The sequence below is a fragment of the Cyprinus carpio genome, unplaced genomic scaffold (assembly GCF_018340385.1).
Source record: "Cyprinus carpio isolate SPL01 unplaced genomic scaffold, ASM1834038v1 S000006605, whole genome shotgun sequence".
Taxonomy (NCBI): Eukaryota; Metazoa; Chordata; class Actinopteri; order Cypriniformes; family Cyprinidae; genus Cyprinus; species Cyprinus carpio.
Window position 1 is genome coordinate 10,074 of NW_024879249.1, and position 68,732 is coordinate 78,805.

A 68,732-nucleotide genomic window follows, 5' to 3' on the forward strand; every position below is an offset into this window, starting at 1 on the left:
GAATCTGCTTTGCCAGTCCCACCCACACCCACACCCGCCCACCCCCGGGCCCCTTGGGCTTCAGTAAAACCGCGAGCAGGGCAGTTCTCAGTTGAGTGCCACTTTTGAAGCCCGATTGGGTTGCTTGTCACAGAGGTTGTTCTGTACAAGAAACATGAGATCCTGTGTTGAACCCAGCTCGTTCGAGCTGTCTTTGCAATGAATTGAAGACGGGATCCCGGTCTGTAGTTTTCTAGAAGTGCTGGATTGAGAGATGGTTGTCTTCAGCTGGGCTTACGGCCTGCTTAATGCTGAGGGAATGTTCCAGAGTAAGAGAGGAGTTGAATAATGTGAGTAAGTAAGGTATGACTGCAGAAGAAATCGCTTAAGGAGGAGTTGGGATCGATCCAGTGGCAGTAGTAGGATGACTGGACAGGATAAGTTTTGAAACGCCCGCCTCTGAGAGAGAGAGTGTAGAGAAGGAGGAGAACGAAAGGGAGCATTAGTCGCCAGGAAGTTTATCCTCAGTCTCAAGTGTGTGGGAGAATCTGGTCACTGATGGTTCTTGTCTTATTCGTGAAGAAAGCTGCAAAGTCATCAGCTGTAAGAGTCGATTGAGGAGGAGGTGGAGGCGATTAAGAAGAGAAGAGAAGTTTTTTTGAAGAGTGTCCGCGTGCGTCACAACAGTTGTTAATCTTTGTCGCGTGGTAATATGATGACCTTTAGCAGTGAAGACGTTGGCAGAGAAGTAAGAGAGGAGAGACTGATAACACACTGAGGTCGGTAGAGTTTCTTGATTTAAGCTTCATTTCCTCCTGCAGCCCTGAGTTTGTAGAGCGATGTTCACGAAAGTACATCGGACAGCCAAGGGGCAGATGCTGGGGTGGTCCGCGCTGTTCTAGACGCACAGTGGCAAAAGTTGTCCAAGCAAGGTCAGAGTGGAACAAAAATTGGTCCCTGTATCACTGTTCGTGTCCCAGAGCTGAAAAGTGCGAGAGTGAAGGACAGTGAGGATGCAACCAGAGGGATCGGCGAGATTTCGAGAGTGAGCGTAGGTGTCCGTCGAAAGGTGGACCCGCGTTGGAGCGTGTTCCGCTTCAGGTGTAAGTGCTAGATTTAGCATAATGAGGAAGTGGTCTGAGGTGTCAGTGAGTACTAAAGTGTGGTGTCCACATGAGGCAACAGCGCGTGTAGATGAGTCCAGTTGGTTGGCCCGATTTGTGAGTCGCTGTAGTAGAGACGATGGCGAATGAAGTCACACTGTAAGCGAATGAGTTCACCCGGATCAACCCACTCAACCGATTCTCTTCAAGACGTAAGTAATTGAGTCACCGGATCAACACGTCAGCCGATCTCCTTTTCAATCTGGTAAGTGAATGAGTCAACCGGAATCAACACATCAACCGATTCCTTCAAACTGTAGCGAGTGAATCCGGTCCTACAACGGCTTCACTCCAACTCAACCGATTCCTTCAAACGGTAAGCGACATGAGTCCCCCGATCAACCACCGCTCAAGCACCGATATCATTCAACCTGGAAGCGAATTGAGGTCACCGATGGATCAACCGACTCAAAGCGGCTAGAGAAGGAGGAATGTAAGCAAAAATGAGTCACCGGGATCATGGGAGCTGTCAGCGATTCCTTGTCAACTGTACATCACTCGGGAGGTCACCGGATCCAAACCCCGGCTCACCGTGGATATTCCTTCAAACTGGGTAAGCGAATGAGTCACGCGGATCAACACCCACTCAAACCGATTTTCCTTCAAACTGGTTAGCGAATGAGTCACCGGATCAACCGCTCAAGAAGCCGATTCCTTCAAACTCGTAGCGAATGAGTCACCGGATCAACCGCTCAAACCGATTCTTTCAAACTGTAAGCGAATGAGTCACCGGATCAACCGCTCAACCGAGTGCCCTTCAAACTGTACGAATGAGTCACCGGATCAACCACTCACCGATTCCTTCCTTCGAACTGTAGGCGAATGAGTCAACCGGATCAAAAACCACTCAACCGATTCCTTCAAACTGTAAGCGAATGAGTCACCGGATCAACCACATCAAACCGATTCCTTCAAACTGTAATGCGAAATGAGTAACGGATCACCACGATCAACTGTATAGGCGAAGAGCGGACAAAACTCGACGATTCCTTCAAAGCTGTAAGCGAATGAGTGCAACCGGATCTTCTCCACTCAACCATTTTTTTATTCCTTCAAACTGTAAGCCGCAATGAGTCACCGGATTCAACCGCCATATAGTCGCTCAACCCGATTCCTCAAACTGTAATCGAATGAGTCACCGACCGGATCAACCACTCAACCGATTCCTTCAAACTGTAAGCGAATGAGTCACCGGAATCAACCACTCAACCGATATCCTTCAAACTGTACTCGATGGAATGAGTCACCGTGATCAGTCACTCAAACCGATTCCTTCAACTTAGTGAAGCGAGGATGAGTCAACCGGATCAACCACTCAACCGATTCCTGGTCAAAACTGTAAGCCGAATGAGTCACCGGATCAACCACATTCAACCGAATCCTTCAAACTGTAATCGAATGATCACCGGTCAACCGCATCAACCGATCCTCATTTTCAACACGGTAAGCGAAATGACCCGGTACAACCGTGATCAACCACTCAAACGATTCCTTCAAACTGTTAAGTCGAATGAGTCACCGGATCAACCACTCAACCGATTGACTTCAAACTGTAAGCGAATGGAGTCACCGGATCAACCACGGTCAACCGATTCCTTCAAACTGTAAGTGGGGGGAATGTTTCACGAATCAACCACTCACAACACAAATGTGTCCCCCACCCCCCCCGCCCCCCCTTGTTCCTTCAAACTTTAAGCGTATGATTCACTGAATCGTTGACTCACTCAGGTGGTGGACGTTAGTCAAAAACCCGGGGGGGGGAGTGTCTTTGAGTAACAAACTGAGCAAAACCAGACTATATTGTGTCTAAAATGTAACACAATAGTAACTTGTTATTGAACTGTTGTATAAATCAGCATCACATTTGCAATGGTGTGATATTGCTAAAAAATATTATATGATATAAATATCAGAGGGTCATCTTTTGCCCTCATACCTTGTATAACTGCATTCTAATAGGCTCATCACACAGTCCATTCCTGCATCATGTTCATCAGATCAGTGTAGACAGACAAGCTTCTGATGGGGCGGCTGCATTAAATGTGTTATATAATGAGTATTTTGTATTAATAATTAGTCATTTTTCCCTAATGAATCACACTGAATCAACAGCCGTGTTATCATTATTCTGCCTGATGTTTGTTTCTGGGGTATCAGGGGATCCCGTACACCACCATCCCTCCATCACGCTGGTCAAGCAGCTCTCCCTCGCGCTTCAAGATCCAGTTCATCGCTCCGGGAAAGACACACACCGCCGCTATAGCCGGTGCGCTCTTCAATCTGCCTCTCTTTACGCTGAGGCTCTGATGATTGAGGCTCATGGTGTGTGTATGATTGTGGCAGAACGCAGGCCGCCTGGTAACTTCGGCTGTAATAAATTCGGGCAGCTGGGAGTGAAGGACTTCAAGAAGCACCAACCAGGGAGTTCAGATCCTCGTGGGGCCCTTCGGAGGGAAGTTCGTCACCAAGGGTCTTGTGGAGACGGATTCACTATCGCCGCCACCGAGGGTGAGCGCATGACCTCAGAAACACACTTAGGTTTCTAAAAACCTCTTGATTCAAGGCTTCTGTTGAAGATCAGTCTCGTATGGCAAAAGGCAAATCTAAATGATATTACATATGGATTTTCTCCAGAAGACATTTAATGTAATTAACTGAATCTGAATGAATGAGTTGTAAGCAGACAGTGAAGGAGAAGCATCGCTGACCACTTGAAGTTTGTTAGTGCATGTCCAGAGTGTTTATTTTAGGAACTAATATCCATATAACTATTATAGATTTTTGGTAACACTTTATAATAAGGTTCATTATTTAACTACTTTATTTATCATGGAATATGATATATAACATGAAACAGTCTCGTCTACAGCAGTTATTAATCTTAGCTAATGTTAATTTCAACATGTAACTAATGCATTACGTGAAATCAACACGTTCGTGTTTGTTAACATTAGTTAATGCACTGAGAACTAACAATGAACTACTGTATTTTCGTTACTTAACATTAATAAATGCTGTGAAAATAAATGTATTGTTCGTGGTTTGTTAATGCATTAAAACTAATGGACACCTTATTGTAAAGTGTTGCCTAGATTTTAGTAATATTTCTAAATTGCTTTTTCATTTATTTTCAGTTTTAAAACGTTTTAAATTTTAGTAAAATAATAAAAAATACTTTTAGTAGTTGCATTTTGTTTTTTAAAACAATTGAATTAATTTTTTGTTCAGTTGTAAGCTGTGTAGCTTGGTTTTTATTATATCATTAACTCTTGTCTTGTCAGTTAAAAGTAAACTGGATACAAAATCACTTTCTATTTTTTTTTTGTTAGTTTAAAGTTTTTCATTCTAAATATTTATATGTATTGTTTCATCTTTTTATTTCGGTTTAGTTTGTTAACAATAATAATCCTGCAGCAGAGCGGCAATCTAGACAAAGACGGAGCGCAAACATAAGAGGCTTTTCATTTGTGTCAACATTTTGTAAACACATCAACTGCATTAGTTTGTGTAATTTTCCTGATTTATATTTCTGAATGGTGTGATTGTGAGTGGCTGGCTGTGTTTTGCTCAGACTAATCATGATCTTCGCGTGGGGGAACGCAGGGAACGGGCGTCGGGGATGGGCCTGCTGATAAAGGCCTTCGGCTCTCCGAGGTGTGTCCCGACTCTTCCTCGGCCCATCTTCGGCTCGCCTGCACTCACGTGCCGGATCTGTCCTGCAGAGGCTGGCACACCATCCTCATCATGGGTCAGTGACAGATCAGCTTCTGTGGCTTGTGTATGTGTGGGTGTGACCTGCACCTGATCCAGCTCCAGCTCCAGCGCTTGTTTCAGAACTACAGATTGAGCTCCTCCTTCTTTGTATTCCTGTGCACAGACTGTCGGATCGAGCCCAGTGCATTATGGGTGTTGATGTTCCTCTACCTTTTTGGCAAACTGCCCTTTCTCTCTGTTTTATCTAAGTCCTGTAGAATCATTTCTATCTGCTCGGACTGCCAAGTTTTCTTAAAGTCCATCTTGCCGGTGGTGAATTATCCTTTTAAGAGAACATGTAAGTGTTTGTATTTTAAGTTCCTGTTAATGTTCACTCACAGAAAAAGTCCTGAAACTCCAAAACGATCCGTTCTAACAGCAGCGGACTGTCTGTCGGAAGTGGTAAGATTTTTTATTATTTAATATTATTTATTTATGTTTAAGAACCAGCATTATTTTAGTATCATTGAGATACTATTATTATTTTAAATAATAAAAGTTTTATGTTTCCTGATTTCATTTTAGTTTTAGTTATGTGCTGTTGTCAGTTTTTTTATTTTTATTTTATTTTATTAATTTGCATTTTTTTGTTTTTGAATGGTCTGTATAGTTTTAATCAATTTTATTTTAGGTTTGAATTATTTTAGTACGTCACGTAAACAAAATGAAAATGAGAAATGTTGCGTTAGAAAACTAGCTGAAAATAAGTTTGAGAGTTATTCAGACACCTTCAACAACATCTCAACACACAAAATATGACAAGAACTTCATCTTGATGATGTCAGAAAACACTTCAGGTCTAAGTGTCTGAATAATAAATATTTATCAGTTTTACTGGTAGTCTCAGTATGTATAATATGTCACAGTTTGCTTTATTTTGCTCTCCTCATTTACATAAATGAAACTATAGGTGTCCTGCACCCACAGTAAAAAATATATAAAAATGATATCTGGTGTCTGAATCTTTGGTTTGGCGTGTACATACAGTACAGGTCAAAAAGTTTGGAAAACATTACTATTTTTAAGTTTTTGAAAGAAGTTTCTTCTGCTCATCAAGCCTGCATTTTTTGATCAAAAAATACAGAAAAAACAGAATATTGTGATATATTATTACAATTTAAAAATAATTTTTTTAAATGTATTATACTTGAAAATTATCATTTATTTCTGTGATGCAAAGCTGAATTTTTAGGATCATTATCACATGATCCTTTAGAAATCATTCTAATATGATGATTCATTATCAAAGTTGGGAAACAGTTTCTGCTGCTTAATATTTTTTTTTTCAGAACATGTGATACTTTTTTAGGATACTTGATGAATAAAAAGTAAAAAAAAAAAAAAAACGTGAATATGTGTTTTAAAATATAAATATTTTGTAATAACAATATACACTACTGGTCAGTAATTTGGGGGCAGGAATTTTTTTTTCTTTCTTTTGTTTTTAATAAAATCAATACTTTATTCAGCAAGGATGTTGTGTTAAATTGATTAAAAAGTGATAGTAAAGAAAATATACTATTAGAATATATATTATTAGAATTTTTTATTTTTATTTGAAATAAATGCAGTTCTTTTTAACCTTTTATTCATCAAATATATTAGACAGCAGAACAGATAGCTGTTTCCAACACTTACATAATAAATCAGAATATTAGAATGATTTCGATAATGATCATGTGATTAGACTGGATGGTACATGTGGACACTGAAGGCTGGAGTAATGCTGCTGAAAATTCCGCTTTTTTTTTTGCATCACAGGAATAAATTTTTTTTTTAAGTATATTCAAATAGAAAACTATTATTTTAAATTGTATATATATTTCACAATATTACTGTTTTTTCTGTATTTTGATCAAATAAAGGCAGGCTTGATGAGCAGAAGAGACTTCTTGCAAAAACATTAAAAAATAGTAATGTTTCCAAACTTTTGACCTGTACTGTGTATATATATATATTTCAGTTGAAGTAATTAATTTAGTGTGAAATAATGAAGGTTTCTTCAGCTCCTCGTCAGGTGTCACTGCATCAGTCTGAGAATGTGAAGATGAATCTTTGTGTTCCCAGACTCCTGGAGTTGACTGTGTGTGTGTGTGGTGTGTGTGTGTGTGTGTTGTAATGGTGTGTTAATGCACGCGCAGGTCAGTGCTCGACGTCCACCGTGGATCTGGAGACGGACTCGGCCACAGACTCGGAGCTGCGGTGAGGGGATGCTGGGACGAACCATGGAGGCTGATATGGACGACAGAGCGTCTAATCCTTCTCCACGGACAGCAAGACCAACAAGAGCTCCATGCCCTCGTGGCTGCAGAAGGTTGACGCAGATTTAACACCATCGACCTCCTGAGGCTCTTTAGATGAGATATAATTCTTAGCCATACGCAGAATGAGATATTAATCAGAGCAGTCTTCAGTTCAGAAGGTCAAGGCTTCAGAAGTCGCACAACACACTATCTGTGGTCTTGTTTTACAGGACAAACATCTAAACATCTTGAATTGAGATCCCTTTACTGTGGAGATGCAGTTTATTTTATGAGAAATTGGACAAAACAAGAACAATTATCCCGTCTGTTTTTTTGTATGAAAACTCGTTTCCCCTTATGAAATAAAGTTGATTTCATTATTTTTTTCTGAGCCCATTGGCAGTATATGTTCTTTGTTTCAAGCATTAACCCTTCATTTCGATCAGTGTCACGGAAAAAAAAAAACAAGACTCCTTCTGGTCATTTTGCTTTCGCCAGGTCAATGTATCTTGAGTTAATGAATCTTCAGACATTTGTACTGGAGAACAAGAAGGTGCAGTTCAAATTATTTTCAGTATTCTAGTTGAAATGAAATAGGTACAGAGATCTGAAAGGAAGTTGCATTTTAACGTGTGCCTACAGATTTTCATTAAGAGCGCACTGCAGAATTGATGCTTTTTTTCCTCCGTATTTCTGTCTTTGTTTTTCCTGTACAAATATTTAAAACACACTTAAATCAAGGTATCATTTTACTAGAGAAGGCAAAATCTTATATAAGAAAATCTAAATTAAGTGGAAATTTAAGTGCTTAAAACGATAAAAAAAAAATTCTGCCAATAGGGTTAGAAAAAATCATAAAACGGTCAATTTTTTAGCTTTGAATTGAATAGATTTTTTTTGAGCTCATTGTCAGATATTTGTTCTGGTTTCAGCTAAATCTCCCTTAATCCTGATAGATTTTTTCAGAAAAGAAGTCTCGGGGGCCGGATTTAGTAATAAGGGCCAAATCATCGTGAGAGTTTGATCTTATAAAAGAACCGACTGAAAAATGAAGAAGTTCTGCTGAATCTCGTACTGTGTTTCTTCAGTCTTTGAGTGTGTGTTTCCAGCAGTTTCTCGTGTGTGTGACTGCAGGAGCTGCTGGATGCTGAAGTTCATCCCGATGCCGAAAGATTCGCAGGACTCCATCGAGCCGCTGACCAAGCCCTACACCGAGAGCGCCACGCTGCCGTAACGAGGAGCTGGACCAGATCAAAGAGGGGAAAAGAGTCTGATGGTACGTCTAGCGTGTCACAGGATCGTTGTGGTCCAGTATCTGACATGATGCTGACTGCAGGCAGCGGTCAGATATGAATGTGTGACTAAGGTGTGTTTTTTCATGAGCTGTGATGTGCTTGTTTTGCAGCCGGGTGCGTGTGTGGATACGAGTAGCGGATGAACGGCGTGGGAGACGGGACGCTCTGAGCAGAGCTGCTGTGGCGCGAGCGTCGAGCTAACACACGTACGCTTCACACGTCATGGACACACTGCTGCAGCACAGACCTGACATCAGCCAAACTGTGATTAACTACAGGCTGAAATTAAAAACAAAAAACAAAAATACTTTCATTACCTGAAGTAAAATGAACTTAAAAATACTTTAAACATATATTTTAAAAAAAATTTAACTTATTTATTTCATCAGGTGCCTAATTTTTATTTTTATGGTGGAGGATGTCCTAGAATAACTAAAACTGAAATGAAAAATGAATAAAAACTACATATAGATATTAAGAAATTTATAATTACAACAAAAACACACAACAAAAATGGCAAATGTTAACTAAAATGAAAATGAAAACAGGAAATATAAAAAAATAATATATAAAAGTATAAAAATATAAAAATAAAACAGTATTAATAAAAACCATAAGACTGCTGTGTATATAAAAAACTATAAAAACTATATAAAAATATTAATAATAACTAAAAGCAGATCCAAACATGATAAATAACTTCATCAAATATGTGACCCTGGAGCACAAAACCAGTCATAAGTGTCAAATTTTAGAAATTAAGATTTGTGCATCATCATCATCTGAATAAATGATCTCTCCATTGATGTGTGGTTTTGTTAGGTAGAGGACAATATTTGTCTGAGATACAACTATTTGAAAATCTGGAATCTGAGGGAGCAAAAAAATCTAAATACTGAGAAAATCATCTTTAAAGTTGTTCAAATGAAGTTCTTAGCAATGCATATTACTAATCAAAAATTAAGTTTTGATATATTTACAGTAGGACATTTACTAAATATCTTCATGGAACATGATCTTTACTTAATATCCTAATGATTTTTTGGTATAAAAGAAAAATCAATAATTGTGAATCATACAATGTACAAATATACCCCAGAGACTTATGACTGCTTCTGTGCACATATAGGATGAATTCAGTTTCAGCTCTACAGATGACAGTAGTGATACTTCAGTAACACTGATGGACACAAACACAGATTCTACAGCACACATCATCTGCGTCTGAAATCACACGCGGGTCCAGTAGGTGCTATATTTGGTTGTAACGCCTCACAGATGTTCAGTATCGTATCCAGACGTGCTGCATCTGTCCTGTTGTCATTGTCACATGACCTATCAGCGTCATATGTGTCTCCCACCGTCATTCACAAATCCTCTCCCGTGGCCTCATGGGATAGTAAAGTGTCGGAAGTCAGAGGGTGTGTTTTATGAATACTCTGATTTTGAACGTACTGGCGCAGTTTTTTGCCTCAAAACTGTTTTTTTACATACGATGCAGAAAGGAAATAGGCATTTTTGGACGCAGAGATTGTTTTCATCTGTCATGGGTCTTAAAATAGTTTTTTTTTTCTTTTGCACAAAAAAGCTTAAAGGGGTCATGTAATAAAGAAATAAAATATTCCTGATATGTAGACATATAAGAGATCATTTTTTTTTTTTTTTATTAGAAAAGCTTGCATTTATGAATTTGAAATTTGGAAGTGAGTTGTTTAATAAAAAAAAAAAAAAAAAAAAAAGTGCTTTTTCATGAAAGTACTCCTTTTCCATAAGAGAGAGGCGAAATGTTAACTCTTTATTTTTTTTTTTTTGACACAATATGTTAAAAAGTCCAAGGAATATGATGATGATTTGCGTGTTTGAATATAATGAAGTTGTGTTTTATCTTCCAGCTCAGAGAGACCGTGAACCGACAGGAAGCCCAGATTCAGCTGTTACAGAAACAGGTGAGTTATATCTGTCTGAGCACTAATGTTCTAATTGTTCATTTTTTAGCTGAAACTGTTCCTTTAAGGGTTGGTCAGATCATTAAGAGATGTGTGGATTATGAACAACAGAAGGAGGGATCTAGAAATGAATGTGTTTAATATCCCAGAAACCTCGTGCTCAGCTGAATGTGCTACTCAAAGCTAACAAGGATGATTGGTTTTTTCTGTAAATGGTTTGTTTTGTCAGTTCGAGGATCAGCAGAAGGAGAACGAGAGACTGTGGAGAGCCATTCAGAGCCTCAGAGCAGATGCTGGACTCGTGGACGCCGGTCAGAAGCAGGGTTCTGCTCCTCAGGAGTGAGAGATCAGTGCACCCTGTTATCAGTGCTTACAGCGAGTGTGTTCAGTGCTCAGTACAGTGACCGATCGACGGGGGTTTCCCTCGAACCTTTAGTGCCTTTTCATAACCAAAGACTGTGTGAGTTCTGTCATGCTGCTAATGTCACGCCAGAGCGCTCCGTATCTTCTAGTGTGTGACGGCACAGACAGAAACAGTGAGTGTTTTTAATCTGGGGAACAGCAGTTTAAGGAAATTAATCGTTCAGGCGAAGGTCCCTCCAGAGTGAATGGGAGAAAAGTTGTCATTAAACGTCGCTTGCATGGTCAGTCCACATGGGCTTAACGCTTCATCTTTAACGTTTTCACAGCTGCTCTTTTTATAATGAGATGAAGTGCCTCGGTGTTGTTAGTTTTTCTTCAGAGTGTCAGTGTTAATGTCATTGGTACAGTGTTTTGCGGTTGCGGTCTGTTATTCTCACAGGTTTTGGTCTTTCCTATGCAAGCAGGTCAGGTGTGTTTCACTCAGGCTCAGAGACTCTTATAAAGACACTTTAAAAGCTACTCCGTGTGTGAATGTGATGTCATCAGTGGACGGATCGCAGTACGTTGCTGTTCTCTGACTCGCTTCACATGCATGTCTGGTTTCTTCATGTGCGCTGTGCGATGTCTGCTGACTTGCCGAGATCTAAACTTAAAGTCGGGCTCCATGCTTTCGAGTGAAAGCTGTGGAGTATTTCACCATTTAAATCAGAGTAAGTTTGTTGTGCAAACACACCATGTGTCAGAACTACTGAATTTCTTGATTTTTTTTTTTTTCATTTCTTTAGCATTCTTTTTTGTATATGCCAAATATTGGGGAACGTCACCAAGATTTAAATGCAAATATTATGTGGAGCAGAGGCTTTAAAACGCAGCAGGTACACGTTGAGTCTCGGAGCCAGACGGCTTCGGATCAGAGAGAAACTGCAGTCAGCCCTCTGTGTTGCAGTGACATTTGCATGGTTTTAAAGCACATACGATGTTTGTTGTTTGTGTGTCTTTTATTCAGAGTTTTCGTTGTTTATTCCTCCATTTTTCTATACTCTGAAATTGAGACTTGCTTTTGAGATGTTTTCATGCTTCTTCATACATCCATGTCAGACACTGACTGGTGCACATTTTAATAATAAAAAAAAAGGGTGAGGCTCAAATGTACACACTGATGCTGGAGTCATTTTTGATGTTTTAATGCTTCATAATACTTCTGAGTTAGTTTGCAGTGTCTTTCTTTCTCAAAACCTGTGATGTTGTTTTCAGGATTTTTGTGTGTGGGAAATAAAAAACCCACCAATGATTATTTATTTGTTTAGTCCAGTATGCCTAGCCTACTATTAGCCATAAATATTTAATGCATTCATTTTCTGTAACAACACGGTAAGAAACAACTTGATTTTTTCTGTCTTTACGAACTGTAATTGAAAATGTTGTCTATGACCAAGCATTAATCGTATCGCGTGAATGCATGCTGGACCCAGAGCTGAGAAGGTTCCTAGGGGCCCACAGCAAAAAAAAAATGTAAAAGATTGGATGACCAATAATTTTCCGCCTCCTATTAAATTCAGATAAGACAGAGATAGTACTTATTGGAACCACTTAACATTACGCAGGAAATCTCGTAGATTACATTTGCAATTAGACGGATGTACTGTTACTTCCTCTACTGTCAAAAAATCTGGGTGTATATATTAGACAGTAAACTTGTCTTTTGAAAATTCATATTCCCCATTTACAAAAAAACAGCATCTTCAATCTTAGAAACATTGCCAAGCTACGAAACATGTTACCTGTTCCTGATGCAGAAAAAGCTAGTTTCATGCATTTCCTGACCTCTAGACTGGACTATTGTAATGCACTTGCTAGGTGGTTGTCCGCATCCTCAATAAACAAGCTACAGGTAGTCCAAAAAGCAAGCGGCCTAGAGTCCTTACCAGGTCAAGAAAATAGATCATATTACCAACCAATACTACAGTCTCTGCACTGGCTACCTATTAAGTTTCCGTATCAGTTACAAAATAGTTATTACTTACTTATAAGGCCCTTAATGGCTTAGCTCCTGCGTACCTAACTAGTTCTTCTACCAACGCTGACAACCCATCACGGCTCCCTAAGTCACAAACGCTGGACTTTTGATAGTACCTAGGATAGCAAAGTCCACTAAAGGAGGTAGAGCTTTTTTTCAATTTGGCTCCCAAACTCTGGAATAGCCTCCTGATAGGTTCGGGGGTTCAGACACACTCTCTCTGTTTTAAATCTAGATTAAAAACACACCACCTCTTTTGCCAAGCATTCAAATAATGCATTTCATAATCTGGTACTGCAGTTATATCTGATCAATTGTGCATTATTATTCTTTTAGCCATGGGTTTGAACAAATCATTTTGTTTGGTAGGTTGAGAATAGCAGCTAGGCTAATTATGTCTCTATTTGTTTCTCAGTTTCTGCCTGCAAGTCATTGTAAGGGCAGGATCCAGACTGAAGCGTGTGTAATTCCTAGTCAACCCGTGGTAACTGAGGAATTACACAACTCTCAGATCACTTCAGATCAGAAAACAACAGCTAAGAATGATGCAAACCCCTCAGAGGACCCTTAGGATGATGCTACCCCTGAAAAACAAAAATAAACTACCAAATTTTGCTACAATTTTTGATTGCAACATATAATCATTGCGTTAAATAGATGGTTCAAAGTCTGTTTAATTATGTGATTAATGCATTATTACCATATATTTCTGCTATACATATCTACTACATCAATTTGACATAGTCACCACTAAAGATAGATTTCCTGTAAAGCTGCTTTGCAAAGATTTGTATTGTGAAAAACGCAATACAAATACAAGTTTTGTGACTGGGCATCAGCCGTGCCGCGAGGACATGATGTACAAACCGCTGGAGTACAAAACGACTCACGGACCTCCTGCCAAGTGGCCTATCGTGGGATACTGGCACACGCTGTGCACGAGGTCCAAGATCGGTCATTACGTTGTCACACGACCCCTCACAGTATGGAGCAGACTGAGTGGAAGCATTCAGTGCTGGATGTGGGACAAGCTGTCCAAAGAAGAAGCTGAGGAAAGAGTTGGAGAGACACACCTGGGATATGAGGTTGAAGGTATGAATGATTTGCCTGCAAAATTTGGTGCAGAAAACGGACATGCTTTCAGTTATGTATCGCTGAAAGCATTGTCATTTCTGCACGAACGAACAAAATTCCAAAATGATTATTCCGAACAGGTTTCCCAGACACTTCTATCACCCTTCTCTAGGCATGTCTTTCCAGTTAATACCTAAAGAAACTAATGAGCTGACCAGCATTACCTGTTGAGACGGACAATTCTGAAGCTTGTGAGGTGATGCTACTGTATGCGTGGTTTGGGTTTTAAAATCTGAGGACTGTTATCAAACATGATTCCTATTCCTAATTCACTTATGTGATGACTGGCCCTCGGAGACAATGAGTCTAGATCTAACGAGTACTTCTCATTTGCATATTTTCTGAAAACAAGTATTGTTTTTATTACGTTTATTAGTAGTAAAAAAAATTCTGCAACATCCACTGATAAGTGATTCACAACAAGGTTTGTAATAGATTTTCTGGGAATCCAGCACAGGCTCGACCATAGTTGTCAATGTCATCTGCATAATTAATAAATCAAACCTGTTTTCAAACTGCCACAGTATTTACAACAGGTCACCGTGATTTGGCCAAATTCGACATGTTCCGGATCAACATCTTTTTATGGTCCTGGATCAATGGTCCAAAAATATAGACTCAAGCCCATCCCTACCCCTAACCTACACCCTAACCATAATTTATTCCTAAATCAGTGTGGAAATGCTTTACTAGACACTGATTAAGGATGTCGGAGTACATTTATGTGTGCTTTGATCGTCTTGCACTGCATTATTGATTTTCTGGCTCAGTACTTTTTGCCTTGTTGTCCAGTACAATCGACATTTCAAAATCAAGATACTTTTTTCTTTAAGAAGCAAAACCCGTTATTTTGAGTCTTGTTTTTCTGAAACAAAGATAATAAATGGCTCCAAACAAGAAAAAGATTCGTAAGCTGGGGTAAATGGTTCTCTCTTGAACGATGTTTATTTTTCCTTGTTTTTAAGCAAAATTTATGTTGAGATATTTTTTCAGAACAAGACCTGTATCTTCATTTTCTGTAAGTAAATGTATTTTGATTGCAGAATATTAGATATTTTAATGGAAACAGAACAAGAAATTTCACATAATTTTTTCTAGTTGTGCACGGGAAAACAATGTAGTGTATGATGTTTACAGATCAATAGTCCCAGGGTTCCAGTGGTTATGATGGCAGCCCTCGCCCCAGTTGTGTTGTTAGTTTTGTATACATTAAATCATGAAAGACTGGTTCCTCAGTTACACAATCTCAATTTAAAGTCACCATGTTTTCACTGTTGGTTAATTGACCTTTTTCTTAACACACCTATTACTAATATTCACAGTGCACACACTGAGCTCTACAGAAGAAATGTTTATCTTCCTAACGTTCATCAAACTGCTCCTCCGCTGAAGTCACGTTTCATCATCCCTTATATTGAAGCATCCACTGTCATTGATTTTGTGTGTTGAATATGATTGTCGTGTTGTGAACATCATTTCATGTTGATCTTTAGTAGTACGTGATGTAGACGTGATCTTTGGGCCACAGTCTTGTTTCATTAGTAGATGTTCCTCCTACAGCAACACTGAACAGTAAAACACACACACACACTACACACACACTAAAGCCTAACGTGCTTGTTGTGAGACTTGCTGATGCTGTTAAAGGTTCTTTCATCGAGCAGCTTCCTGTCACATGATGTTGTGTGTATTAACAGATGTTGCTTCAGTTGATAATCACACTTTGATTTCACGGCACTTATGTCCGTTCATACACTCACTGGCTCTTTTGTGACCCTTGAAACTGAAATGTCCACATAATTGCTTTAAATAGTTTTTTGTCAAATGAGAAATATGTTGTTTTCTTCGTGTGACATCTTACTCATGATACTCCGATACAAATATTCTGAGTAGTATATTGATAATCATATAAAATATAATCTACAAATAATTAGTTAGAATAATAATAAAATATAAAAAAACCTTAAAAAAAAAAATTCAGAACGAATCTCTCATGCATTTAATTGTTGAAGTCAAGGGATTTTTGCATCTGACAAATCTACAGACACGATTCATGTCGATTTGGTTGAAGAAAATCAGACAGATGGATGCACAAGATTGGTGACGCTCTCGTTTAGTCACCACACCCCCCTAAAACGGCTCGTTCTAACAAGCCCAAAAATATCTACGTCACTATGGGGAAATATTCACTAACGCCGCCCCGATGTTCACGCAAGAAAGATGGCATAATACTTTTATTCTCTCTTTTGCCCGCCGCTGCCATGTTGTGAGAGGCTGTGGTGTTTCGTTGTGAAAAGCGAAAATACTTGTTTGTTTCTTTCCAAAGAGGAAATGACTAGAACTGGTTCATGGTTTAACCAGTAGCTGTACAACACTGTTTCTTACAATTTTTGTGGAACACGGTTCAAACCAAATATTCTTGGGGAGTTCACACTTTGCAAGGACAGGCGCTTCTGACTTTCAGCCTGTAAGTAAAACAGTACATTTTATATTTAAATAATGTGTCAATGTGGCATTTAAACACGTGAGTTTTGAGCAGTGAAGAGTAGACTTGTTGGTTGTGGGTTTCTCTGATCACAAATGCAGACATGGTTTTATGTTTATGTGGCACTTCTGACACACACGCGTAAAATACATTATAAGTATTAATAATCAGTCAATTATGTCCCACTGAGCATGCAGCAGAATGTTTGTTCGTTCTTTGTCCCAAATGGGACCATGGTTTTATTTGTTATGTCTCGTCTAGTGATATATCAGTAATTATTTCCCCACTGGATGCAGCAAATGTCCGCGTTTGATAGGGTGTACTTGTGGATCCTCGTCTAGTGAGTCGGACCTCCAGTCCAGTATACACTATCCACAAATTACTTCAATTATTCGTTTTAGTTAACGTGCCCTTACACTCCCTCGAATGTGAAATAAACCAATATCCCGAGTTTATTCAGTTTACTCCTAACAGTACATTGACTGAACTGATAAAGAGCAGCGATGATGGGATGTGCACGAGCAGCTGGACTGAGCCTCGTCCTGCTGAGAGACGGCTTCACAGTACGGTAAGGGGCGTAACATTTCCGTCACACGCTTGAGGCATACGGCCAATCACAACACACTGGATAGCTGGCCAATCACAGTACACCTTCGCTTTTCAGAACGATGAGCTTTGTAAAAATCATGTGTTTCAGAACGAGGGGCATAGAGGAGAATCAATAATATACAGTATGTGGAAAATAATGTGTTTTTTGAACCTTAAACCACTTAAACACATTTCATTACACCAAATACACAAAATAATGTTATTTTTAGAAACATCATATGACTAATTTAAATAATATTAAGAGATACAACTTTTGATTTTAATAATATATCTTGAAGATGAAAACAATGCTAACTATAGATTAACTAATGTAGTTCACTAATCTTAAAGTGCCCCTATTATGCCATTTTTAAGGTTGCTAGTATTGTTTAATGAGTCTCCTAAAACAGGTTTACATGCATGCAAGGTCAAAAAACATGTTAGTTTTCTCAGAAAATAGATTTAATTTTACCTCATATCTAAAAGATTAATAAACGACTCGTGCTCTAAACCCCTCCTTTCTGTAAGCCCTCACTGCTGTGATTGGTCAGATGGTGCAGTCCTTTGTGATTGGTCCAGAGCCGAAGAGAGCTCTGGATTGGTCTAACCGTGTACAGCGCGGGTTTGAAACTAAACGCCAATTGACAGAATAACAGCCCTGGAGACTTTGTCAATTGTAATAGAAGAGATTGTATGGATTAAAGCTTAAAATAGACGGACATTATGCAAATGTGTTTTACTTCGTGACGTAGAGCCGTTAACAGAATAAGATTCAAATTCCTGACGACTCGTTTCGGCGATTGCGAGCCGACTCTTTGTTTTGACAGATAATACTTTATCTATCGTGCACTGTCGGCGTCACAACTTTGCAGATGTTCACATACAGCTACAGGACACACTGCATGAAAGATAAACAGTCGAAAAGGCACTTTACAAATAATGATGATATTAACTTGTGATGAATTTTACCATACATATTTTTTTGCCCAGTAGCTTAAATCTGGTGTATATTTGCACACTTACACACTTCAGAGCACCCGCTGATTCACTTTGACCTTCTCCAAACCTCTTACACTGTTGAAAGCAATTGCTTTTTCTTCATTCTCAGTTATGTACGGTAAAGTTTTTCAATAAAATGACCACAACATATATAAAGCTCATGTGATGTGGATGTACACAAACCATCATCTCGATTTTCTTCTTCTTCTGTTCTTCTTGTGTGATCAAATCAGCACAAAACAACAGCAGCACATGTAGTTATTTTATTAGCTCAGTTCAAAATATAAATTCAAACCCAAAACAAAAGAAATGCATAACTGCGCATCTGATTATCAGGAACATCAACCATAAACGACGCATCGTATTTCCTCTCATCGAACGTCACGCTGGAGAATATTTCACACGCAAACACTCGTTCTGTTACTGAACAGAAAACAAAATATTCATCTGACCCAAAAATATCTATTTTTTTTCTTTTACAATCCAATCATAAGGCCATGAAAATGATAAAGAAGCCCAATCCTTACATCTGTCAAAAGCTGTGGTCAGACAGGAGGAAGCTGGAGCTTGACGATCAGACTGAGATGATCAGAGGGAAAGGTTTCGTTCGGAAGTCCTCGCAGAGACCAGAGATCAGCCTCCGACAGCAGACACAGACGACCCAGCAGCTTCAGTCCAGCAGCGCTCTCTGACAACACAACACAGAAGCACTTTACTGAACCGTCAGACACCACAGACATCCATCAGGCTTTTACAGCTCTTACAGTCTGATACAGTGAGAAGAATATGGAGGCTCAAAAAAAATCAGCTCAGTTTTATTCAGGAGACTCAAACTGAGGAAAAAATATGTAGTAAGAAGAAATTATGATGCTTGTAAATAATGAGAGCTTTCTAACAGTAGAGTAGACATTGACATGAAATGATCTGAATATCAGTCTGTGCTCTTTATCTCCACTAATGAGATGAGATGTAAATGCTCCAAACATATAATGCAGTGATTGAGAGATGAAGAAATAAAGGCTCCTCAGAAGATGTGAGATGTTATGGAGGCTTGTGAAGATCATTCCTCCGCTGAGGAGCAGTGAAAGTAAAGCTTCTGGAAACAAACGCTCCTCAAAAGATCCTGATGATCAGATTTGAGACTCTAAAACATGATTGATGGAGAATCAAGTAAAGTCCAGTAAGAGTTCATCTGGAGATATTACTGCAGTTATTCTGACCTTTACTTGATCAAAATCACTCCAGATCTGACACCAGAAGCAGCAGCTGAAGCTGATTACACTAAAAGAGCTTTTACTGGATAAAACACTCTAAACTATCAATCAGAGACAGAAGACACGGAGCAGATTGAGTGTGAAACAGGTTTAACAGCAGAGTACTAATCATCTTCATCATTTAGAGACTTAGATATGTGCTTTTTGCTATTTTTTTGCTAGATAACATTAATCTTTAATGATTTTAATACCCAAACAATAATTAAATACCAACTCAATAGATAATGTCAGAATTAGAATGTTTGCTTCAGTGATATTTTAGTACCGAGATCATACTATAAATTTTGTAATTATTTTTATATTATATTTTATTTTTGTATTTTCTGTTTTCATGTTCATTTTAAAGTATTTTTTTTTGTTGTGTTGTGTGATATATCTGAATGAAATATTTTTTTTATTTACTGTTGTTTTTTAAATGTCCATATAGTTTTCCATTACTTTTATTTTTAGTACATTAAACTCAACCTAAATGAAAATTATAAGAAATTTGCCTTTTTTTAAAAAATTTTATTTCAAGTAACGAAAATGTGTGTTTTTTTTTTTTTTTTTTTACACATTTTTTTTTTTGTAGTTGTAGTTAACTATAATAACCCTGGTTTGATTTGATATGCTCAGTGCATCACCTTCAGCTGCAGCAGAGCCGGTCCTGCGGGTGGAGTAGAAGATGTAGTCGACCATCCGCTCCTCCCTCTGAGTTTCAGCGTGCTGACCACAGCTGTGTGCGTGTCGGGCTGGACGTGACTGTAAGCTGACCTCAGGCTCAGCTCGTGATGTAATGTGCGTCTGAACCTGCCAGACACCAGATTTTCATGAGAGGAACCTGACGTGACCGCTGCTGCAGGAGACTCAATCTCACACCGGTCTCCTTTCCTCCACAGACATTTATCACAACCTGGAGTTCTGACCAGCAACCAGATGAAAAAACTACAAGACTATTTACTTCAATCCTCTGAAGCACTTCAAATGCACTGCCTAACTGAATCAAAAATGATGGTACAAAACAAAATTACTCACTATAGACTATATAACTAACAATACTAACAATATATTTTATAGTTTTACTGCAAGATATTCAAATATAAACACAATGGCCTCCATCACATCATTCAGTCCGGTTCTCTGCTTGATGGATCAGGATTATGGTTAGTGTAGTTCTTTCAGTGGACAAGAGACCTCTGAACACCAGCTAGCTCACCTTGGACCAAACATGTCCATGTCTTCTGGGTCTGTAAAAAACAGAGTATATTTCAGGAAGCACACATGACTGCAAACACCTCAGACACATGCAGAAGTCGGTGTGAAGTTCTGGGTTGCACCAGCCATCTGGCAAGTTATTAAATTAAAAAGTAAAATCCACACTGAAGGCTTAGTAACTACTAGTTAGTTCGTTTTTAACTAACTCAGTCCTTGTTGCACCACTTTTTCTCTTAAAACAGAATGCAGCTAGTAGGTCATAAGCTCTGTGTGAAGTAATGCATGGTCATATAATATGACGATTACCTTCAATGAAAGGAGTTGTTGTGGAGTGATGAGAGATAAAAATACATGTTTATGGTGTTCATAATGTTTGTGAACATTGTTTTATTTACTGGTATTATTTCTGAATATAATAATAAAATATAACCGATACGACTCATCTGTTTTTTGTTTTGACCTGCCAGTTGCATAAATTTAGCCACTATGTTAAGACTGTCTAAAGAACTAGTTAGACCAACTAATAGTTAACCAAGGGTTAATGAGTCAGATTTTTTTAACTCAGATTAGTCCAGTCTACGTTTTTATACCACCAACTTAAAGTTATGACCAGTCTTAAAGAATAAATCAGATGACTAACTTGTAAGACTAGTCTTAAGCATTTTATTTTATGCAACCGGCTAGGTGTGACGCATCAACATGGCATACACACATTAAGTTTCAACTAAGGTTAAAGGTGCAATGCTCAAATAGTCAGTAGTGTGTAAATTGTAACGCAGTGCCAGGTTACTTTAAAACTAGGCTCGGCTTAACTCTTGCACAGCCGGTGCACCAGACACGAGGAGAGTGAGTCTATCACCTGGTGTTTTGTCAGTGACTCCTGGTATGAGCTCCAGATCAGCGGGCCGCACACACGCCGCCGGACAGTATCGCAGCTGACACAGAAACTCAGAGCTGTACTGCCGTTTATCTACTGGAAACATACAGCTATGAGCTAAATTAAACACATGCATGCTGGGAATCCAAACTGAGGGGTGAAATGTGAGGCGGCGCTGACCTGAAGCTGCGGTCTGTGTGTCAGGCCTGTACTGACAGCCTTCACTGATGCCGAGGATGCTGGGCCACAACGGGGCGAAAAGCCTCGTGTGATGGACTTTATACGACAAATCCACCTGACCTGAAACCTGCAAGAGCACACAGTCCATTCACAACACAATCCAAATACAACACGAAGACTGGGAAAACCACACACACATACTGTTTATATGAAGTATATAACAGTAATCATGTCAACCGAGATATTTTTTGCTGGAAAATATATAAAGAATGGCTTTCATTTTTAAAAATAATGTATAATCCAGTGAACGAGAACCTCTATATATCATTTGATTAATTTCTGTTTTCATCTGGATCTTGATAGATTCCAATCAAAAGATCATGTGATATGAAATCAATGAATCAGCCTGACATCAGTGTAAAAACAGATTCACATTATGAAACACTCAAGTTCAAAACTAAAGACTCAAAACAGTCACACTAATGCTACAAAACAGATCACCATCATCTGCGTTGCTTCAGAAGACTTGGCAGAAACATGTCATATGGATTGTCACTTTTGGAGCTTGAAAGTTTTGGACCCTGTCGACTTTATAATATGGGACAAAAAAAGCTGAAGGGAATCTTTAAATGTCTTCTGTTGTGCAAAGCTCCATATTTATGTACTGATCTCATCCATGCAAGTAAAAAAGCTGAAATCTCTACTGGTTACACACATTTCTACCATCACACAATATAGTACACCATCTTACTGTCTGATGTCATTTATCAGTGATTTGCAGTTGATGTGCCACAGACAACAGCCGAAAAATGAAGGTGGAAAGTAACGATCAAATAAAATGACAATAAAATCATGTATAGTTAGAATAGCAAAACAAACAGACTGATCGAATGTTAAAGGAGGGAAACACTTCAGCTATCTTTTGTTGTGTCCAATACTAATAATACAAACATATTTTTTGACACAATCTCTTAACAGAACAAACCAACTAATATTTAAAATCTCTTAAATTGAACAAAAACACCCGATATTCAAATCTCTTAATAGAACAAAACCGACTAATATTTTACATATCTTAATAAAACAAAACAACCGATAGTTAAATCTCTTAATACAACAAAAGAGACCAATATTTAAATTTCTTAGTAGAACAAAACAACCGATATTTTAATCTCTTACTAGAACAAATCTTACCAATATACCAATCTCATAATAGAATAAAACAACCGATAATTTAATCTCTTACTAGAACAAGCCTGACTGATATTTAAATCTCTTAACAGAATAAAACAACAAATAATTTAATCTCTTACTAGAACAAGCCTGACCGATATTTAAATCACTTAATATAACAAAACAACTGATATTTAAATCTCTTAATAGAATAAAACAAATATTTAATCTCTTACTAGAGCAAGCCTGACTGATATTTAATCTCTTACTAGAACAAATCTTACCAATATACCAATCTCTTAATAGAATAAAACAACCGATATTTTAATCTCTTACTAGAGCAAGCCTGACCGATATTTAAATCACTTAATATAACAAAACAACCAACTATTTTAATCTCTTACTAGAACAAGCCTGACTGATATTTAAATCTCTTAACAGAATAAAACAACAATAATTTAAATCTCTTACTAGAACAAGCCTGAACCGATATTTAAATCACTTAACAGAATAAAACAACCAATATTTTAATCTTTTAATAGAATAAAACAACAAATAATTTAATCTCTTACTAGAATAAGCCTGACCGATATTTAAATCACTTAATGGAACAAAACAACCAATATTTTAATCTCTTACTAGAACAAGCCTGACCGATATTTAAATCACTTAACAGAATAAAACAACCGATATTTTAATCTCTTAATAGAATAAAACAACAAATAATTTAATCTCTTACTAGAATAAGCCTGACCGATATTTAAAAATCACTTAATGGAACAAAACAACAATATATAAATCTCTTGCTAGTACAACAAACTGTACTTCATTCTGATAAATAACGTTGTGACTGTGTTGGGTTTTCAGTATGTAATGTGGGACCGCTGTTTGTCCGGCTGTCATGTAAGACTGTGACCGGGTCACTCACCATCCAGGCAGGTAACCCGTGGTAGTAGAGCTGTCCGGTGGTGATGAAATTCCACAGAGGGCTGTTGGGTAAAGCGTTGAAGTCCCCACATAAAACCACCTCACAGCGTCTTCCTTCACTCCTGCATTTCTTGATCATGATGTCGATCTCAGCGAACACGATGGCCAGCTGGGCGAGCTTCACGTCTCCTCTCCTGGGGTTGAACAGCAGGTGTGTGTTGGCCACACATATGGGGCTGTAGGCTTCATTCTGCCCTGCCGTCGGCTGGAGGAGCAGCACAATGCCCACATTGTCACGATCCAGCAGCTCGCAGTCTGGTCTGCGAAACTCCAGCAGGTTGACGGAAAGCTGGGTAAAAGCGATTGCTGCGATAAACACCACAACATCCGTCTGTTTTTAGTGCCGGTGCGTTGTTTGTAGATGCAGGTGTAACCTAGGTAAAAAAGTTCAATTGTTAATTGTTATAAACAGGAAACATTTCAGATTTTTTGGACCCTTTTCATACTGCGTTTGGAAGCATGGAATGCAATTTATTAATAGGTTTGCAATACAGGACACTGAATATATTATACAAATACTATAAGCATATCTGCATACATGTAGCACACTCATTTTAAAGCAATATACATTACACAGCAAATCTCAACTGCTTGATTGCTTGTATCCTTCGCAAAATGTGAACTATATTATCACCCACTTCGACATGACATGTCTTTATCTACACATTGAGTCATTTATTTTGTTATGCATTAAATTTTGTCATTATCTTATCTACTGTACAGCTGTACATTTGGGCCTGCTCTTTCTACAACACTATTGTATGACCTCAAAAGACTTATAGTGCACCAGTCACATGGATGACTGTTATGACACTGTTATGATGCCTATGATGTTATGATGACACTGGTTTACATCAGCAGCAGGTTCATCACATGTTCCCACAATAATTCTGGCAGCTGTTTATGTTCCGTTCCTCACCCATGTCAGTCAGGACAGGATAGATCTGCTCTAGGAAGTGATCTTCTTGAGCTTCCTGAAGACAAATAAATCTGTACAAAAGAGGAAATAATGATATTGCTTAGAATCAACAGCAGTTATAATTTTAGCTTTTGGTTGCGTGTCGCCTTACGTCAGGTTCCCAGATCTGGAGCTCCTTCAGGATGTCCGGAGCCGCTGGTCCCACACTAAACACTTCCTCTGGACAGTGTGTGTACAGCTGTGGATTCGCTTCTTGCAGATCCTGAGCCAGGATGTTGTAAGACATGATGCTGAAGTCAAACACAGCAGCTCTGTCTGCACAGGTGCCAGTGTGGGTTTCACTAAGGTCCTCCCACACCCGCCACATCACTAAGACATGGGAAAACAATTATATAACATAAGATGTCTATGTGTAACTTAAATTACCAGTCAGACATTTGAACACATCTCATTATTGAATACAGTAAAAACACTAATATTATGAATATAGGTGCTGGTCATATAATTAAAATATCATCAAAAAGTTTATTTATTTCACTAATTCCATTCAAAAAGTGAAACTTGTATATTATATTCATTCATTACACACAGACTGATATATTATGACTATAACTGACAACTGAGGAAAATCCCAAATTCAGTATCTCAGAAAATTAGGATATTGTGAAAAGGTTCAATATTGAAGACACCTGGTGCTACACTCTAATCAGCTAATTAACTCAAAACACCTGCAAAGGTCTTTAAATGGTCTCTCAGTCTAGTTCTGTAGGCTACACAATCATGGGGCAGACTGCTGACTTGACAGTTGTAAAAAAAGATGACCATTGACACCTTGCACAAGGAGGGCAAGACACAAAAGGTCATTGCAAAAGAGGCTGGCTGTTCACAGATCTCTGTGTCCAAGCACATTAATAGAGAGGCGAAGGGAAGGAAAAGATGTGGTAGAAAAAAGTGTACAAGCAATAGGAATAGACTCACCCTGGAGAGGATTGTGAAACAAAACCCATTCAAAAATGTGGGGGAGATTCACAAAGAGTGGACTGCAGCTGGAGTCAGTGCTTCAAGAACCACTATGCACAGACGTATGCAAGACATGGGTTTTCACCACTCTTGAACAACAGACAGCGTCAGAAGCGTCTCGCTTCAAAAAGGGACTGGGACTGCTGCTGAGTTGTCCAAAGTTATGTGCTCTGATGAAAGTAAATTTTGCATTTCCTTTGGAAATCATGTTCCCAGAGTCTGGAGGAAGAGAGGAGAGGCACACAATCCACGTTGCTTGAGGTCCAGTGTAAAGTTTCCACAGTCAGTGATGGTTTGCGGTGCCCATGTCATTTGCTGGTGTTGGTCCACTGTGTTTTCTGAGGTCCCAAGGTCAACACAGCCGTATACCAGGAAGTTTTAGAGCACTTCATGCTTCCTGCTGCTGACCAACTTATGGAGACGCAGATTTCATTTTCCAACAGGGCTTGGCATCTGCACACAGTGCCAAAGCTTCCAGATCCTGGTTTTAAGGACCATGGTATCCCTGTTCTTAATTGGCCAGCAAACTCGCCTGACCTTAACCCCATATAAAATCTATGGGGTATCGTGAAGAGGAAGATGCGATATGCCAGACCCAAGAATGCAGAAGAGCTGATGGCCACTATCAGAGCAGCCTGGGCTCTCATAACACCTGAGCAGTGCCACAGATTGATGCGACTCCATGTCACGCCGCATTGCTGCAGTAATTCAGGCAAAAGGAGCCCCAACTAAGTTTTGAGTGCTGTACATGCTCATACTTTTCATGTTCATACTTTTCAGTTGGCCAAGATTTCTAAAAATCCTTTCTTTGTATTGGTCTTAAGTAATATTCTTAATTTTCTGAGACACTGAATTTGGGATTTTCCTTAGTTGTCAGTTATAATCATCAAAATTAAAAGAAAATAAACATTTGAAATATATCAGTCTCTGTGATGTAATGAGTAATGAATGAATATAATATACAAGTTTCACTTTTTGAATGGAATTAGTGAAATAAATCAACTTTTTGATGATGATATTCTAATTATATGACCAGCAACCTGTAAATCATTGTGAATGAAATGTGAACAAACCCTCTATAAAACCCTTCAGAATATAGATAGGAATAAACATTTTGGTGGGAGAAGCAAGGGTTCTTGCAAAAGTGAGGAAAAAAAAAACTCACTGCCTTTTAAAGATATTAATTGACCTATCGGTAAGCATTTTAGTTACATTAGTTACTCTTGCTTACTCGGTCAAAAAACAATCAGAGTCAGTGTGAAAACCTGAAATGTAGACCTTCGTTTATGTGTTTTTGATCTACACGATGGTTGGTACATTATATGTGCCCGCTAACTTTAACATTAGCTAGTTTTCACCAGAGATACCTTGCAGCACAAGATGACATTAATACTCTGCTTGAGCAGACGAAAATTGTAACTTAATGAGGAGTATGACGTTAACGTTTTCGTCTTCATTGGGATTGGGGTTGAATGCTTAGGGGCATTTTGCTCTGTCTTATTTGGGTTTAGAAATGGAATTAAATAAGTTCTATTGCCCATCCTCTCAGGATACCTGGAATCAGTTTTATAAGTACCCAAGGCACATCATTTTGACAATTTGTAGCATAAACACCATCACACTAATGAAAGCTTCAGATCTTCCAATGTTTCTCTATGGCGTTGAAACCTAAATATGACAGAGTTCTGCCTCCTTGCAGCTGATACTCAAATGCCATTGGCTCATCTGTGTTTGAGGGAGGGGCTTACCGATAGGTCAACTGGAATTTACAATTACAGACACAAACAGATAATCTGCACTAAAATAAACACTTAAATGTGTATTTTGGCTGTGATCTTTTGTTATAGCAGCAAAACAGACCAAAATCTTAAATTTGACCAGTGCATGAAAAACACTGGGTTTCCCTGCAGTGTCTTGCATTAAATTTTGCAAAAGATTTTTTTTTAATTAGGACAATTTATATGTACAAAACTAATTTCAGTAATTGAAGCATAAACCATTTGATCAAAAGGTTCATACTTTTGTCTGGTGTTTTTGCAGTGTATATTTTGGGATCCCACCTTCAATGGTGTTATTGTCCTGAAGCGCAGGATAGTAGCTGACGTCAGGAAACTGCACGTAAGGGCAATAACACATCTGGGACAGCCCGAGGCCTACGGGAAAGTGCCAGCCGATGGGCTCCACTGGTGTCTGAACCTGCTGAGAGTCTGCAAGCAAAGCCGCCAAAATCAAACACTGGACTCCCCAAGCGCTTCATTCCCAGCGTCAGAATCAAACCCCGGGAAGATGTCAGCGCTGGGAAGAGCGGTGGATGAATCCACCTCAACGGTCATCACATACACCAAGCTGGCTGAATGCAGAGACCATGTTATCAATGTCTGAGTGTCTCTGAAACTCAAATATTGGGAAACACAGACTCATTCATCACAGGATCTCCATCATCTGTTTCTTCTAAACCACTGAGCGCTGATTCTGAGAGGGTTACGTCACTGTCTGTCCTCTCTGACCGCAGACACACTCTCACACCAGTGTTTCCATCACACAAAGATGCTGCAGGAGCTTCCATCTGATAGACGTAATGCAGAGGTCTGTGCATGTCTTCATGCATCTCCCTCCTCGTTCAACCTCCTCTGGTCTCTTTCCCAGCGCTCCGTGAGGACTCTCAGTGTGTCCGTGTGGTCTGGATCAGGACCGGTGGATGTGTTTACCGTGCTGTCCCACTGCAGTAACAGGCCCGTCTGCTGCTGTCCAGAAAGAGCACCGCCACCATCCCAAACCTCTTTGCCATTAACGTACACAGATGGAGCCCTTGTGCCACAATTCTGTGGAGAGAGAGAAGATATAGAAGTCACAGATCTATTTGGAAAAATTAACATTTTCTGAAGTTACTGGTACTGAAAAAACTACAAAAAATTACAAATAAATAAGTACCAGGGCAGGGGCATGTTAAAAAAGTTGACTCCGTCCCCACTGCACCATACGAATACATGCAATTTCCCCGTTTCTAAAATATGATGAGATCATATGTGAGTTGCTTAACTGAAATATGTGAGAACGTCACAGTGTCAGGGGCTAGCTGTCACGTGGGGAAGCTGTTATAATCTGAGGGTTTTGAATAAAAAGTCATAAAATGTTTGTTTTCTCTAGCGGTGGGCTGCAGGTTGGTTTCAAACACTTCGATTTTCACTGCACAAATTGGGGGAAAAAAAAACTTCTAATTGCAATGTTTTTCTGAAAAAACAAACAAAACAAACAAACAATCCAGGTTTGCTTCTTGAAGGGCTGCACAATTTGGCCCAAATTTTGTGAGTATATTTTCAATTTGGCTATAAAATAACAACAGCATTATTATAATTATTATTAAATAAAAAATACTAAATAAAAAACAGATAAAAAATATTAATATTGTAATATTTCACTGTTAAATAAATAAAAAAGTGTTTAATGGCAGGTTCCCAACAAAAAACCTCATTAATTATTATTATTATTATTATTATTATTATTATTATATAGTTTTGTTGTTGATAAAATAATATATGGCTTCTGTCAATAAAGAAACGTTCGAAAACAAATCAACCTAAAAAAAAAAAAAAAACAGTGTGACAACTAGCGAGGCCACTTGCGGAACTGATCAAGGTTACTGTCACCGATAATCAGACGAGCTTCCGCTTTATTTATCCTCAGTCACACGCGCTCCTCATCAACAAGCGACACACACGCAGCGAAGCACTGCCAGCGTCTCACCTGAAAACCCTGCCGAAGAGCCTCGAGAGCGGATACAGCGCGTAAAACATCACACTCGCGATCATGATCACCGGGACACCGCGAAACTTCTTCATTCACGGCACTGAACGGGACGCGGCGTTCACAGCATGACGACACACGCAGCGGCATGACGTCACGCCCAACCGCCAGCTGACCATTAGAACACGGCCCTCCCAAAACTAACGCGAAATGATGCAATGACACAACTAGTTTTCAAAAACACATAATACGTAGCACCTAGAGATCTGTTTGTTTGTTTTTGGAACTCTATATTGATCATATTAATTGGAAGACTGTTTGGTTATTTGTATTAATAATATAAAACTAAAAAAGTAGGACTTTACATTTTGAATGTTGCACACTATTTACCCTCTTCAATCATTAATTTTCACGATACTCTTATGTTGATGATTCATGTTCCTTTTGTAAAAGTGAGAGAGAGCTGCTGAAAATCATTTGTTCTTTGAAATGTAAAATTGTCCAAAACTTTTGAATGGAATTGGCTACATTTATATTTAATTTAGTGAAGGTTAACTATGATATTATTTGTGTGTTATGACAACAAAACTAGCAAAGGTCTTGAATACATTGTTAATTTATTAATATTGCTGGCAAAATTTCATATAGGCCTACGTAAGCACAAATGTTTAAATTCATGTTTTTGTTGTTTATTGTTGAATTTGATTGTTTTATGTCTTCCTTGAATTTGTTAAAAATCAAAAAGTCATTAATATGTTTAATATATACATATATATATATATATATACACACACACACACACACACACACACACACACACTCTTGACACACACAACACACACACACACACTGGACACACCTACACAGACCACACACACTCTCACACACACACACACACACGGACACACTCTCACACACACACGGACACACACAAACACACACACACACGGACACCACACAGACACACACAACACACACACTGACACACAGACACACACACACACACACACACTGACTCACACTCACACACACAAAACACACACACACACACCACACAGACACACACGACACCACACACTGAACACACCACACACACACACACACACACAGCCTGACCACACACACACACACCCACAGACACACACACAACACTGACACACACAGGACACACACACACACACTGCACACACACACACACGCACACACACACACACACACACACACACACTGACCACACACACCACACACACACACACACACCACACACACTGACACACACACACACACACACCACACCCACACACACACACACCACACACACACACACACACACACACACAGACAGCACACACCCACACACACACACACACACTGACACACACCCACACAAAGACACACACACACACACACACACACACATGACACACACACACACAAACAGACACACACTGACACACACCACACACACACACACTGACACACACACACACACACACACACACACACACACGACACACACACCACACCACACACACACATGACACCAGACACACACACACACACACACACACTGACACACACACACACACACACTGAAACACACACAGACACACACACACACACACACACACACACACACACTGATACACACACACACACACACACACACACACACACACACACAACCCCACACACACCACACACACACACACACACACAGAACACCACACACTCACACACAAGAATTACAATCCATATTTTGGATTGATTTTTCAAATGTTATAAAAAAATCTTTATCCCCAAACTTTTGTACAGGTGAATTATTTTTGCTTTCTGATGACTCTTTGAACACATTCAACATTCAATAATGTAATTTTTTTTTTATTCCCAAGAAAGATATTTATGCAGTTAGTGCCAAAACTTGAGGAAACTATAAGGATATTTTTAAAGATTTATTTACTTTTTATTTTTTTTTACATGATAAACAATGTTTTAATTTTAAAAAAGAAAATTTGTTTTTGGTTAAGTTACATTTATTCTACTTACAATACCTGTTATATATTATCTATAAAAGCATCATGTATGGTAAAGACGGGTTAAAAATGCCTCCTTTAAAAACTAAAAATTGCAACCTAGAGTATTAAGTGATGAGTTTAAACATAATGCATCGTCCAAGATATTATTATTATTAAACATGAAAAATATAGCCACTGATCAGTTATGCCAAAAAAATGAAAAAGAGATGGCCTCCTACCTTGAAAAAGAGTTCTCAGAAGACAAAAAGACATCCTTGAAATTGTTCAGATGGAATACCAGTAAATCTCATGCTCAGATCAAAACATTTATGGCTTTATTTATTTATTTATTTATTTTTATTTTTACATGTATGCATTTGGCAGGACACTTTCATACAAAGTGAGACTGCATTCAAGCTTACGTTTGTTCAGTTCATGCATCCTGGATTCTTCATGCCAGATACATAAACCCAAACACCACACACAACCAAATAAATAAATATTTGATTAATCACAATGTTTTGACCTGAGCATGAACATACGTGAGATTCATTTCATCCAATGGTTTTAATGATCTGATAAATCACCTGATCAGTGGCCATGACAACTGCATTATAGCGAATGTGTTTCATTCATGCAGTTCGTGCACTTTTAAAGAAAAAGAGAAATGACTCCAGACAGCACACCACACAAACCCTGACACTAGTTCTGAAGTGTTTGGCTGCACGTTTCAGTGGTTGTGCAGGGAGCGAGTGAGTCTCCGTCTGACTGTGTCTGACATGCATTTTTTAATGACTTTTCTCTTCGCATGCGCACGGTGGATTCCAGCAGTCCCGATGATAGTGCAGGTGTCACATATACACCTGTTGTGCTAAGATATAAACCAGCTTTCCATACTAGACAACACCAGCCCTTCATATGACACTGATAACTGTATGTAGAAGATGAGGGGGGTGATGAAGACTTCAGTTGTTCACAGTCTCTCTCTGGATTCCCTCAGCTTGACCGACTGTGAGAATCCACACGATGTGATTCTGGAGGGATGACAAGGGGACACAGAGCCGGGACGCTCAGGGTAAGGTCGGGCTTTTGTGTGCACATTTGAAATGAGGCCACACAACAGACACATACATGACACCGAATTGTTTGTATAGTAATTAATTTCATTCTTCACTATTTTAATCACCCATAAACATGTAATCATACGTGTCGTACCATTAGTTTAGAAAACTTTCAACTATTTAATTTGTAATATTTAATCACATGTAATAAATACATTTTCATTGGGAGCATGGTGGAAGGAACGCATGTGGTAATTAAAATCTGTCTGTTTTGAAAGTATTAAGCAGCTAGCTTTATATGTATAAGGAACAATGCATTCAATGAATCAGTGAAAAATAGGCATAAATAATCTAAATAAATAATTAAATGTTTATGTTTATGTTTAGGCACAAAATGTAAATTATTCTTCTTTGGAAGCTTGTTACTGTCACTGAATAAATGTCTTTTTTAAAAAAGGTAATTGTGAATTTTTCATCTTTCTCTGAATTGTGATAGAAAAAAAATATAATAATAATCTTGCGAAATGATATTACAATATAAAATAATGGTTTCTATTTTAATATCCTTTAAAATATAATTTATTTCTGTGATGCAAAGGTGAATTTTCGGCATCATTACTCCAGTCCCAGATAAAGTGTCACATGATCTTCAGAAATCATTCTAATATGATGATTTATTATTAGAATTATCAATGTTGGCAACAGTTGTGCTGCCAAATATTTTTAGAAACTGCAATACTTTTTTCAGGATTCTTTGATGAATAATAATAATAAAAAAACAGCATTTATTCACAATATAAATATTTTCTAACATTATAAATCTTTGCTATCACTTCTTATCAATTTTAACACATACTTGCTGAATAAAACTTTTAATTTCTAAAAAAAATAAAAAACAGAAGAAGAAGAAGAAGAAAATATTTACTGACCCCTAACTTTTGAACTGTAGTGTATATTGTTAGAAAAGATTTCTATCTTAAATAAATGCTCTTCTTTTTAACTTTTATCCATCAGTTTTCCGGCACTGATAATAAATCATCATATTAGAATGATTTCTGAAGATCATGTGGACACTGAAGACTGGAGTAATGATGCTGAAAATACAGCTGCGCATCAACAGAAATAAATTAGATTTTAGTGTATATAAAAATAGAGAAATGTTATTTTACATCATAATAATATTTCACAATATTACATTTCCTGTATTTATGATCAAATAAATGCAGCCTTGGTGAGCAGAAGAAACTCTGAACTCATTATTAAAAATCATTCTGATCCCAAACTTTTAAACAGTAATGTATATAAAGCTGGAGACACTGGCTTCATCTTGATTTTCTTTCTTCTGTTCTTCTTGTGTGGATCAAATCAGCAAAAACAACAGCAGCACATTTAGCTCAGTTCAAAAATATAAACGCAAAACAAAAGAAATAGAAACTCTATCATAAATGCGTGTAACTGCATTCTTATTATCAGGAACGTCAACCATAAACGGTGCATCGTATTTCCTCGCATCAAACGTCACGCTGGAGAATATTTCACATGCTGATGTTACGGCTGTGGTGTTTTTCTGCAGTATCAGAGCTGAAGCTCATCAGGGAGGATCTGTCCACTGAAGAACTGTACCTGCAGGCTAAGCTGGTGGGAGTCGTTCCTGTCAGATACTTCCTTAGGAACCTGGGCTCTGCCACCATTAACCTCAACCATCACGGACTCGGTCCTCTGGGAGCAAAAGCCCTGGCCATCGCGCTCGTGGTAAGACTGACCGTCTCTGATGTTTGTGATGATCTGCAGCTGATGCTGATCTCAGACGCTCTGTGTGTGTAGACAGACATGCACACCACAACCCTGGAGCTGGCAGACAACTTCCTGTTAGCCGAAGGAGCCAGATATCTCATGGAGATGCTGAGGGCCAATTTCACCATTCACAATCTTGTAAGTCCATCCTACTGTTCTCATGTACCTGCTGTGATGCATTTGTCCACTAGAGGGAAGCAAAATGTTAACTTCTGGTGTCTTCCAGGATCTCTCTGACAATCATCTTCAGTCTGCTGGAGCCGAGTGCGTCGCAAAGATGCTCCTGGAAAACATTTCCATTAAATCCTTAAAACTGTCGGGTATTTCATGCATATGTGCATACAGCACGATCATATGAAAAACCTGAATCGCAGTGACACAGATTGTTTATGTTCACAGGGAATAAATTTGCTGAAGATGATGCCAGATGGTTTGCAGATGCGTTTGCTGTAAGTTCATGCACCACAGTCCGTTTATACCAAACAAATGTAATTAAAGGGATCAATCACCCAAAGATTAAAGTTCTGTCATCATTTACTCACCTTCACCTCTTTCCAAATCCATAGGACTTTCTTTCTTCAGCAATACACAAATGGTAACCAAACCGTTTTGGTGACCATTGACTTCCATTATATGGACTAAAAGTTGAGACCATTCCCAAAATAACTTATTTTTTTGTCTCACAGAAAAAGGGAAGTCATATGGATTTGGAAAAAACATGTTTGTTGCTTTGCAACAAAATATAAATAATTACATCACTCATTTAGCCAAATTATGCAATTACATTGCTATTTACTTATTAAAAAGTCTTCCTGTCGCTCATACAGTAGAGCAATGGCACTAACAACACGGTCACTGCTTCAGTTCCCAGGGAAAGCCAGAACTGATCAAATGTGTACCTTTAATGCTATGCAAATCTTTTTTTGATAGACGTGTCTGTCAAATGCATGAATGTAGTTTAGTTTAGCATAGCACAAACTGGTCTAATACACTCTCTTGATGAGCTACAACAAAGTATCCTGATAACACACAGTGTTTTTGATCGGGCTCTGAGGATTTTCTCTGCAGAAATTACACACTGCACCTGATGCATGAGTTACAGAAACTGAATACATCTCAACTCTAGTTCCTGAGAATAGAAACATCTGTATGTTCTCAGAGCAACTACAGAGTGAAGGAGCTGGATTTGAGTCACAATCAGTTCTGCGGCAGAGGCGGTGAACATCTGGGTCAGATGATAGGTGAATACGACACGCCTGATGTGTGAGAGTTAGACTTCACGACACAAAGAAAGCAAGCACAATAAATACATGTATGTTCGTGCAGCAAATAATGACGGTTTAGAAGTTCTTGACCTGAGCTGGAATGATCTGCGAATGAAAGGAGCTGTAGCTTTCTGTGCTGGACTGAAGGTATACACACACACACACACACACACACACACATACTGCTCAGTGTCACAGAGAGTCACGCTGTCTTTCTCTGTCATCAGGTCAACACGACTTTGAAACACTTAGACCTCTCGTTTAATGGCTTTGGAAATGAGGGCGCTTTGGCTTTGGGTGAAGCGCTAAAGTTCAACAATACGCTGGTTCACCTGGACCTCAACAACAACCGCATCAGCGATGAAGGAGCGAGCCTGCTGTGTAAGGGCCTGGAGGCCAACGACACGCTCAGAGTGCTGCAGGTGCGTCACACGGCTCTTTAGACCGAATAATACTATGTCAAATTAGATTAGAATCACCTTTTTAAACATTGCACGAGTACAGTGCATCATGATCATATGCAATAACTCATTTGAATAATGAGCAATTAAATTATGTTACAGGGCATCTCAGATATCATAGACTAAATATAGCAAATTTGAGTCCTTTTAAGGCAGAATCCCATTTATTTCACACAGATGTTGAAAGTGTCTTGTGTGATAATGATAACTGTTTTCTTACAGCTGGCGTATAACTCACTGACAGTGGAGGGAGCTCTTACTTTGATCAATGTGGTCAAGAACACACCCAAAACTGCCATCGAGGAGATCAACATATGCGTGAGTGCAGGAGCATCATGGCACACAATGCACAGTATAAATATACATTTTTATAATCAACAGAGCTGTTGTTATTTATAACTTAAGCTTTATCACTTAAACCTTTACTGTAATTACTGTAACTGTGACTAGAAGCGGAAACACTAATTATTATGCATTATGCATTTACTGTTGCTATTCCAGAATATTAAAAATATTAGGCTTATGAGTTGTGCATTGATTCAGACTTCAATATCTTCTGTACCTTAAAGAAACGAGCACTGGACACCGCAAGGCAGAACGGCACATTATTCATGCAGCTGAAAGCGTATTCTCTGTGGTCTTTAAAGAAACGTGCCGCAGCTGAGACACAGATTAGACACAGATACCGTGATTGTGGTCGATCAGAAAAAGTGATTTTCACAAAAAAACTAAAACTGCATATATTATATATAATTTTGGGGCTGGTTTATGCAGCCCTGCACAACATGATTTACTAAAATGAGGGAATAAATTGATGGTAACACTTTATTTTAAGGACCAATTCTCACTAGCTATCATGCATATTACTTGCATATTGGCTGTTTATTGGTACTTATGAAGCACACATTAATGTCTTATTCTGCATGACTATATTTTAGATCCCTTAACCCAATACACAAACATAACTACTACAACAACTTCCTTACTTACTATCAATAAGCAGCAAAATAGAAGTTTATTGAGAGAAAGTTAATAGTTAATATGTGTTTCCTAATCTAGAATGTTACCAAATACTTTGTATCTATCAGTCTGAAACAAAGATGTCAAAAATCATACACACAATACTTGAAGCTTAGTCACGTCAAAAGATCAGAGTGCTTACACCTCGAAGGCATAAAGAAAACACACAAAAAATGAAATAAATAAAATTTATATATATATATATATATATAAAACATGACAGTGCATGAGATACATAAAATTATAAAATATCATATTCATAGGATCATACAAGTGGTCTTATACAGGATTCCATATTTTCTACATAAATCTAACCTGTCATTTTTTATGTGAACTGAATTTGTGTAAAAATACTGTAGAGTTTGACTGGACATATGACCTCTGACATCATCAAAGATCTTACAGGATGTGTTTTGTCCTGTATTTATTTTACTGTTCTAACTGTGATAACTATGGGACAGACCTACCAGTTAATAATAATAAAAAAAATAAAAAATAAAATCTAGAATTGGCATAACGTGTTTTCTTTCATTTGAGATGTGTTGTAGAACGTGCTGGTGAATGAGAACTTCGTGCAGCTCTTGGAGCTGATCTGTCAGGAACATCCCAGTCTGGAGGTGCAGTATGGAGGCGTTGGAGGCTTCATCGCCAAAAAGCCTCGCAAACGCATTGACCCCATGAAAGTCATTCAGGTACATAGTCTACACTCGTGAGAATGAAATCCGCTGTCATCTGCATTTATGTGTTTCTCAAATCTGCTGTCTCTCTGCATTTGCTGAACTGTCTTCTGGAAGGATTACCTTGATCAGCGCAAGCTTCGCCTGTGGGACTTCTTCCGTAACATCGACAAGGACGGGACAATGCGTGTTCCTGTCGTAGACTTCAGGAAAGCCGTTCAGGTATTGACCTGGGTCTGAGAAAGTCCCACACATAGTTGATTTATTCCAGTTGATTTTGTAGTGAGAGACTTTTGAGAATTTGTTGATGGTATTGATTTCTTGTTTAGGTGATTGGGATGGAGTTGGTAAGTATAACACTAAATCATCTGCATATAGACTAATTTTGTGTTGAGAGTTGTTGACTTGGATTCCTTTAATTTTATTGTTTTGGCGTATTGCTGCTGCGTGTGGTTCGATGAATATGGCAAAGAGGGATGGAGAGAGGGCATCCCTGTCTGGTTCCTTGGTGCAGAGTGAAGCTTGGTGAAGTGATCCCATTTGTGATGACTGCGGCCCTTGGAGAAGTGTATAGTGTTGTTATCCATTGAATGAATGACTCTCCAAAACCGAATTTACGGAGGGTGGTGAATAAAAATGTCAAATGACTTTTTATTTTTGACATTTTGTATCTGATCCAGCAATCCAGCATCCCACTGGAGAAGTTCCAGATTGAGGAGTTGATTCAGAGACTGGACAGAGACCGAACAGGCATAGTGGACTACAGGTCAGCTCGCTCTTACCGCTCTACCCTCAACACTGAGCTAAGAAGACATTCATTATCAAATGCATGACAAAGCACACAGACTCCATGCACCTGGACAATTCTCTCCAATAATGCAACTTTATGATCATGTTTACAAACTTGAGCATGATCATAAATCATAAGCTCTGATCCATACCATAGAGAGCTGCATTATGTCATATGTCTACAGTACATAGGCAGTAAAGGAAAACTCATAAGTTACTAATTTTTAGTGCTCTACATCAGTGTTCAAACATCAGCTCTACAATATTACAGTAAGCATGAAAGTATATTCCTTGAAGCTTTTGTTAGTGCTAGCTAGCTGTTTTTTTTTTATGTTATAATTATGTCACCTTCTTTTCAGGGACAGTAGCTGAGTACACGCTAAAAACCACTTGACTTCAGAGAGTGGCAGAAAGTAGTGATATTTAAGTCAGTGACTCAGTGATTAGTGTGTACCAGGGTTATCATAGTTAACCAAAACCATTAAAAAAATGTTACTTGAAATAAACTAATTTTAACAAAAAATAAAATACAAAAATTAAAAGAATTAAATATTTCAGCTAGTTGCCAAGGCTACTTTTTCTCATTTTCATGTTTGTGCATTTCCATCAGTTTAACTGATTAAAGAGCATTTGTGGATTAGGCATTATTGCATTGAATACTCAGCAAAAACAAAACAAAAGCACACAAATCTCTGGCAAAATGCTCAAGTTGGGTGCTCGACAAAAAAAATACCAAAGCTTGACAAATGCAAGAATTTATTACCGGACTATCACACAAGTGACATTAAGTTGAGAAATCAGCCAATGATGAAAGAAATATTAAAGATGAGTATTGTCACACTGACAGAATGACAGTGTCAGTCTCAGCACAGTGGAGACACTGCCTACATTTGTGTTGGTTTTTTGCTTGTATCTCATTGTCCATCCCTTTTGCACACATTTTTGTACTCTCTCTTTTTTGTACACTCAACCTTTTCCTCACATGAAGCACACAAGAAACTTGACTCACAATTAATTTGAATTCGGTGGTAACTTGTTGCTAACAACTCAGTTTTGTGACAATTTTAGTTTTACGCTGGCATAAAGTTGGCTTGCATGCAAGGAGAATGACTAACAGTCATGAAAACGACTGTTAACTGTTCGTCCAGGTGTCAACTATAATGGACACCTTTTATATTTTTTGATAATTATTAAAAGTCCATTCATTAATGAAAAGTAGCAATTGTTTTCCATTTGATTTACAGTTTATTTTAATAATTATCAAAAAATATAAAAGGTGTGCATTATAGTTGACACCTGGACGAACAGTTAACAGTTGTTTTCATGACTGTTAGTCATTCTCCTTGCATGCTACTGACGTTAGAGAAGTGTATAGTAGTTTCGCTTGTAATGTTAGAGACAGTCCCTAGATTTGCGAATATCGAACGTCCAACGTCAAGCCAACTTTATGCCAGTTTAGTTTACTAGAGGTGTGTTTACATAGGTACAAAATATCTTACAGAGATTTTGCTACACACATGTAAATAGAAGAAAAAAAAAAAAGATGATGAGTTTTTTTTGTATAATATAATATTGTTTTAAATGTGTTTTTTATATATATGATATGTGTGTATATTTTATGTGTATATGTTATTTTTTATCCAATATTTTACATATATCCGGCATATGAACATCTGACCCAAGTCTAAAGGGGTATATCTGATTCAGTGTGCGATGACACATTTGTGCACAGGGATTGCACAGTTGTCCTCGTTTCGTGTAAGAAAGTGTTGAAGCGGATACTTTGAACCCATGATTCCCAAGAGTGTAGTTCCACCAATCCTGCTTTCTAGATTTTACCAACACTTCACATCTGTGCAAACCATTCAAAACCTGAGGAGCAGTGTGGCGTTCACTTTGAAATCTTCAGTTTGAGATGGAGATTAATGAAAACACAGATGTAGGATACAAGCTGAAAGTAAAAAGGCAGGTTTGGTCAAAAGATTGGAACTGTACCTTGCGGTGTAAACACAGCCTAGGAGTTTTAGGTCTATATTACATTGCTGAGAAAAAAGACGTTCACGGTGCAGTTACTATTGCTGAATGAATGTCTCGCTACCCTACAGAGGCCTGGCAGACACTAGGAAACAGATGATGCGAGACCACAGGCGCCAACTGCGAAAAGTGGAGTCCCGGCAGAAGAAGGAGAAGCAGAAGAGCGACAGGATCCTAAAAACCTTTGAGAGCGCCGTAGAGGCCGTCACTCCACGGAGCTCCATGATAATATCACCAGGTGCTGCCAAAGAGGACTCCAGCGGGCTTCAGCCATTCTCTGCCACCCCGCTCAGCTCCTGGCATCACATAATCATGTCCAACAGCAGCCGCTACTCTGTCAATAACATGAGCAGCGAGCATGTGCATCTTCCTATGATAGGGAACCCCTCGAGCTCACCAGGCATGCGCTCGTATTCCCAGCCGAATCTCTTCGCCAGCATCCCTAAACCATCACCAGCAAACCTGCTTCTGCCCAGGGAATGCACTCGAGGTCCAACCCAAGCGTGTCCAGCAGTAAAACTCGCCCCACAGCCAACCTGACCAGATCCAGGCCCGCGCTAAACACTGACCAAACAGTAAAACAAGAGGTAAGGGGGAAGAAAAAGAAGACCAAGAAAAGAAAAGAAAAGATATAACACCAAATGGACATGGTGTCCTTGTGGTGATGAAGACTTTCAGTGAATAAGGACATTTTCGTTGGCCTTTTTCTTCTTCTTGTATGGATTTTGTCACAATGTTTAGAGAGGATTATAATGTGTCCAACAATGTTTTTTTTTCAGGACATGGAAGTGAATGAACATCTTCATCTGTTAAGATTTAAACCTGTAAAGATGTGTTTAAATAGTAAATGTAGTAAAAACTGTTCTAATCCCTGGTTATATGATGATAGACGGCATTGTAGACAAGCTTAGGCAGGCCGAAAGAAAATTAAAAAAGGATAAACTCCAAATCTCTTATGACATTTTTAACTAAACGAATATGAAATTGCAATCCATGCTTTGATATGATCAAGACTTGACTATTGCAATGTTTTATATAAGGGAATTAGCCAGTCATCTATATCTAATTTTCAAAAACGTTCAAACCTCTGCTGCTAGACTCTTAATGGTTATTATAAAACGTGAATATATTACTCCTGCCTTGGTCTCCCTGCACTGGCTTTCAGTTTATTATAGGATTGATTTTAAACTTCTTTTATTGTGTACAATCTCTTCCTTGCATGGACACGCAAACTGTAGAAGCACCCTGGAACAGTCTTTTAACTGTTCAATTTATACAACTCAATGTGTTTTCAGCTGTGTGATGCGTGCTGTTTTTGTGTGACATTGTAAAGCAAATTGATCAACTTGTGTTGTATAAAGCTGACATTGCCATAAAGTTGTATCTGGGAGCTCAGAAGTCTTGCAATATACCATGTGGGATATATGGACATTTTTGTCTTACTTGGTTAATTATATTGTATAAATTTTCTTTCTTATGTTCATGTATGTAAACACTTTGGAAATGTGAATGTAAAGTATTTGTCATGTTAGTTGTTAAGTACTACTTTTGAAACTGACTGAGAGAGAATTGGCAAATTTATTATGCAATTTACTAAATGGCACCTTAAAATAACCTAGATGGCACCAGGATGCAAATTCAGTTTATTTGGTTTTTACCAAATGATTGTTATCATGTGTAAATTGAAAAGAAATGGCCATTTATAATGTTATTACTCAACATAATAATAAGGTTGCCGATTTTATGCCAAATTAAGATGCTCAGTAGTGTCTTGCTCAGTTGGGACTAGTTGATTTTGCTTATTTTATTTTTGATCATATTTCTTACTGATAGATTGGGTTACATTGGGTGACATCATTCCTTTTTAGTGCCAGTTTATCTGAAATGCACCACATGGCAGTGTCCTGGACTGCTGATAACATATTTGGTGTGAAAGCACACCTGGATTGTTTTTATTGTTTCTGTTTCAACATAATCTGACCACTGCCTTACATCAACAAAGTACATTGCCTTGGAGGTGTTGTGTAAAGGACATAAGCAAATGAACATCATCAGTTGTCAGAGAATAATGCTGTGAAATGTCCAGATGCTGATGATGTCATAAGATATGATGGTCTTTAAAAGCCAGAGAGCTCTATTCCTACAACACAACTAACTGATGCACGATGATCGCCGCGCTTCTTTATTTCGTCCTCTTCAGGTCTGCTGTTGTCGAGGGGGTGAGTACAGTACAAGTTTATCTCTATTCACCTGTTTAAAAGCAGCTGAAACTGAACAAAAAAGCTATACAGGTAAATTATCAGGAAGCATCATGAAACAACTCTGACCTAGAGGAGACATGAGACTTATAGACACCATTGTCATTGCTTTGACTCAAAAAGTAGGTCTTAAGTTGAGATTTGAATGGTTCATCTATTGGAGAAGATCTGACATACAGCAGCAGTTTACTGCAGTTTAGGAGACACAAGAGAAACTATGTTCACCCATAGATTTTAAAGGGACAAAAAATAAAATTTTGACTGGAAGATCTCACGTACTTGAAAGTGTATAAACGACCAATGTAAATGTAATGTAGTTGAGCCATGTAAAGCCTTAAAAACAAAGGGTAACACTTTAGTCGAGAGACCAGTTGTCTTGTTTATTAGTATGCATATTACTAGCATATTGGCTGTTTATTAGTACTTATAAAGCAGATATAAATGCCTTACTCTGCATAACAGTATTCTAGATCCCTTACACCTACCTCATACCTAAACTTAACAACTACCTTAATAACTATTAATAAGCAGCGAATTAGGAGTTTACTGAAGCAAAAGTCATAGTTAATAGTTAGTTAATAGTGAGAATTGGTCCCCAAACTAAAGTGTGACCAAACAAAGAGTAGCACCTTGTATTCAATTCTGTACTGGAAGCCAGTGGAGAAAAACATAACTAATGTAATAACTTCCTTTAGTCTGAATGAGTTGCAGGCAGGACAGGTGGCACTGAGAGATTACCATTACAGTAGACCAGGTGAGAAGATATAAAGGCTTATAACATTCTACAGGTTTTTCACAGACAAAACCTCAGGAATCATTTCATTTATTAGTAGTGTGCCTTCTAGCTCAAACAGTAGGGCAGGGGTGTCCAGTCTTGCTTCTGGAAGGGTTTGGTGGTCATGGGTATGATTCCCAACAAGTGCATGAACTAATACAGTGAACTCTTTGAATGCAATGTTAATGTCTTCAGGTGAAGTTGTCTGCCAAATGCATGAATGTAAATTCATCTTGCTGTTGTAGAAGAGGAGAAAGATTGAAGTCTTTTACTTGTCTTCTGTAGGCACTGAGTCCCTGGGCTGAGGGTAGCGCCTCCGGAGGAGAATGTAGCTGTGAGGCTTTCCTTCCCAACAGCACATTTCCAATCGGAGAGCTCATCTTGCTGGAGAGCACAGCAGTTGAGATCAACTACAAACTGGAGATGGAGATTAGCAAGGTTTGGTACAGCTCTTAAGAACTCATGAGATTAAACTGAAGTGAAACATGCAGAAGCTAATTGTTCTTTAACCGTTCTTGTGCAGGTGGAGATTTATGAGGTTAAACTTAAGGTCTATGTAGCAAAAATAATGAACCTGACAGTGCTGATCGAGCTGATGGAGGATGACCCCGACTCCTACAGTGAGCTCCACATAGAGGAGGTGAAAATCAAGATCAAGCAGGTGGAGGCTCTAATTGTGGAGCTGCGGGCGTCTATACAAACCACCTCTGCTGTGCTCATATCCATACGCAAACAGGTGAAACTTTATGAACCTCTGCTCAATCAGCATAAATAGCACCTTTGGTGTAAGATCGACCAAAACAAATTTTTTGATATTGTACAGGAAATGAAGGTGATTCTTTTCAAAATCCCTGACAACAGGCACAGCACATTCGGGGGTTATTCTGCGATAACAACCAGCTGGATGTACATTATCCCCCTTATTGCATGGCTACTTGCCATATATTAAACATAGTTAAAATGTTTGAATGCAAAGCTTCCGTGAAGACAGCAGTTGCTAGTAAGCAGCAAGTTCAAACTTGACGGACATTTAAGGTATACGGTGCAGTCAAACCACTTATTACACAACATTCCAACACATAAATAATTATGGTTACAAAATATATTGATTTAAGACAAAACTGTTTTAAAATATTACCAGTACGTTAGTTATCTTATAATCCATTACAGCGTACAGTTGTTGCAGCAGCTGCGTTTGTATGAAACGAGAGAGAGCGAGTACCAGGATAACCTTTATTAATTATAAACATAATATTTAATTGAGTTTTAGTATTTTATAAGCTAACCAAATGCAAAGCTTTCACCAAGAAAAACTGTTTCTAGCAAGCATATAGTGTTGACTTAAAGGGATACTCCATCCCTAAATGAAAATTTTGTCATTAATCACTTACCCCCATGTCGTTCCAAACCTGTAAAATCTTTTTTTGTCTTCGGAACACAATTTAAGATATTTTGGATGAAAACAGGGAGGCTTGAGACTGTCCCATAGACTGCCAACTAAATAACAGTGTCAAGGTCCAGGAAAGCATGAAAAGCATCATCAGAATAGTCCATCTGCCATCAGTGATTCAAGGATATGCTTTTTACATGTATTTATGCTTTGGTTTTGAAAGCAAACAGCGCATCGGCGACACAGAAGAGTGTACACCATGTGCATACAGCTCCAAATTGCCAAAATGGCACTACGCTGATTTGGAGAGATACAGTGGAGAGGAATTGTTGAATAAAGTCATTATTTTTGTTTCTTCATGTACAAAAAGTATTCTCGTCGCTTCCTTCCGTGGCCTTGTGGTTAGAGAGTTTGACTCCTAACCCTAAGGTATTGGGTTTGAGTCTCGGGCCGTCAATACCACGATTGAGGTGTCCTTGAGCAAGGCACCGAACCCTCCAACTGCTCCCCGGGCGCCGCAGCATAAATGATACCCACTGCTCCGGGTGTGTGTTCACGGTGTGTGTGTGTTCACTGCTGTGTGTGTGCACTTTGGATGGGTTAAAAGCAGAGCACGAATTCCAAGTATGGGCGACCATACTTGCCTGTATGTAACTTCAATCACACTTTTTCATAACATTACAGTTGAATTACTGATGGCAGATGGACTATTCTGACGATGATTTTCATACTTTCCTGGACCTTGACACTGGTTTTTTTTTTTTTTTTTTTGGAAGTCTATGGGACAGTCACAAGCCTCCCTGTTTTCATCCAAAATATCTTAAATTGTTTACGAAGACAAACAAAGCTTTTACAGGTTTGGAACGACATGGGGGTAAGTGATTAATGACAAAATTTTCATTTTTGGGTGGAGTAACCCTTTAAGTTTCCCGGATGAGCCTGTGTTTCCAGCTTTCACCGGTTGTTATCGAGGGATAACATACCTTGGAATTTTGTGACTGACCAATCAAGTATTTCACAGAGCCGTATAATAAAAATGTATGGCCTACCCTGTTTCTGATCTGCTGGTTTCCCCAAAAGGTTTCTTAAGTGGCTCAACAAGCAGGTCAACCAGCTTCACCAGAAAAACCATGCTGGTTGACCATCTTCCCCAGCTAAGTGGGTTTTACAACATGCCAAAGCAGGTCCAACACCTGCACTAGTACTAAACCAACACTACAGAGCCTAAACTATTCTGGAAGGGTTTTAACATTCAAACTCTTCCAAACATCCAGGCGAGGCTTTGTTCAGCCAACAATCAAAGTTGGTTCACAATTCAAATCACTTCCTGGATCAACATCTTTGGTGAACATGTAACAACATTCCAATAAACCAATCGGATTTGAGGTCCAAGGTTTACAATGTCAAATTATGCTTACAAATGCACTGTGTCGATCCAGGAACATGCCTTACAAAATCACTGTGTCGAGTTTGCATGTTTTTCGTAGTGTTGCTGGGTGCCACAATAACCCAAAGACTTGAAGTGATTTAGATTCTCTAAAATAACCATGTATGTTAGATCTGTGAAGAACTGTTCAGGACGATTTTGTACCTTTTACCCTAGATTAATATTGTGATTAAATTTAATTTTGATGAAAACAGATCAGTGTTATGATTGCTGTACTGACTCAGCTGGAGATCACCTATGATAAGAACCAAGTTCTTGTGACACGTCGAGAATATCTCATCTTCAGCAGAAACTAGAAGAGTGCGAGAGACGCCATAATGAAATCTTTAACCCCGACATTGGTGAGTCTTTCTCCATCAAGACACTGAATGTCCAACTCTGTTTTCAAAAATCTATAATTATAAACTCATTTTCTTGTTTTACAGGAATCTGCAATCATGGTGGAATTAGAAGAATCAGCAAACCCATCGTCAGCCAGCTGAATGCAGATCTGAGTGCAGGTTATATCTATGGAGGATGGGGCAAGGACTCAAAGCCCCTGCCTGGCTCTGAAAACATGTACTGGTACTCCGGTTCTACTGACACTCTGGTCAGCAAAGTCACACAGTACTCTGACTACTACAAACTGATCATGAGAAAAGCCTTTAAGACACATCAGCTTTATGTCCAAAATAAATATGATTGGCGAGGCACTGGAAACAACTACATTGTGCGGGAAAACACCCTGTACTACCAGTTCAGAAGCCCATTTGATGGGAAAGCTCAACATGACCAGTGTAAAAGTTGAGTATAAGGTGATTCCTATGGCCAGTACCCAGTTCTCATATCATTACTCAGGCAACCAGAACCTGGACTTTGCAGCCGATGAGTCCGGCCTGTGGGTAACCTACGCCACGGTGGAATCGAAGGGTAAGTTGGTTTTAGGGAAGATCAATGAAGTGTCATTTGAAGTAGAGGAATTTGGCAGACCAGTATTTACAAACCATCTGTAGGAAACACTTTCATGATATGTGGGGTTCTGTATGCCACAAGGTCTGTAGACACTAAAACTGAGGAGATCTTTTACACCTTTGACACACGCACCGAACAGGAAAGCTATGTTAGTATTCCCTTTGAGAAATTCCAGAATTCCTATGTTTACTTGGACTACAACCCCACCGATCAGAAACTCTACATGTTCAACAATGGTTATTACATCAGCTATCATGTTTGGTTCAACCTTGAGGGCTCCAAAGATAAGCTCTTGATTGACGAGTAACCTGAGAAATATGAATATTTTATGCAGCTGTCAAACACAGAATAGCAATGAATGTGCTGCATTTCTGTTTGTGTAATAAAGTCTTATGAGCACTATGACTTGGAGTGGAGTTTTTTTTTTTTAATGCTGATCAGGACATTGTAAAATCTGTAAAAACATGCAGATGCACATGTCTGCATACACACTAATTCACACCAAAATGTACATCTGGCCCTCATAACCTTTTTGACAAACTGAATACAGTACCTTACAACAGTCTTTCCTGAAACAGAAAACACAATCTCATGGAAATTCATAACTGTTTTACTATTTATTTTAATCTTTTTATTATTATTTTTAACGTTTTCGTACAATCAGCTTACAGTTATGGTTAGGGGTGGACCTCACTTAAAAATATGTTTTATATCATACACATTCATATGAAATCCATACCTAATAAAAACAGATACATTTTCACATGGTCACATTTTGAATATATTATCTTTAGAACCAGAATCAGAAAGAGTTTTATTGCCAAGTGTGTTTACACACACAAGGAATTTGTCTTGGTGACTGAAGCTTCCAGTGCACAGACAGGATGACAAGACACAGATAACAAAATAAAAATGAGTACAAATAAATATGTAAAAACAATAAAAATAGACAAAAAGACAATAGAAAGTATGTTGTATGTACAGATGTGCTACAAATTAAGCAAGAAAATGTGGATAGATGTATGATATATTAAATCAGTAAAATATGTATAATAAATATAAGATAGTTGGGTATTGCACATGCTTTATTGCACAGTGGGGAGAACTGTTAATGAGGTAGATGGCCTGAGGCAAGAATCTTTTCCTATGTCTGGTGCTCAGTGCTCTGTAGTGTCGGGCAGACGGTAACAGTTCAAAGAGGAAGTGAGCTGGGTGTGAGGGGTCCAGGATGATTTTACAAGCTCTTTTACTCACACTGGATCAGGGGAGTACATTTAGTTTGGGCTAGTTTTGAGTAGCATTTAGGTGGGTTTTGTTGTGAAAACTTGGATTTCTGCCTATGCTCTGGATGAGTGCAGTTCTTGAAGCGGGTTGTACCAGTGATTGCTCAGCAGTCTGGACTATCCTCTGTAGTTTTCTGAGGTCAGTTTTGGCAGCTGAGCTGAACCAGACAGTTATGGAAGTGCAGAGGATGCATTCAGTGACTGCAGAGTACAACTGTGTGAGTAGTTCCTGTGGCAGGGTGAACTGGCCTTTTTGACAATGGAGTAAAATGGGAATGGTCCCACTTCAGGTCCCCGAGAGATGGTGATGCCCAAGAACCTGAATGACTACTGCAGCCACAGTGCTGTTCATGATGGTGAGTGGGGGGAGAACAGGTGGGTTCCATCATCTCCACTGTTTTGAGCATGTTCAGGAGGGCCAGTGTTGATGGTGCAGCTGTTGGATGGGAATTTACTAATTCTCACTAGCTGTTGTCTATCTGTTAGAAAGCTGTTGATTCATTGACAAATAGAGCTAGGAACAGAGAGCTGGGTTAGTTTGGTCTGGAGGAGTGCTGGGATGATGGTGTTCAAGGTTGAACCTGAAGTCCACCAACAGGATCCTTGCATAAGTCCCTGATTTGTCCAGATGTTGTAGGATATAATGCATTCCCATGTTTGACTGGATCATCCATGGAATGTTTGCTCTGTAAGCAAAACTGCAGGGGGGGTCCAGTTAGGGTCCAGTGATGTCTTTCAGATAAGCCAACACAAGTCTTCCAAACGACTTCATAACCACAGATATTAGGGCAGCAGGTCTGTAGTCATTAAGTCCTGTGTATTTGAGTTTCTTTTGTAATGGGGATGATGGTGGAGCGTTTGAAGCTGGCAGGGACTTTGCACAGCTCTAGTGATCTGTTGAAGATGTGAGAAAAGATGTGGGCCAGCTGGTCGGAAAGGATTTCAGATAGGTTGGTGAAAAACACCATCTGCGCCCTGGTGCTTTTCTGCTCTTCTGCTTTCCTAAAGGCCTGACGCACATCATCTTCAGTGATCTAAAGTGCAAGGGGTTGCTGGAGCTGTTAATGGTTGTGTAGAGAGATGGTCAGAATGCATGTGGGATGTGAGACCAGGAGTTTCAAATCTGCAATAAAAACCCATTTCAATAAACAGCAAGTTGTTGATTCGCCTCAGTGCAGGGGGATGGTGTCTTGTAGTTTGTGATGCCTTTCAGGCCTTTCCACACTGAAGCAGGGTCGTTAGCTGAAAACTGGTTTTCCAGCTTTTTAGACTAGCTCATCTTAGCCACTCTAATCTACTTATTCAGTGTGTTTCTGGCCTGATTGTACAAGATTATGTCCCCACTTCTGAAGCTGTCTGAGTTTTGCTGTGAACCATGGTTTGTTGTTGGTGTATGTTAAATAAGTCCTTGTAGGATTGCACATATCCTCACAGAAACTGATGTATGACAGTCTCTGTGAGCTCGTCCAGGTCAGTGGCTGCAGCTTCAAAAACACTCCAATCAGTCCAGTCGAAACAGGTTTGTGAATCCCGCTCTGTTTCGTTGGTCCATCTCTTTGCAGATCTTGCTAGAGGCTAAGCAGATTTAAGTTTTTGCCTGTAGGTTGGAAGAAGATGAACCAAGCAGTGGTCAGAGAGAGAGTACTTAAGTTGTTCTGGGGATGGAGCACTATACATCCCTTTTTGTGGTGTAAAAGTGGTCCAAAATATTTTTGTCTCTGGTGGGACATGTAATGTGTTGTTTGAATTTTGTTATCCGCTCTGAACAACTGGAAGCCTGGCAGATGTAACGCACTTTCCAGAATGGCTTCATTCAGCCAGGTTTTTCCATGAAAACACAGGGCAGGCCGCTCTAAAGCCGTGCTGTCTGAGCTTGACGAGTGTGCCAGCTCGCTTGCACGTCTTTAAGTGCTTTGAACACCGCAGCTGCTTTGCCAACTACAACGTCCCTGTGTTGTGGCAATTTTCCATTTTTAAATCATCCAAGTTGACTGCAGAGTGAGATCAAGAGGAAACACCCCAACTCAACATTTATCCTTCATCAAATGCTTTGATCTCATCCAATCATAATGCAATTTCTGAAAAACATATAAACATATCTGTCCTTTGTACTCGAAATGTGTTTCTAAGAAGCCAGGACCTCTAAGAAGCTAAAAAATAACCTTTCCTGTCTCTCACACTTGTCTTGCACATACCTGTACACACCACCACACACACACACCACATTAAATTGATTTCCTGTTTTCTCTCAGCTCATTGAAAACTCAAGCATTCTGAAGCAAACTGAAGCACTCAGAGACAGTCTAAAGAAGACTCTTTAGTACAGTGAAGCAAATAATACTACTCCTATAATAATAAATTAATATTTCAGATAGAAATAAAATTTCATCCACATCCTGCAAAACATCAGAATAATCAAAAAACCAGTAGAAGATTGGTGTGGTGTGCTCTGCTAGCATAAATGTTCAGCAGTTCATCCCTCATGAACAGGAAAAGTTTACTAACAAAAAACAGTAAAACAACTGGAGAGCTCGATACCCAGGCTAGGGCCGTCCGTGGTGCCATCTTGAGATGAAATTTCATTTCTATCTGAAATAAATGCTTCTCTGATCTTAGCTGATTTGCAAATGGAAAAATAATTAAAATGGGATACACTGATCAGCCACATCATTAAACAACCTGCCTAATATTGTGTAGATCCCCTTGTGCTGATAAAAAACAGATCTGATGCACGATGTGATCTCTGACATGAAGACATTAGTCATTCTCAGACAAAGACATTAATGTTTATCAAACAAGAACAACAACAAGAAAACAGAAAATCTCTCCCTGCTCTAAAAAAAAACACTTTTTGTAACTTCAACAATGTTGGAAAGACAGGGGTTAGTGCACTTGTCGATCGTCACCCAGGGAAATATAACCTATTTGTGTGTTATTGTGTGTCTGTGACTGATTGTGAGTACCCGTTTTGCTCCATAGTCTATCCTTGATCATCTTAATATTCAGCTGAATGGTCACAGGTCACTAGCTAGTTCAGTGCATTCATATGCTGAGTTTACAAATATACATCGCTGTTTGGTTCCTTGCCACTGTCGCCATTGGCTTGCTTAGTTGGGGATGTTTGACTAATTGCACAGACACTATTGGAAGAGAGCTGAACTGGATGATGACATCACCGAATCATCAATGAACTGACTATAGCTGGAAAAAATTACTCTTTGTTTTTGTCCACTTGCATTACTGACAAACTATTTTCTTGTTTAACGCTGTAAAGTTACTTTGACACAATCAGTATTGTATAAAGTGCTATGCAAATAAAGGTGACTTGACTTGACTGTATCATCATCCTGTTGCGTATATGTTTACTTATATTATTTTGCTATTATACAGGGAATTATTTCTGTAAAGTTTATATGAGAGTACTGTATTGTACACTGTGTCACTGCCAGTATTCGGGAACTTTTTGTTTCAACGTGCTGATTATGTTTACATAAATGATGACAGTTCTATATCGCATTGTATACTACCACTGAAAGTTGATACTGTATATTGTATTTACGTACACTATAACATTGTATAGATTAATGTGATTTGTTTTGATACAGAAGTTGTCTTGTTATGCTGATTATTTCTTTATTTCTGTTTTATTGTGGAACCACACACACACATGCACTCAAACAAATGCATTGTCAGTGTTCACTAAACCCCTTTGATTGAAGTTGACCACCTGATCCACACCTGTGTTCTGACAGACACACTAAGAGGAAGGCTAGAGAAATCAGAACCACCTTAGAAACACAATCCTAGTTCAGCTTCTTATATATAATAATAGAATATAATAGAATAAATATATATTTAATTTATACAGTGAAAATATGCAGACTTTTGATGCTTTTGATTTGATTGCTTTACAGAAACAATGTATGTAGCATTTCTTATTTATTTGTTCTACGGTGTTTTTTTTTTTTTTTTTTTTTTGTCCTATTGTTTGTAATTAATTTATTATTCTTATTTAATCGCTGACTGTTTACTTGTCTTGAGGCATGAGGTTGAACACAATAAGCAGTCCAAACAATGACAGAGTTCAGGTCTGAGGCAAACAGAGTAATCCAGATAAACAGACAGAATATCAAGATCTAGGAAAACAAGGACATGAGAGAAACCAGGATAAAAAGGCCGGGATAAAACTGCAGCTGTGACTCATGCAAGACTTTTCACTGTTATTCTGATGATACTCAGCTTCCCATAACACCAGCTGTTCTTGATGCATCGTAAGAAGAATGGCATCTATGCTAATATTAGTCTGTTTGTTGGATGAAATATTCAAAAAGATATCAGTCCAACAAAACTCTTGTGTTAAAACTTGTGTTAAAGCCTGGAATTAAACCATGCCATGCTGGTTTCATCTGGTCAGAGGAGAACTGGCCCCCGACTGAGCCTGGTTTCTCCCAAGATTTTTTTCTCCTTATGTCAAACGATGGAGTTTTGGTTCCTTGTCGCTGTCGCCATTGACTGGCTTAGTTGGGGACACTTAATATTTGCCATTATTATTGACTTGACTGCATAGACACTATTGGAAGAGAACTGTATTTTGCTTGCTTAGACCTTTGTTGTGATAAACAGTAAAGTGTGTTCAAGTGCTAGCAAAAGACAGTGTAAAGAAATATCCTTTGAGAGAAGCAGTTAAATCAGCGGAAGTTAAAAGCAGATCGTAAGTGTATTTTATTTCTTGTCTCATTAGGGTTTTAGCGCAGTGTCGTTGCTAGGAAACGCTTGTTTGTTTACTACTGTGTTGAGACGTGCTGCGTTTTGGGTCTCGCACTCTATCGCATACCGTGTCAGTGTCGTGGCACTTGCTTAGACCTTTATTGCGATAAAACAGTAAAGTGTGTTCAGCTGAATTCAATTTCAGTTTTGTTTGACGGGTATAAAAAAAGGTGAGTAAACCACGGCAGCGGTCGCGGCAGCCCTCCTGTTAAGACCCTACTCGTGTGAAGACTGAAGAGTGTGAAGACCATTGACTCTACCGTGCGACTCCACTGGGCAGGGACACGGGAGGAAGGGATATAAGTATTGTTTGATTATCCTTTTTCCCTTCTACTTGTTTCACATCTGTTTCAGTTTGTATAACCAATTCTTAACTATGTGTTCCCTACTATCACTACCACTCGCAAACCACGCATCACACAATGTAGGCAGCGCAATCTTAACAACCTGCACACTCTGCCTATGTCTGCTACTACACTACTTTCTTTTTCTATTGGTCTCTGGAATTGCCAGTCTGCTGTAAACAAAGCCGATTTCATTTACTGTCATTATTAGTCATTCAAAGCTTAATCATCACGGCCCTGACAGAGACCTGGATCAAAAACCAGAGGACACTGCTACACCTGCAGCCCTCTCTAATAATTTCTCATTTTCCCACTCCCCCCGTTTGACTGGAAGAGGTGGAGGTACTGGTCTGCTCATCTCTAATGATTGGAAATGTAATCCCTTTACCATTATTGGGTATCAACAGCTCCTGGAATCTCATTCAAGTTACTGTTACTACCCTCTTAAAATACATTTTGTAGCTTGTCTATCGACCCCCAGGACCAATAGGTAACTTTTTGGATGAATTAGATGTGCGGGGTCTCCAAACCTTTCCTGAGGATGGTACTCCCTAGTTATGCTTGGAGATTTCAACCATCCACCTAGATAAACCTCTTTCTGCTGACTTCCACACTCTGCCTTGCCTCTTTGATATCATTCGAGTGTTTCAACTACTGCTATCACAATCAGGCAACCAACTGGACACTTATTTACACACGACACTGCTCCACTGATCATGTACTGGGTTACTCCACTGCACACCTCAGATCACTTCCCCTCACTCTTAACCTCCAACATGGTTCATGGACACATCACTTACCCATCCCACATGTCATCTTTTCGAAATAACCTACGCTCACTATCACCCTCCAGCTATTGCAATGGGGTTCATCTTCGCTTCCTTCCCCTAAACTGTTGGCATCTTTTGATGCTAACAGTGCTTTAATGATACTTTCTGCTCCACTCCTTACATCTGTTTAGACACTGTTTGACCCTTCTTTTCCAGGCCAACCCCAGTACCACCCCTCCCCCAGCCCCTTTGTTTATCGATGTTCTACGTGAACATCGTTCTAAGCTTAGAGCCTGCTTGAAAGAGTGTGGCGGCAAATCCAAAAATACTACTGACCTTAATGTGTACCAGTCATCCTGCTCTGCCGTTTCTGCTAAGTCTCCCCCCCCCCCCCACTGCTAAAAGGACATCCTACCATAACAAAATTAACAATTCGTAAAACTCTTGCATGTTTTAAAACGTTTTGCCTCAATCCTTGCCTCCTCCTCCCCCCTCCTCTATCACTTCTAATAGCTGACGAACTTTGCCAGTGGCGTCATTAATAAATAAAAATAATCATTTACACAATTTCCACAACAATCGCAAGCAACTCCCTCACCAGCAAACATACACGCATTTCATCCTTCTCTCACTCTCTGAGGCGGAAGTCTCCACACTCATCCTTTCTAATCATACTTACTACTTGTCCACTTGATTCTATTCCATCTCATCTCCTTCAAGCCATTGCTCCTGCAGTTGTACCTGCACTCACTCACATCATTAACATATCCCTCCACACTGGTGTTTTCCCTCAACATTTAGACAGGCTAGTATAACTCCACTACTTAAGAAACCACACCTCAACTCATCTCTTTTAGATTCCCAAAATACAGACCAGTTTCCCTCCTTCCTTTACCATGCCCTGCAAAAACACTTTAACGAGATGTGTTCAACCAAGTCTCTGCCTTTCTCACACACGAAACACACCTCCTTGACAGCAACCAATCTGGCTTCAGAAGTGGACATTCAGCTGAGACTGCCTTGCTCTCGGTTGTTGAAGCCCTAAGGACTGGCAAGAGCAGGAATCCAAATCTTCACTACTTATCTTGCTTGATCTGTCTGCTGCTTTTGACATGGTGGAATCACCAGATCCTCCCTGTCAACCCTACTGACAAAGGGCATCTCAGGAACCGCACTCCCAAGTGGATTTGAGTCTTACCTATCAGATAGGTCCATTCAAAGTAGCTTGGAGAGGTGAGGTGTCCAAGCGCAAAATCTAACTACTGGGGTGCCTCAGGGCTCTGTTCTTGGACCACTTTCTCTTCTGTGTCTACATGGCATCATTAGGTTCTGTCATTCAGAAACATGGCTTTTCATACCATTGCTATGCTGATGACACTCAAAATCTACCTCTCATTCCATCCTGATGATCCATCGGTAGCTGCTCACATCTCAGCTTGTCTAACAGACATTTCTTGCTGGATGAAGAACCATCACCTTCAACTCAACCTTGCCAAGACAGAACTGCTTGTGGTTCCAGCAATCCCACCGTTGCATCACAATTTCACCAAGTTAGACACATCAACCATAACTCCTTCAAAAACAGCCAGAAACCTTGGAGTTATGATTGATGATCAGCTAACTTTCTCAGTCCACATTGCTAAAACTGTCCAGTCCTGCAGATTTGCTTTATTCAACATTAAGAAGATCAGGCCCTTTCTTCTTCCGAACATGCTGCACAACTCCTTGTGTCAAGCTCTTGTTCTGTCCAGGCTGGACTATTGCAATGCTCTTTTGGTCTTGCTCGCAGGTCTTCCAGCCAGTTCTATCAAACCTTTACAATTAATCCAGAACGCGGCAGCAAGATAAATTTTTATTAGCCGGAAAAGAATACACGTCACACCTCTGTTTATCAATTTGCACTGGTTACAATAGCTGCTCGCATAAAATTCAAGGCATTGATGTTTGCATACAAAACCACCACTGGTTCTGCACCCCATTACCTAAATTCATTACTTCAAACTTATGTGCCCTCTAGAAGCTTGCGTTCTGCAAGTGAACGTCGCTTGATTGTGCCATCCCAAAGAAGCACCAAGTCACTTTTACGGACGTTTAAATTAAATGTTCCCTCCTGGTGGAATGACCTGCCCAACTCAATCCCAGCAGCTGAGTCCTTAGCCATCTTCAAGAATCGGCTTAAAACACATCTCTTCCATCTTTATTTGACCCTCTAACTTTAGCACTCACTATTGGAATTCTATTCTTAAAAAAAATTTAAAAAATAAATCTAACTACCTTTCTAATCTTTTTGTATTCTATCTATTTTCTTTTCATTTATTATACAATTATAAAAAAGACCTTACACTAGCTTGCTCTATTTTTTTCCTATTCTATCTGTTTTCTTTTTATTTATTTTATTATTTAAAAGCCCTTGCTACATGTACTGAATTTAAGCTAACTGAGACTTGTTATAGCTCTTTTGTTGTTTTTGGTTGCTTCCATTGTCCTCATTTGTAAGTCGGTTTGGATAAAAGCGTCTGCTAAATGACTAAATGTAAATGTAACTGAACTGGACTGAGTTGTATGATGACATCACTGTTTTCGCCAGAGCTGCTTTATACAGTAGATTAATTAAACTGATGGACTTTACTGTAACGGATCGGCCAGGCTCCTCCACCACCCAATCACAGTGATCCCTCTCCCCTGAGTACTGAGCACTTGCACCTGTCACTCATCAGCACCTCATGAACCGGGTTGTATAAGAGCACACACCTCAGTCATCCAGATTGTCTGATCTCGTTCACATGTAGAGGACTCTCCTACTTCTTCTATTGATATACTCACCTGCATTACTTACTTCCTGTGTTTCTCCTAGTGTCTCCTCATCTTCCAGTGTCTCCAGTTCCTCCTCGTGCCTAACCCTTACTCTCTGTGACCCAAATAAACATCCTTGATTATATTAACCTGTTGTGTCAGACCTCTTCCATAACATTTACACAGTAATTGAACCTAACTAAATGAACAATGAACTGATTTCAACTGAATGATTGTCTTTTTAGAGATTCTTTACAGAATAATTGAATTCAGTTTGCATCACTGAATCACTATTTTCTTGTTTACAGTAGTATAATGTAACAAAGTAATAATACTTTGTTACAGTACTTAAGTATGTTTTTTTTTGTGAGAATATGTACTTGAGTTTTTTCTGTAAACTTTTACTCCACTACATTTCCTAAATAAAATGAATACATACAGTATATCATCTGCAATAATATGGTAAGTTATGTTTTAATGATGTGCAATCTGACATTCTTGAGTGTATATCACAAAAACACAGAGAGAGTGCATGCACATACAGTACGTGATTTAGTCTATTAAAATGCATTTAGAATGATCAAAATTCAAGACATTCTAAATTGTAGGTGGTCTTTTATATTTATATCATTTAATATAGTTAATCTATATCACACGAAGAGTGCCGTTTTTTTTTTCCAGAAATCAGCATTAATGTAATACTGATTTTATACAGTTTTAATAAAGCTAGCATTAAGTGACTTACATTTTAATTTTGACAAAGAAAATAGTTCCAAACAAAGATCATAGCATTGTTTTGCATCTCAGAGCAACACACAGGATGGTGTTTCCTTACTGAATGAATCAGCTTTTTGAACTAATTGGTTGAATGAATGATTTAGTGACTCACTCATTAACACAATCAAATGCTTCATTACTGAATAAATCAGCAATTTGAATGAATCGGTTGACTGCCACTTGTTTTAAGTTGCGATTGCAATCAGACACTTGGATTGTCACATACTGCAGAGCAACTGAGTTTGGATTTTCTTTCAGGTGTAAGAGGATGACAACAAGAGCAGCAAGAAGATCAGATGTATTATAAAATCTGATCAAATGCTATGATGATCTAACATGAACCATGTCATACCACAATTCTGTAATGCACAGTCAGCTGGACTTGACTTGACACACTGTAAAATCCAATAGTTTACCTTACTTAGATTTAATTAGTTATCTTTTCTTAGTTGTTATACTTACTAGGATTTATTAAGTTACAGCTACTTTCAAGGCAAATAATAATAATAAAAAAAATTCTTACTGTTTTGAGTGACACTTACTTAAAATATTCAAGTAGCCACAAAAGAATCAATGACATTAGTAAAGCAGTGAGAGGCAGCAGTGCACTAATATGTTGCTAATGTGCAACATAAAAACAGAAGAAGAAGAAAAGAAAACGAGTCCTGCCCTGCATCTCAGTGTCTACTTATACTATGCTCTTAAAGTATGCACTCTTTTGGTGAAGGAAAAGTACACACTTTTGAGTGTATAGTAGAAGAGTAGGCAAGCTATGGGACATACTATAACATCATACATTTGCGTCTCTGTTACTGTAAACTGGCCTGTCAATCATCTTGTCACAGTTAACATCCTCCACATTGCATTTCATTTAACTTCCTACCATACTAGAGAAAAAATAAGAGGATATAAGTTGATATTTGATTCGTGATAGTCGACGCATCCACCATGTTTGTAGTTTTAATCCTTCGCTAAAGCGCAATGGATTGTGGGCAATTTTAGCCATAAAAAATTCGACCTGAAATAGTAGACCATCCAGGGACTTTTGGCATGATCTTTTCAACATACTATGTTTTGGGACACACATACTGTTTAGGATGGATAGTATGAACATTGAGACGCAGGGTTAGACTGTTCACACATTTCCTCCATGTCTGCAGTTATCTTTCACTAGTTGCATTCACTCATTTCCCAAAGTCATCTTGAAGGTAGCACATAAAACTGACACGTCACTCCACTGATGAGCTCTACCTACCAAATATTGTAGAAACTAAATTTTCTGTAAAGTTGCTTTTGCAACGGATTGTATCGTAAAAAGGCGCCTATATCAAATATACTTGAATAGAACTGAATTGAGATTCTCCAATAAAACTGAAATATTTTGAACGCTTAGTCTTTGTCTGAGAACATCACATATGCTAACTTCATAAATTGATGTTGATTTTCCTAAAATGTGTTTTTTTGAGTCACCATTATAGTGATTAGCATTCCCTTTGGTTGGGATTAATTTTTTTCTTGTTAATGCAGCAATGCATCATGAAGTCAGAGCTATTTGATTTCAAGAGAAGAAAAGTAATATATAGATTGCTTTTAGAAGGTGATCAATCTTCTAATTAAAGCATTAGTGTATTTTGTTATTCAGTGGTAGTTTATTACTGAACATTTTCAAATGTAATTTTTCATTGATACTTTTAATTGGGTTTATATAATCCTTAAATAGTGTGTGGTAATATGCTAAAGTCACACACACGCTTAAACATTTAGCAAGTGTATCACAACAATGGTAATAATTAAATTTCATTTATTATCATTAATTGTAAGAATAATCATTTTATTTGCTCTTTTTGTTGTGCTACTTCTAATTTATTCTGCCACAATGCACTCTGAGAGTCAGTGAGTAGCTATACTAAGTCATGAGTAAACTTAAATGAAAAGATAAAGTACCCCCTACAGTTCTTTTTAGTTACTAGAACTTTCGTGTAAGTAAACTATACTAACTAAGCATTTGTCAGTACAACATATTATTCCTATTTCAAGGCAAATGGTTTGCATGCTTTTTTTTCAGCTTCCGGCTTCGCTATCGTTCAGACATTCTTGCTTACTGCCCTGTGCTTTGCTTCTTATTTCTGTACTTTTCTCTGATTTTTCTAAGATTTTTTTACTTATATTGTTCTTCTGCAGATCAGCACAGTGCTCAAACAACAGATTTTTGGCACAAACACTAAAACTAAAAACTCTTTGGGACTGGAATAACACTACTAAAAGAAGACTTTGCCTCACACCGCCAGCAGCTTACATTCCGGGGATGGGAAAACAACTGCCTACATTCAAACAGAAGAGAGAGAAAATGCCTCCTGTTAAATATACTTGTTGCATGAACTGTTGCAAACTTCTACAAAGGATTGTGGTTCTTGAAACAAAGTTACTTGACGGGCTTCCAAAACAGGCAGAACACTCAGCAGACCGTCGTCATGGACCCTCATACAGCATACAGCCGGTGAGTCCCATGAATCTCAACAGTTTATACCAAGTTTAGAGGAACAAGCTGAAACTGATCACCACACTAATTGATGGCTAAAACATTAATCATTTCTAATCAATGATTTAATAACCACACACAATCTGGATTTTATGTTTCTAAACGAAACATGTCTAGAAGACATCAAGTGTGCAGTGCAACAGGTCCTCAATGAAACAGCCCCTCCTAACTGTTACTTTCATGAGTGTCTGCAGGACTGGTTAGGAGAGGTGGACGGGTGTAGCTGCTCTATTTAAAGATGTTCTATCAATGCAAGCAGGTGTCATTTGGTGCAGTACTTGTCTTTTGAATATCTACAGGGATTGTGCTGAAAGCTGTGCTCCCACGCCTCATTTACCTCCGTGTTTATTTATTATTTACAGGCCTCCAAAAAAACTCTCCAGCTTCGTGTTGAAGAGTTCACGGGGAAATGTTATCAATGGGGAATTTCAACAGAGTTTGACTGTTTGTGCTATTGCAGGTGGCTAGTGCAGGGGATTTTACATATTCATATAGATAATGCAGAAAACAAAACTACAAAAAGAAATGATAACAGTTTTAAACACTTTTGACCTGATTCAGCATGTGCATGGACCCACACAAAGGTGGACACACTCTAGATTCAATCATTAGATTAGATTAGATTCAACTTTGTCATTGCACATGTAAGGTACAAGGCAACAAAATGCAGTTAGCATCTAACCAGAAGTGCAATAAGCAGTAAGTACAGGATATACAGTGTCTACAATATGATACAAATGTACAATAAATATACAGATAAGGCACAACTATGGACATAATTTACAGATTTTTAAATACTATCAGTATGATATACAGATAGGTGTACATTGAACATACTGTACAGATGGATTATGTAATAAGTGTATGTACACTATAAGCAGAAACTATGAACATATGAACATCATTTACACTAGTGCAATGGACAGTAAAAAGTGCATAGAAAAATATTCCAGCATGCAAATGGATCATTCAGTATTCTGGATGAACAGACAGTAGTGCAAGTAATAACAAATAAACTTTTTTTTTGTTTTTTTGTTTGTAAGCCAGATGTAGTGTTGAGGAGGGGTGAGGAGTATGTGTATGTTTGGTGTGTGGGGGGTGGTCGTGGTTTATGGTTGTCAGAGGGCAGAATTCAGTAAGGAGACAGCTGTAGATGAAAAAAAAGTGCGGTTCCTGAGTCTGCTGCCTTCCTTGTCCGGGCGGCTCCTAAAGCGCCTCCAGAGGGCAGGAGGTTAAACAGTCTATGGTCAGGGTGAAGGAGTCCTTATTGTGTCGAATGCTGCGAGCTCAACATAGATAGCGTTTTCTCCTCTGATGTCCTCAATAGCAGGGAGTGGTATCGTGTAATGCGGGTTGGGCAGTTTTCACACACCCTCTGCAGTGCCTTGCGGTCAGCCACCGAGCAGTTCCTATACCAGACTGTGATGCAACTGGTCAGGATGCTCTCGATCGCACACCGGTAAAAGTTCACCAGGATGGCTGAAGACAGCTGGTTCTTCTTCAGTGTCCCGAGGAAGAAGAGGCGCTGGTGAACCTTTTTGAACAGGCTGGAGGTGTTTGTGGTCCAGGACAGGTCCTCCGAGATGGTGATTCCCAGGGACTTGAAGCTGGAGACATGTTCAACATCCATCCCCGTTAATGTGGATGGGGTCGTGTGTGCTTCCTTTCTTCTTCCTGAAGTCCACAATGAGCTCCTTAGTCTTGCTGGTGTTAAGGTGCTGTACCTCCTCCCTGTAGGCAGTCTCATTGTTGTCTCTGATGAGGCCAATGACTACTGGGTACTCATTGTCATCTGCCAAACTTAGTATGGTATGGAATTGGATCCATGCACAGGCTTGCAGTCTTGGGTGTAGAGGGAGTAGAGGAACGGGCTCAGCACACAGCCCTGTGGTACGCCGGTGTTAAGTGTGATGGTGGAGGAGCAGGTGTGGCCTGACCTAACATGCTGAGGCCTGTTGGTCAGAAAAGTCCATAATTCAGTTGCAGAGGGAGGTGTTAATGTCCAGGTCTCCAAGTTTTGTGGTCAGCTTGGAGAGGAATGACAGTGTTAAATGCTGAGCTGAAGTCAACAAACAACATCCGTTACAATATGTGTTGTTATTGTCCAAGTATGTGAGTACAGAGTGCAGAACTGGTGCAATGCTGCATCCTCTGTGCTACTATTGCTACGGTAAGCAAATTGGTGTGGGTCCAGTGTGGGTGGGAGGCAGTCCTTGAGGTGTGCTAGGACCAGTCGCTCAAAGCACTTCATAACGATAGGTGTGAGTGCTACGGGGCGGTAGTCATTCAGGCACATCGGGGAGGAATGTTCGGCACTTGGCACAATGGGAGTGGGACAAGGGATGATTGCACAGTTTTTGCTTGCGTGAGGGACATAAGGTTGAAAATGTCTGTGAAGGACCCCCGGCAAGCTGCTCTGCACATGCATTAAGCACACGTCCAGGAATGCCGTCCGGTCGCCAGCAGCCTTGCGTGCGTTGAATCCTGGCTCAAATGCAGTGTGGACATCTGTGGAGGTGAGTTTAAGGGGTTGGTGGTTTGCTGAGAGTGTGATCTTGGTGGTCTCCTTGCTGTCGCTGTTGAAGCGAGCATAAAAAACATCAATAGGGATCTAAACATTTCATCCATTGTTATTAAGGACATATCACTTTATTTGTTCTGTATTTTCTTTGATTTATTGATCTCTGCTACCACTCCTCTGTCAGAAAGAGATGCATTAACGAGAACACTAGTGTGCTATTTATGGAGGCTATATCTTTAACACCAAGCATTTCTGCAGACTCTATTGATCTTCTCCTTGATTCCTTTAACTCAAAAGTTAAGAATGTTATTGATGATATTGCTCCTGTAATAGTCAATAAGAAAATTAGCAGACAGAAATCAGTTTGGAGAAAATTTAACAACAGTTCAGAGTATGAAAAGACAATGCAGAAAAGCTGAGTGGATGTGGCGGAAGACGAAACTTGAAATTGACTATAGCATCTATAAAGACAGCCTTCATGCTTTCAGTGTGGAACTAGCCACAGCTAGACAGAGTTTCTTCTCAAACTTTATAAACAGTAACTTAAACGACACTCACAATCTTTTTGCTACTGTTAAGAGACTGACAACCCCCCCAAGTCAGATTTCCACTGAAATGTTCTCAGACAGCAAATGCAATGAGTTTGCTTCCTTCTTTTCTGAGAAAATCATCAGTATCAGGAAGGTGATTAGCACATCCTCAAGTAATGCAGAGGTCAGACAGATTCGGTCGTAATATCAAAAAGATAGTCTATTTTTGATGCAATTGATAGCAAAATTTTGGAAGAAATAGTGCAGCACCTAAAATCGTCAACCTGCTATCTTGACACACTTCCCACATCTTTTTTTAAAAGTGTCTTGACTGTTTATATCTCTTAGAAGTGGTGAACGCTTCACTTCTTTCTGGGACATTTCCAAACTCCCTGAAAAAACTGCAGTTGTAAAGTCCCCCTCCTAAAAAAAAGAACAATCTTGATAACACCATTTTGAGCAATTACAGACCAATATCAAATCTTCCTTTATAGGCCCAAATTATAGAAAATTGGTAGTTTTTAATCAGCTGAACAAATACTTAAACTCAAATGGATACCTGTTTAATTTTGGTTTTTTAGTTTTTGATTAGCTGAGAAAGTACTTATTAAGACAGTAAATGATATTTTCAATCTGGTTTCTGACTGCATCACAGAGACAGCACTCATTAAGACAGTAAATGATATCCGCTTGTTGGAAACTCAGAAGGGAAGACCAGGGGGATGGATACAAGAGGTGGAGACAATCTAAACAAAGCATCCAAATGCAGTACAGGAATCAGCCCATTACCAGAGTTTCCCCAGCCCTGATCTCATCAGCATAACAGTGTCATTCAAATGCATAGGTGCTAGTTTGGCAGTATCGCCCATACCTTCATATTATCATAGAGACAAAGGCACAGCTGTGCCTTGAGCTTAGCATTCACCTTTAACTTGGGACCCTGCCCTATAGTCAGGAAGTGCATGAAGACAAAAGGTTACTGTCTCAGACACCTGGGCTGCTTGACTTGAGCTTCTAAGAATGTCATCATCTTTACCTCAAAATGTAATACACAATGTACATAACTTTTTTAGTTTATATACTAATACATTGGAACCTAGATTTAACACTTAAATTCTGATTCTGGCAAAATATCAGTGCTGGTATTACTAGATCTCAGTGCTGCGTTTGACACTGTCGATCATAACATACTACTAGAGAGACTGGAAAACTGGGTCGGGCTTTCTGGGATGGTACTCAAATGGTTCAGGTCATACTTAGAAGGGAGAGGTTATTATGTGATGTATAGGAGCAGCATACAGTCTAAGTGGACGTCTATGACATGCGGAGTCCCACAAGGCTCAATTCTTGCACCGCTCTTGTTTAGCCTGTATATGCTCCCACTGAGTCAAATAACGAGAAAGAAACAAATTGCCGATCACAGCTATGCTGATGATACACAGATTTGCCTAGCCTTATCTCCAAATGACTACAGCCCCATTGACTCCCTCTGCCAATGTATTGATAAAATTAACAGTTGATGTGCCCGAACTTTCTTCAGTTAAACAAGGAAAAAACTGAAGTCATTGCATTGGCAAAACAAAGATGAAGTTTTCAAGGTGAATGCATACCTTGACTCTAGGGGTCAAACAACTAAAAATCAAGTCAGGAATCTTGTTGTGATTCTGGAGACAGACCTTAGTTTCAGTAGTCATGTCAAAGCAGTAACTAAATCAGCGTACTATCATCTAAAAAACACTGCAAGAATTAGAAGATGTTTTGTTTCCAGTCAAGATTTAGAGAAACTTGTTCATGTCTTTATCACCAGCAGGGTGGACTATTGTAATGGTCTCCTCACCGGCCTTCACAAGAAGACCATTAGACAGCTGCAGCTCATCCAGAACACTGCTGCCAGGATTCTGACTAGAACCAGAAAATCTGAGCATATCACACCAGTCCTCAGGTCCTTACGCTGGCTTCCAGTTACATTTTAGAATTGATTTTAAAGTACTTTTACTACCGTTTATAAATCAATCAATGACCCTTGGACCGAAATACATTGCAGATATGCTCACTGAATGTAAACCTAACAGAGCACTCAGATCAGTAGGATCGAGTTAGAAATACCAAGGGTTCTCACAAAACAAGGGGAGTCCGCTTTTAGTTATTATGCCGCCCACAATTGGAAATTAACTTCCAGAAGAGATCAGATGTGCTAAAAACATTATTCACCTTTAAATCTAGACTCAAAAACTCATCTGTTTTTAGCTGTTTATTTATTGAATGAGCACTTGTGCGATGTCCAAACTGATTGCAATGTATTTTATGTATTCACTGTATTTTATGTAGAATCATGTTCTATTTTAACTGTTTTAAATTCATTTTCAAATCAATGTTTAAATCATTTTCAAAGTGTTTAAATCCCTGTTTTACTTTTGTGATTTATTTTTTTTTTCATGAATTATTTTACTTTCTGTTTTGTAAAGCACTTGAATTACCATTGTGTATAAAATGTGCTATATAAATAAACTTTGCCTGCCTTGCCTTAAGTAAGCCCAATTAATTAGATTTACAGTGCATGATCAGATGCTTGATAACATTAGTACATGTGGCAGACGGTTAGATCTAAAGCGACTTACACTGCATTCGAAGTAACTCTATTATCGGTTCATTGCATTTCCTGGGAATTGAACAGTAAACGCTACAGAACACTACATTAAATTTAAGTGTAATACTGTCTTCTTGAATCTCTGTTACCTTTCTGGGGGCATATTTATATCCTACACTCTTAAAAATAACGGTTATTTGTTTGCATTTATGGTTTCCATAAGAATTTTAACATCCATGGAATCTTTCCAATGCAAAAGTTTTTTTTTTTGTTTTAGAGGTTCTTTTGAATATTAAAATGTCTTCACACAATTTTGTTTTCCTATTTGCTTAACAGGCCTGATTTTTTTCTTTTAGAGAATAAATTTGTTTGTTTAAAACCCTGTATAAGATTTAAAAAATGCATATACACTATCAACAAAGCTGTTTCAATCAGCAGCATTGATCTGATTTCAGCTCAATGTTTGTCTAAAGTTTGCCACTGTTTTCCTTGATCACTGGCAGGAAAAAATGAAAATGAATAAATATATATTTATTTCTAAACGCAAAGCATCATATGACTTGAGAAGACTGTTACTTTCTTATTTCTTATTCTAATAAAATGTACATATATATATTTTAATATATATATATATATATATATATATATATTTTTTTATATAACACTTGTGTAACTTCCTTTCATTGTGTGCACATCATGGTCATACCTAGACAAAATGAGAACTGGATCTCGGACAAACTGATGCACACGTATGATAACGGCAACCAAGCACACACACACACACACACACACACACACACACACACACACACACACACACACACACACACACACACACACACACACACACGTACGTACGTATATGCTCATACACGCATCTTAATTGTAGTTATATTTCTCAATATCCATATAGGGTCATGTTTGACCTCTGACTACTTTGATTGGATGTCCAGGACATCCTGTATGTTGTTGTATGAATCTGTGTTGTATAAATATGACCCATTTTCCTTAAGCTTTGTGTCTTGATCAATTAATTCATTTTGTCAGTATTTTAATTGATCAGGCCAGTGCTGTATCAATGCATCACTTCATTTCCATGATGTTTTCACTGCTAGTCATTATTGGGCTGCAGGTGAGCGCTCAGTCTGCAGAAAGACGTAATGAACGGAGCGTCAACAGACATTTACATATTATTGGGCTGCAGGTGAGCGCTATAGAGGTATGGGGGTCGTGACTGAAATGTCCAAGTGGAACCTACGCCGCAGGGTTTAGTCTAAAGGTAAGCTAAGAATTGACTTCATTACAGCCCTTAGAATAAATGAACTCTGGAGTTGCTGTTCAAGTTTTCTGACTGCTTAATACCAAAGAAACATGAAGTTAAATATTACTGTGGATTGGGTTAGACCAGGGATTCCCAGCCCCGTTCCTGAAGGCACACCAACAGTAAATGTTTTTGAACACACTTGATTCGGCTCATCAGCACTTTAGCAGACACCACTCTTTGGAAATAGATAGGATACAGGGCCAGATAAGGGAGACATCCAACTAAATGTGTAATTTGTTGCTGTACTCCAGGAACACTCTCTCTCGTTTGGCTCGCCATGAAGGGCGGATGCAGTTTTCTCTCCCTCTCCTTCCCCTTACCTTTCCCTTGCTTGCTGCTCTCTCTCCTCTCGTACTATTGTCTAATACTTGAAGAGACTCTCTCTGCAATGCTGCTCTCCAAAAACTGAAAAATCATGGATTTGATCCACTGAAACGCAATTGACACATCTTCTTGACGAGAAAGCTTGGGTTCGGGGGAACCTTACTGCCCTGTCGGAACGTTCGCAGCTGGCTACACGATGGACACGTGGTAGAGGTGGCGGGTCGTGTGTCTGGCGGCTCTTACCGTGGAGGACATTGAAGATATCACCTATTCGGAACCAGTGATAACAGGGTCTTCTGCTGATTGGATTAGGCATTGGTTTACCGAGGAATTCAGGAAACGGTAACAGCTGTCCAAAAGCCTCCAGGGCTGTTCCTTCATGATTTGAAGCCGTGGGCAGAGCGTAAGCACTGAGACTGGGACTAATAACCGCAATATTGAATAGCCATAACGGAGAAGCTCACGGCTTTGCAAAGGAAACCGTGATGGATTTGGAGACAGAATGGACAAGATTGTAACTGTGTAAAACAATCGCCCACTCGCAATCGCATCTTCTTTCGGCGCCCTCTACCAGCACTGTTGGGAACAACAACGCTTGCAATTCCTCCAACCCTTTTCCACAGACACGCCTGGCTGATTGTGAATTACTCTGTCCTGGGACCTGATCATCATGGCAGCATATCACACACTTGAAAGGCCATACGAGTGAAAGCGGACAGATATGCTCCAACCCCCCTCGCTCGCCGTTCGCCGCTTGTACCGCCAGACCTGCCCAGCGCTGAAATAGGGGTCCTCTGGGGGTTTGTGTTTGATTTACCTTGGGGAGCACTAGTGAGGGCCGCGGGCTACCTCCTAGCACCTAGAGTTGCAATGGCCATTGATAGCGGCTCTCCCAGTGCCGCA

At 39.0% G+C, this 68,732-nt stretch overlaps 2 protein-coding genes, 1 long non-coding RNA gene and 1 pseudogene across 3 annotated transcripts; 3 read left to right on the top strand and 1 right to left on the bottom strand.

Annotated features, from left to right (window-relative positions):
• Positions 1 to 8,560: 8,560 nt before the first annotated feature.
• Positions 8,561 to 10,774, top strand: LOC122144164. Its single transcript, XR_006159569.1, has 3 exons — positions 8,561 to 8,639; positions 10,326 to 10,379; positions 10,609 to 10,774. It is a non-coding gene; the product is annotated as an uncharacterized LOC122144164 (long non-coding RNA).
• A 7,644-nt stretch (positions 10,775 to 18,418) lies between these two features.
• Positions 18,419 to 28,185, bottom strand: LOC122144165 (annotated as a pseudogene).
• A 4,107-nt stretch (positions 28,186 to 32,292) lies between these two features.
• Positions 32,293 to 41,217, top strand: LOC109088164 (leucine-rich repeat-containing protein 74A-like). The gene is given in 14 exon segments (XM_042754867.1): positions 32,293 to 32,359; positions 33,983 to 34,161; positions 34,234 to 34,341; positions 34,430 to 34,523; positions 34,603 to 34,652; positions 35,363 to 35,444; positions 35,530 to 35,615; positions 35,696 to 35,890; positions 36,152 to 36,247; positions 37,498 to 37,641; positions 37,744 to 37,848; positions 38,307 to 38,392; positions 40,521 to 40,891; positions 40,894 to 41,217. Coding segments are annotated over 14 exon segments (1,854 nt in total). The 3' UTR covers positions 41,085 to 41,217.
• A 1,311-nt stretch (positions 41,218 to 42,528) lies between these two features.
• On the top strand, positions 42,529 to 47,672 carry olfm4.1 (olfactomedin 4, tandem duplicate 1). Its single transcript, XM_042754870.1, is given in 8 exon segments — positions 42,529 to 42,668; positions 43,768 to 43,920; positions 44,006 to 44,218; positions 46,514 to 46,595; positions 46,598 to 46,660; positions 46,745 to 47,069; positions 47,071 to 47,276; positions 47,279 to 47,672. Coding segments are annotated over 8 exon segments (1,395 nt in total). The 5' UTR covers positions 42,529 to 42,614; the 3' UTR covers positions 47,578 to 47,672.
• Positions 47,673 to 68,732: the final 21,060 nt, after the last annotated feature.